This window comes from Coffea arabica, chromosome 8c, assembly GCF_036785885.1.
Source record: "Coffea arabica cultivar ET-39 chromosome 8c, Coffea Arabica ET-39 HiFi, whole genome shotgun sequence".
In the NCBI taxonomy this organism is placed as follows: Eukaryota; Viridiplantae; Streptophyta; class Magnoliopsida; order Gentianales; family Rubiaceae; genus Coffea; species Coffea arabica.
The window spans coordinates 5,743,694-5,814,932 of record NC_092325.1 but is presented as its reverse complement, the minus strand read 5'-3'; the positions used below and the strand labels follow the sequence as shown (position 1 = coordinate 5,814,932).

The 71,239-nt window shown below is 33.7% G+C and overlaps 7 protein-coding genes, 2 long non-coding RNA genes and 1 other non-coding gene across 13 annotated transcripts in view; 6 read left to right on the top strand and 4 right to left on the bottom strand.

The window, feature by feature from the left end:
* Positions 1-751, top strand: part of LOC140013345 (putative disease resistance protein At4g19050) — a 3,950-nt gene extending 3,199 nt beyond the window's left edge. Inside the window, exon 2 of the mRNA XM_072062598.1 lies at positions 1-751. This exon is cut by the window's left edge and continues 2,030 nt beyond it. Within this exon, the coding sequence (XP_071918699.1) occupies positions 1-751 (751 nt within the window).
* A 10,381-nt stretch (positions 752-11,132) lies between these two features.
* LOC113705705 (uncharacterized) lies at positions 11,133-12,640 on the top strand. Its single transcript, XM_027227624.2, has 2 exons — positions 11,133-11,881; positions 12,046-12,640. The coding sequence occupies exons 1-2, from the start codon at positions 11,133-11,135 to the stop codon at positions 12,638-12,640; spliced, it is 1,344 nt and encodes a 447-aa protein (XP_027083425.1).
* A 21,060-nt stretch (positions 12,641-33,700) lies between these two features.
* On the bottom strand, positions 33,701-36,437 carry LOC113706767 (uncharacterized). The gene is made up of 2 exons (XR_003452095.2): positions 35,994-36,437; positions 33,701-34,666 (listed from the first exon to the last, which is right to left on the bottom strand). It is a non-coding gene; the product is annotated as an uncharacterized lncRNA (long non-coding RNA).
* Positions 36,438-46,295: 9,858 nt separating this feature from the next.
* LOC113705702 (putative disease resistance protein At4g19050) lies at positions 46,296-47,711 on the top strand. Its single transcript, XM_027227620.1, has one exon. It carries the CDS (start codon positions 46,296-46,298, stop codon positions 47,709-47,711), a length of 1,416 nt encoding a protein of 471 aa, XP_027083421.1.
* On the top strand, positions 46,945-49,484 carry LOC113706764 (putative disease resistance protein At4g19050). The gene is made up of 2 exons (XM_027228750.2): positions 46,945-48,310; positions 48,398-49,484. The coding sequence occupies exons 1-2, from the start codon at positions 47,746-47,748 to the stop codon at positions 49,420-49,422; spliced, it is 1,590 nt and encodes a 529-aa protein (XP_027084551.1). The 5' UTR covers positions 46,945-47,745; the 3' UTR covers positions 49,423-49,484.
* Positions 49,485-52,582: 3,098 nt separating this feature from the next.
* On the top strand, positions 52,583-54,867 carry LOC113706763 (uncharacterized). The gene is made up of 2 exons (XM_027228749.2): positions 52,583-53,485; positions 53,650-54,867. The coding sequence occupies exons 1-2, from the start codon at positions 52,728-52,730 to the stop codon at positions 54,761-54,763; spliced, it is 1,872 nt and encodes a 623-aa protein (XP_027084550.1). The 5' UTR covers positions 52,583-52,727; the 3' UTR covers positions 54,764-54,867.
* Positions 54,868-56,650: 1,783 nt separating this feature from the next.
* LOC113705330 (anamorsin homolog) lies at positions 56,651-62,521 on the bottom strand. 3 transcript variants are annotated; one of them, XM_027227138.2, is made up of 9 exons: positions 62,323-62,463; positions 61,223-61,298; positions 61,001-61,145; positions 59,837-59,997; positions 59,632-59,712; positions 59,291-59,450; positions 59,048-59,178; positions 57,841-57,915; positions 56,651-56,955 (listed from the first exon to the last, which is right to left on the bottom strand). In XM_027227138.2, the coding sequence occupies exons 2-9, from the start codon at positions 61,235-61,237 to the stop codon at positions 56,917-56,919; spliced, it is 807 nt and encodes a 268-aa protein (XP_027082939.1). In that variant the 5' UTR covers positions 61,238-61,298; positions 62,323-62,463; the 3' UTR covers positions 56,651-56,916. The 3 variants fall into 3 exon arrangements, with proteins under 3 accessions (XP_027082939.1, XP_071919418.1, XP_027082940.1); XM_072063317.1 differs by having other exon boundaries at positions 61,264-61,298; positions 62,323-62,455; XM_027227139.2 differs by lacking the exon at positions 61,223-61,298 and having other exon boundaries at positions 62,323-62,521.
* A 2,537-nt stretch (positions 62,522-65,058) lies between these two features.
* LOC113707140 (uncharacterized) lies at positions 65,059-68,272 on the top strand. 2 transcript variants are annotated; one of them, XM_072063031.1, is made up of 2 exons: positions 65,059-65,361; positions 67,346-68,272. In XM_072063031.1, exons 1-2 carry the CDS (start codon positions 65,308-65,310, stop codon positions 67,955-67,957), a joined length of 666 nt encoding a protein of 221 aa, XP_071919132.1. In that variant the 5' UTR covers positions 65,059-65,307; the 3' UTR covers positions 67,958-68,272. The 2 variants fall into 2 exon arrangements, with proteins under 2 accessions (XP_071919132.1, XP_027085103.1); XM_027229302.2 differs by having other exon boundaries at positions 65,068-65,361; positions 67,351-68,272.
* A 362-nt stretch (positions 68,273-68,634) lies between these two features.
* On the bottom strand, positions 68,635-70,214 carry LOC113706570 (uncharacterized). The gene is made up of 2 exons (XR_003452049.2): positions 69,925-70,214; positions 68,635-69,233 (listed from the first exon to the last, which is right to left on the bottom strand). It is a non-coding gene; the product is annotated as an uncharacterized lncRNA (long non-coding RNA).
* LOC113707532 (small nucleolar RNA snoR143) lies at positions 69,649-69,825 on the bottom strand. The gene has a single exon (XR_003452259.1). It is a non-coding gene; the product is annotated as a small nucleolar RNA snoR143 (small nucleolar RNA).
* Positions 70,215-71,239: the final 1,025 nt, after the last annotated feature.

The following is a 71,239-nucleotide window of genomic DNA, read 5'->3' as shown; positions in this document are numbered from 1 at the left end:
GGCTGTACTTCATAATGCTGAGTATATATTCTTGTTTGATAGTTTGTTTTTCAAATCATTTTCTGATTTAGGTGCTGGCAACATCAAGAAGTTGAAAGGTTGTTGGATTGAGGGATGTGAAAATATGGAGTTCGTTATAGAGATGAATGACTTAGTAGACAGTAGCGAACGGGGGATAGAACTTGAGATTTTATGGATTTCCAATGCATCGAGTTTAAGGAGCATATACAGTGAAAACCTGCAGTTGGGGAGCTTTCAGAATCTGAAGTGCTTGTATCTAGATTGTTGCCCAAAGCTGTCGAGTGTTTTCTTTTCATCCCACCTGCTGCAGATGCTTGAAATTCTTCATGTCAGATTTTGTGAGAATTTGGTGGCTTTGTTTGGAGATGATGTAGAAGAGCATAAATTGCCTCATCTAGCAGAAGTTCACCTGTGGGAATTACCAAAGCTGACAAGAATTGGGATTGAATCACCCTTGTTGAGATCTTTAGAAATTGGAGATTGTTCTGTGCTTTTACATGTTAGTTCTCTAACGGATATGCCAGAAAACCTGGAGGTCCTCAAGGTCAGATTCTGTGACAACTTGGAAGCTATATTTGTCGGCATGACATCTGAAAATTTCATACTGCAAAGCTTACATACGGTTCATCTTTGGGGTTTACCAAAGCTGGTCGGCATTGGTGCCAGATTGCCACCTCTCCAGAAGTCCATTATCAGGGACTGTCCCAAACTAGCTCTCCCGGTGTCATGATTGGCCAGCTCTTTAACCACATCGCAGGATTTGTATGGCATAATTTCCTAGCAAATGCTAAAGGGAAGATGTTAGCTGCACTGTGAATGGTAGAGGAATGTATTCTTGACATGGTACAAGCTGTTCCAAATCAGATTTCTTTGTTTGCTATTAACATGGGCAGGAATTGTCCCAAACTAGATTTCTTTGTTTGCTATTAACACATTTTTGGTGAAATTTTGGAGCATTGTTAATTATTTTAGAGTTTTTGAGTGCTTTCATTATTTTGTCTAAACCAATTTAGGTAATTTTTCACTATAATAATTTAATCTTTAAATTGCATTAACAGTAATTTTTTGACTATATTGTTGTTTTACACATATAATCAAAATATGCTGGCACGTTTCTTTTCGCTGTTTCAAGTGAAAATGCGACAGAAAATTAGTTTCGAAATGAAAATGGTACATTTTAAATACGTGAGAGACCAAACTTCTTATTTGAAAAGCTGGAGAACAAAAAACTTGCATGATTTTCTAATTTCAAATGCTTTATTTCTTTTAATATCACAAACTTTCAATTTACATAACTAATAAAATCAAGTAAAAAATAAAATACTCGATATGAGCCTTGTCTTTTGACTGGTAAAATTTGATTTCTTCCGTTAGATAGAGGTTAAATCACTACAGCACTACAACAAATTTTTCATTTTTTCTTCTTTAAAAAATGCCTGTTATGTTGAGGGGCTTGGCACTTATTAACTTCAATAAAAAAAAAAATAATGGAGGGAACATAAACCTTACTTCTAATTACACGGGAAAATATGGAAATCAGTGTCAGTACAACACCCATATGACCAACTTGCCATTAAATCTGGTGCAGAATTCCCTTCTCTAAGAAAATAGCAAAACTTTTATCAAGTACCATCCAAATCCACACTTATCGGAGATCATTTGCATTAGAACATTGGAATCCAGCTCAATTTCAATCTTTGAGATTCACATTTGAAAACTAGCTTGCAGACCGTGAATCAGAGCGTGAGATTCAACTTGTAAACTTGACAGGTAACTCAGCCTGGTAGAAAAAGCTAACCAAATTCCATCCGGATTCCTTAACATATTTCCTCCACTTCTAATTCTCGAATTCCCTCTAGAAATGCCATCCGTATTAAGCTAAAACCAATGGGGTGAAGGGTCCAAACACCTTACATCCGAGTAGCACAATAGATTTCAAATTCCAAACAATTAAAAATTTGTCTTTGTTAGATCATTTTATCTTTATTTATGCAAACGGTTAAAAAATTGTCTTTCACCACTTCTTGGTATCCTGTAGATTCTGTACTATTAGTGCAATAACTCTTGCTAGGCTAATTATTGGTCAAAATTCTTACTTTTTTCTCATCCAATAGAAATGTCTCCAATCACATTCTTTTTTTTTCTAGCAAGTCATACAAAGAAACTAGAGTAAAGAAAGAATAAACAAATATAAACAAGCAAAGGAAATTTGGTTGGAATAAGACAAAGAAAAGAATAAATAAAGGCAACCTAAATTAGCTTAAAGAGGCAAAAAGAATGCCAGGAATCATATGTTGCCTGTGTACTTTGGTTAAAGAAAGCAGTATCAAGCATAAATTGGTCATTCTAAAGTTGTAATTTTGCTACCTTTAATTTTAAGTAAAGAATAACAAGCTATCTTTACGTATGAATATAGATGATGTAAAAACTAGAAAAACCAAATCAACTGAATTTGTAATCCCGAAATTATGTCAAAATTTTGTTTGTCCAATGAACTTGTGTATGATTCGATCCATCCATTCAATTTCAAAATGTGCACTAGTTTGTCATTTTGATAGTTTATCCGTGTCATCTTCAATAGGCATAATTACAAATGAGATATCTACCGCCATCTAGAAGCACAATCCCTCCTAGCCCAAGCCAGCTCATTTCTCAAAGAATTCCTCCAAGTTTATTTCCTCTGACTGATCTCCTTTTATGTCATTTCACCACTGAACATCTAAACGTACTCTAGAGAATTTGAAAATTGTCAAAATTTTCCATGCATAATGGTTTACATGTGACGTTTAGTTAGATAAGATGGATGTAGGGAATGAGCAATACAAAAAGCATATAAAGGTCAATGAGTGAAATTGACATTTCATAAAAAAAAAAAAAAAAAGAACAGTGCAGTGCAGTGCACAAAATAAATATTTTAGAAAAGTTTGCCAATCTTTTTAACTAACATGAACTTTGTACTTTAGTCCCTCACTATTGAGATGATGTATTTTGGTCCCTATATTTAAGATTTTGTGCCCATTTAAATCTCTTATAAAATATGGGTTTGGTCCATCACACTCACATGTTTAAAATACATCATTTTACCCAAAACTAATTTTTAGTGACGTACGCGAAGCTCTAATTATGACAAAATTTGAATCAAAGCACAAAAACTACCTAGTAGTTGAGGTACCTGATTTCACAATCAAAATCCTGGTCTGTAATTCTAAAATGTCAAAAAAATTTTAGTTCGATTAGAAAATTTTTGCAGAATATTTTAACTAGGTAGAAGTGAAATGCTAAGCTTTATGTTTAACATTTGACTTGAGGTGGTCTCAGCATACAAAAGATTTTTTTCTCGTTAACATTAAAAAAATATTTCTTCTGTTAACATACTTTGGGTGAAATTTAGGAGCATTATAAATTGTTTTAGATTTTAGCGTATTAATTTTTCTAAATCGATAGCATGCAAGCTAAGGTAGTTTCACCCATAATTTTGTCTTTAAATTGCACTAATAGTAAGTTTTGTGACTATTATACTATTTTACGCATATAATCACAATATGTTGGCGTATTTCTTTTATTCATTTCAAGTGAAAATGTGGTTAAGTTTCAAAATTATGATATGTGAGAGATCGAACTTATGCTATTTGCGGGAGAATGCAAAACACCAAAAAAGAGGGGCAAAAAAAATGTCAAACACGAGGAACCAAGGTGCATGACCTTAGTAGTGAGGAGGGACTCAACTAGTGTAAAACTAATTAAATTTAACTTGCCCGATTTCCCTATTTCAAATGCATGATTTCTATTAACATCACAAACTGCCTTGTCTTTTGAATTCCTTCCATTAAAGGGACCCCCAGAGCCTGACGTGAGAGTTCACGATTCTCATTTTTATTTTTCACAATTCTCAGTTCTTATTCTTAGATTTGTCTTTGTTAGATATCACTCCATATTCCTTCACCTTTATTTTATTCAAGCAGTTGAAAAAAAGTATTCTTTCACTACTTCTTCTTGATACCTTGTACATTCTGCACTATTTGTACAACAACCCTTACAAGTCTAATTATTTACAATAATTCTCACTTTTTCTCATCCGATAAAATTTTCTCCAATCAAATTCTCCTTTACTGCAATTCACATGAAGAAACTAAACTAAAGAGAGAATAAACAAATTTAAACAAGAGATAATTTCAGAAACCTCCCCTGTGGTTTTCGACAATTTCATTCGGTTCCCTTGAGGTAACATAATTACAGAGACCTCCCTTGATATGATAAAAAGACTACAATACCCTTCATTAATTGTCAATTCATTTAAACACTCTCAAATATTAAATCTCTCTCATCTATTATCAACCAATAATTCAAACTATAGTCATTCCCATTTAACTATCTATTCTCTTCTTTCTACATCTATTCTCCTTTCAAACTCATTTATTTATTATTATCAATAAAATGCGTACTGTTGCCACTAATAAAATTACCATACACACCAAACCACCAATATTTACATATCGTGGTATCTATTCCTAATTCTCAATTTTTCATTACTATTAAATAGTTTCCTTGCGCCCATTTTTGTTTCCAATTTTTGACAAGCATTCGCAAATTGAAATTGTCAAATAACAAATTGATTGCTAATTTCATTATCAAACTAGATGGAGATGAAGATAGTGACAATGATAAAAAAACAAAAATAAAAAATAGGAAGTCGAATAGGAACTAAATATAGGTTATATTGTTATGGCTGCCATAAAAAAAAATTAGATAAAGGCAATGCAAATCAGGCAAGAGAGACAAAAGAACAAATGAAATTATATGTTGCTTGGTACCACAGGAAAGAAAGTAGCATCAAACATAAATTGGTTATTTCAAAATTGTCATTTTGCTACCTTCAAGTAAAGAATAACAAACTACCTTTGTGTATGAATCTTGAAAAAATGAAGGCTGAGAAAGCAAAACTAATTGTATTTGTAGTCTCCAATTATTTCAAAATTTTGTTTTATCCATTGAACTTGTTTGTGTCGATTCATCCATTAAGTTTCAAAATATGCATTAATTTGGTCAGCTTGTCAGTTAGCCTATATCATCCTTAACAGAAGTAAATACTAATGAGATGCACACCATCACTTAGGAGCATAATCCTTTCTTGCCCAAGCCAGTCTATTTCTCAAAAAAATCCGTATCACACAATCATTTCAAAGTTTTATTTTACCAATTGGACCTTATGTCCTTTCGTTTTTATGTCATTTCACGCGCTGAACTTCTAAATATATTCATGATTTTCTAGAAAATGGAAAATTTGTCCTTGGATGATGGTATACGTGTGACATGTAGTTAGATAGCATAAATGAAGAGAATGACCAATACAAAGAACATTAATTATAAGTCAATGGAAGAAATTGACATTTTCAACAAAAAAAAAAAATTTCAATGGACAAAGTAAAATTTTGAAACACTTTGCGGAACTCAAGCACATACGTGGACTTTGCTTTTGAAATGATACATTTTGGTCCCTACGTTTTTCATTTTGTTTTGTACCTTATACGTCTCTTACTCTTAAAATAATAATTTGGTCCATGACATGTCCAAAATGCACCATTTTGCCCCAAAACTCATTTTTGATAACAATTGCAAAATGTTTGACATAATTTGAATCAAAGCTCAAAAAGTAGTACTTCAAGTACCTAAGTTCATTTTCCAAATTCTTGAGTGTAATTCTAAAAGCTGGGAAATTTTCACATGTGATTGTTTTTTTCTTTGCAAGATATTTTAACTAGAAAAAGGTGAAATGCTCAGTCTTATATCCAAATTTTGACTTGAGGAGATTTCAGCATACAAAATATTATTTTGTATACTATTAACTTAATAAAATATTTTTCCCTCATTGTTAAATATTTTGGTTGAAATTTAGGAACATTGTAAATTATTTTTGATTTTTTGAGTATTCTTATTTTTTTATCTAAATCGGAAGCACACAAACTAAGGAATGGTTTCTAGCTGTAGTTTTATCTTTAAATTGCATAACTAGTAAATTTTGTGACTATTTTTCAATTTTACACATATAATCTTAATATGTTGACACGTTTCTTTTAGCCATTTTAAGTGAAAAAATGTGATAAAAAATTAGTTTCAAAGCACAAATGGTGCACTGTGGGTTTGTGAGGGAGCAAAATTTTTATTTTAAAAGTGAGAGATGGAAAATATACCATAAAAAAAATTGTCAAACATGAGGGACCAAAATGCGTGATGTTAAGAATAGGGAACTAAAAAAGTACAAAAGTAATTAAATGTAACTCGCACGATTTTCCCATTTCAAATGCATTATTTCTTTTAACATCACAAACTTTGAAAGACATAAAAAATAAAAGCAAGTAAGAAATGAAATGCATAATATGATCCTTGTTTTCTTGATTGGTCTAATTTTTAATTCCACAATTAAAAAGAGCCCTAGTTCCTGAGGTGGATGAGTTCACGATTTTCACTACACTACTGCTCCAAATTTGCCTTATTGGATATCAGTCCACACTCATTCAGCTTTATTTTTTTCAAGCAATAAAAAATCATCTTTCACCATTTCTTCTTGGTACCTTATAGATTCTGTACAATTTGCACTATAGCTCTTGCAAGTCTAATTATTTTAAAAAATTCTCACTTTTTTCTCATCCAATAAAAATTTTTCGAATCATATTCTCTTTTCTCAACAAGTCACAAGAAGAACCTAAAATAAAAAAGAGAATATAAAAATTTTAACAAGTTTATTTAAACAAAGGCAGCGTAAATTAATCATAAGAAACTAAAAGCATGTATGGGATCATATGTTCCTGGTTGTAGAAAGCAGCAACTAACAAAAGTTGGTTATTCCACAGTTGTCATTTTACTACCTTCAAGTAAAGAATAATAAGTTTAGATGAAATTGACAATTGCAAAATAAATAAATAAATAAGTGTTCAAAGGACAAAGTAAAATTTTGAAGCGGTTTGCGGGCCCAAAAGTATAAATACCGGAAATGTGGAAGGAAATATTTACAACCAATCATTTTTTCTGTTTCTTACTTTGCCCTCAAGCCTTTCAAAAACCATACCGAACTCAAGGTCCTACAGTCATAAGAGACATGGAGGAAAAACCATACCGAACTCAAGATCCTAACCATTTCAGTCATGAGGAGCACCCTCTGATCCTTTGAGAATTGCAGAAGGAAAACGATGACGGCAGTATTGATCAAAAGTCAGTAGTCTGTTATGGGTGTCAAAATCAAATCTTGGACTCCACAGCATACTGTTGCTTTGCTTGTGATTTCTTTCTCCACAAAAAATGTGCGGAGCTTCCTCGACAAATTAGGCATCCGATGCATTCCCAACATGTTAGTCCAACTTATTCTTCTCGTAGTTGTTCTTGCAATGCGTGTGGCCAATGTTTCGGTTGCAAATTTTTTTGATTATTTGTTCATGATCATGTCTGATAATAAATGTGGATCTTACATAAATGAAAAATATATATAATAATATACTATTATTTTATGCCACATGTGATTTGATCTCTAATAATAAATAACAAATTTGAGTGCTTTTTTTTAATGTGTTGATTGGTATTAAATTAACTAATAATGTAGTAGATGAGGGGTAATGGTCGAATCTTTTCTCTTCTAATATTATTTTTTAATAACCGGTTGGACCAAAATGTTATAAGATAATTAATATCAAGGAATATTAGTGTAATTTTCGAAAACGGAAGAAAGGCCAATGATATGGTTAGAAACCTCAAGAGAGGTTTCTAAAATTATCCCTGTTAAGAAAGCACACAACAAGTGATAGAAATATTCATGAAAAAGATATGGTGTCAAATTTCAACATAGTTCTCTCGAATTGGAAGTTAGATATAATTTGTTTTGCTATTTTACCGTATTAGTCTATCGGCTAGGTTTGAGATTTAAAACCATAAAAATCTTAAATTTTAATTTCCCTCGCTCCTTCCCACTTTTTCAGTCTCACCCTCCCTTATGTGTGTGTTTGTGAGAGAGAGAGAGAGAGAGAGAGAGAGAGGCCAGCCTAGCATGTGCAGAGTGCAGACTATTGCAAATGATAACGTCTCTTCTTGAAAAAAAAAGAAAAAAAGAAATTAGAGGCAACTCCAAAGCTCTTTTAAAAGAAAAATGAAATTAAGACTTTATATTTGCATGGTCAAGAGAAAAAGTTGTTTTATAATAAAAATGAAAGTAGGACTCTATATTTGCATGGTCAAGAAAAAGAAAAATAAAAAAAAAGAAAAAGAAAATTAGTACTCTATATTTGCATGGTCTCCTAGAACTCTAAAGTTGTGTTAACAGACTTTTCTTGAAAAGGAAAATGAAATTAGGACTCTATCTAAAGCTGTCCTAATGACTCTAGAGTTGTCAGAGCAAATCTCGCATGCTCTCCACTAAGTTGTCTTAACAGTCTCTTCTTGAAAAGAAAAATGAAATTAGAACTCTATTTAAAATTGTCTTAACCGTCTCTTATTTCAAATGGTCTCCAGGAATTTAAAGTAAAGAAAAATAAAATTAGGACTCTAAAATTGTCTTAGCAACCTCTTATGTCACATGGTCTCCGTGGACTTTAAATTTTTCTTAAAAGTCTCTTCTTGAAAAGAAAAAAGAAATTGATTGAGAAAAGTCTAACATAGATACAAAAGAAGTTGTCAGAATGTAAAGCAAGGGTGCCCTTGTGGGTTGCTATTCCACATCGGTTCTGGGGGTGGGTTTGGGTTTATAAGTCTCTGGGAGAATCTCAGAAGTTGCCAACTTTTGAGGTTTCTTTTGAGATCTAAGTTTATAAAAGTCGAATTTCTAACTTCCGTTAGAAAAGGTCAAGAGGCAAATTCCTGCAGGGGTAATTATACTGGGTTTCGTGAGGAGTCTTTACTTCTTAGCAGCAGCGGGCCTACTGGCTTACCCTTGTGAGATTGCCATCCCACATCGATTTTGGGGGGGTTGGGTTTGGGTTTATAAGTTGTTGGGAGGATCTCAAAAAATTGTCAACTTTTGAAGTTTCTTCTGGAATCTAAGTTTATAAAAGCCGAATTTCTAACTTCTGTTAGAGAAGGTCAAGAATGTAAAGCATGGGAATTTTGTCCAAATGGGTGTGAAAATAAAGGACGGTGGATATTTGTTGCAAGTCTCGAGACTTCGGATGAATTTAAAAGCCACTTTATCAAAGGCAACTACTTTTTCCACTATTTGTCTACTTCTATTATATGCTTGACCTCTCCGGTCCTTGAATTTGCTCTTGCATCAAATCCATCGGCTAGACTCCCTCAAATAAAAAATAAAAAAAAATCTATCCGCCGGACAATACAGAAAAGATCAAAACAGTCAATGAAATGGAGCTAAACCGTCTTAAAAAGTAGCTTGTCAAATTTAGCAGCAAATTTCCTGCAACATAATTCATTTCGAAAATAAAGCTTCAATTTTGTATTACTTGGATAACTTTAACAATCACAGAAAAGAACTGATATGTGGAGTAATTTTATAGTCATTAAATTTCATAACCTTGTTTGGATTGTGATTTGGTGCATTAAAATTTTTACATTTTTTATTGATAAATTTTTTAATTAGTTTTTTATTCCACATATATCAAATCGTTACGGTATATGTTTCTATAGAAACTCTTAAAAATAGTAATCCAAACTGGTCCGAAACTCCTTCACTTTAAGCCGTATAATTTGTAAACATAAATATATAGCTGTATTGGCTGTAATATAATTCAAAAATATTATTGTTACGCTAGAAGTTGCTTTGCTCCTAACCCATCATCATATATGCACATATGCTAAAACACATACTGCCTTTTTTTTATCCCTTTTTTTCCGTTTCCTTTCAATATTTTCAAAGAAGCTAATTAAATTTAAGGGATATTTCAGAAACCACCCTTGAGGTTTCTTATTATTTCCCTTGATATTTTAAAAATTACACTTACCTCTCTTGATTTGACACTTTGATAAACAAACTTTAAAATAGAGTAAAAAATTTAATGAATATACTAAAATGCCCTCATCTTACAAAGTTCAATTTGTTCTTCTCAACAAAAAAAAGTATCAAGTATTTCATACTAATATTTGTTATTTAATAATCAACTATAACAATAAATCTTTTGCTACAATAGGGTATTTTTCATAGTACTTTATTGGGAATATAAATTCTTTTTAAGATAGAGAAGAAAGTGCTATTTTGTTTCTTTTATAGTTTATGGCCTATTTTTTAATAAAAGTTTTGGGACTAGTTTAGTGGTGGAACTATCATAATTTGGTAATAATTTCGGGCCATTTGTTTTTAATCATTGTTGACTTATCCTTGACTTTGATGCCCAAAAAAAGAGCTACAAAAAAATTGGAGGCTATTAAAAGTTATCAAAAAAATATTACTAGTTTAACGTTTAATTTGAATAGATATTAGGGACAATATTGATAGTTCTTCTATACTTCTAATGAAATACTATAAGAGAAATGAATAAGAAGGAAAATGGTAAAAACAAAAATTATAAAATTCATCTTTTGCATAAACATGGCAACAAGAGAGTTTTATTAAAAATATTAAGATTAGTATTGTCATTTTAAATAGATAACGGAGGTATGTGTATTTTTAAAACCTTAGGGAAGCCAAGTGAAATTATTAGAAACCTCAGGGGAGGTTTCTGAAATTATCCCTAAATTTAAAGCACGTTGTGATTTTAAGTTGAGATGATTCCTTAATCCGACTCATCATATTCTTAACGAAAAAGAAATGCTGCTGAGTGCAATTGCTCCTCCTATATATGTCCATGACAGACAAAAGGTTGTCAGTTGTAACTGGGAAATAGTTTTGATAGATGTTGCTTTTTTGTGGGTGAAATGAAAATATACAAAAAAAATTTCATTTTGTTTTGGATAAGATTCATTTGGTTGCCTTTTTTTTTTTTCCTTTTTTTTAAAAAGGCATGCAGCCTAATATTTCAGTCTCTTTTTTTTAATTATTTAATTGAAGATTGGAAGGAAATTTTTACGGCCCACCCATTGCTATGTGAATCATTGATTCAAGCAAACACACAAGATCATCACAGCTGGAGAGAGATAGGCGGAGGAACCATACCAGACTCAAGATCCTAGCAGTTATCAGAGGAATGGAAGAAAAACAACTTAACCATTTCAGTCATAAGGAACACCCTCTGATCCTGCATGAATTGCAGAAGGAAAACGATGGCGGCAGTGCTGATCAAAAGTCAATAGTCTGTTATGGGTGTCAGCAGCAAATCTTGGATCCTGCAGCATACTGCTGCTTCTTCTGTGATTTCTTCCTTCACAAAAGATCTGCAGAACTTCCGCCACAAATTACGCATCCGATGCATTCCCGGCATCCTTTAGCTTTAGTCCTCCATAAGAATCGTAGTTGTATCTGTGATGCGTGTGGGCAAGACTGGAAGTTTTTCACCTACTACTGTTTCTCCTGCGATTTTGATCTTGATGTGTCGTGTGCTATTTTGGATCAGCGGGAAATTAAGCTCGATTGTAATGACCACCCTCTTATACAGCTAAAAAGACCTGCGGCTTTCTTGTGTAATGCTTGCTATAAGGTTGATGAAGATTCATCTTATCTGTGCAATATTTGTCCATTTTGGATCCACAAAAAATGCGCCTTGCGGCCAACAACTGTGAAGCACAAGGATCATAATCACCCACTCCTTCTGGCTTATTCTCTTCCGTCTGACTATCGCAGTTTTGAACAATCTTGCCCTGTTTGTTGGAAAAAGGTACATCCGAGTGATTGGGTCTATTATTGCGGTCCTTGTAGATACTTCGTCCATGTTACATGCGTTGTGATCTCTCAAAAGGATGAAGAGCAGCTAAGTGAAGATATTGAATATCCTATCTCGTAAGAGCTTTTCTTTGTTTTGCTTGCTATTGTTAACGCAATGGTTGACTCTTTAGCTCTGTTTTTCCCCCTCCAAAAATTTAGTTTTTTACACTTGTACCATAATCATGATGAAATACTTTTGGCATTCTATGCTCTGAATTTCTTGTCTTGTGGATTGCTAGAGGAGAACAAGATCAAAATGTGGTGAAACTACCGTCCAGTAATGCGGCTCAAGAATTGATCGCCCGTTTTCTTCTCAAGAAAGATGAGATCAGTAGCAGTAATGACTCAGGCAAATCGAATATTCCAGAAAAGATATTTATGGATTCACATAGGAAGCATCCGCTTGTTCTTTTAGTGAAAGTACAAAACTTAGATGAGATAAAGAGTATTACTAGTGACGATCAGGAAGAAGCAAGAGCATTGTTAGTATGTGACGCGTGCATTGAACCTATTTGCTCATCTGATGATCTTCACTACTATGCTTGTGTCGAGTGTGGTTACTTTCTCCATTTAACTTGTTCTAACCTCCCCCTTGAATTGCACATTCCAAAGCATCCCCAGCACCCATTCTCCTTGATGTATAATCAGAGTGCAGTTGGTATTTTTAAATGCTGTTGGACCAATGCTGCCTATTATAAATGCAAACCTTGTGGACTAAGCATTTGTATCAAGTGTGCGAGTGCTAGCATGATGACGAGCAGTGTCAAACACGATGGTCACAAGAAGCACCTCTTGACTCAATTTCAAAGTTCAGATCCCATACGTTGCACGTAGAGGTGGCAAATCAACTCATTTAACTAGATTTACCCATACCCGCCCATGAATAGATGGGTATGAGTATCTTAAATTTTTGTATATGGGTATAAATGGGTTATCCAATAATACCCATTTATTAAATGGGTATTATTGGGTAACCCATCAAACCCAATTAACCCATTTAAAATTCTCTTCCCCCCAAGTCTCTCCTTTTCCCCTACCTTTTTTTTTTTTCAAATTTTTCATTTTGTCATGATGTTAACATTATTATTATTATTATTATTATTTGTTGGTTTTATCTTATTATTTTATTTTTTCTTAGTTTGTTAACTTGCTCATTTTTTAGCATTACCAATTTATGATAAATTTTAGCCTATTTTCTTATCGTTATAAAATGAAATTTTAAATTTATATATGAAAAAAATGTTAGGGGTTCAAAATTTTTGGATTAAGTTTTTATATTAATTTTTATAGTACTTAATTCAAATTTTTATATTCGTATTATTCAATTATTAAATAATAAGTAATTTTGTGACATAGAGTATAAATGAAAAAAATTGGTAATTAAGTTTATTGAACATTATAAGTAAATATTTAAAACTAATGATGGGTACAAAGAGTGGTATAAATTGATAACTTAGTTTGCAAAAATGAATTTAAATGAGTTTGCAAAAAGTTAAAATAAATGAGTTATAAATGGGTAATTGGGTTACCCAATTCATTTTTTGACTTACCCATTTATACCCATCTAATTAAATGGGTATAAATGAGTTGACTCACTTATACCCATTACCCATTTTACCCAATCCAAACCCGCCCAAGTCACCCATTTTGACACCTCTAGTTGCACGGCATGCCACTGTATATATAGAGGTGGTTTTGGGTTTGCTTGTGAGGATTGCTATTTCTATGTGTGCTATGACTGTGCTCTGCTGCCTGCTGCAACCACACAGAGATGGGACAAGCACCCGCTTCTCCTGATATATCCTCCGTATTTCGAGCATCCTGAGGAATTCTACTGTGTGCTTTGTGAAACAGAACTCAACCCAAATTGTTGGATGTATCACTGCCGTGAATGCGACTACTCATTGCATCCATGGTGCGTTCCCCAAATTGGGGAGTTCGGACGTGTGAAATATGGACGCTCCCTGAATGTGAATAATCATTCTCATCCTCTCACTCATGTTCCCGAAGCAAAATACAAATCCTTTTGTGGGAGCTGCGACAACAAGAGGTTGGATTGGAAACCAGCTTTCGAATGCGAATCGTGCAGATTTTATCTCTGCCCAGATTGTGCTTTCGAAAGGGAATCGATTGATGATGAAGAATAACACTTTCTGTGTTTTTGTAACTGATTTTTACTTATATATTTATGAATTACTTGGAAGTTCAAATAAAGTAATTAGTCAACTTGCAGATCACACTAGTTTTTTGGTGGTGTCTTTTGTTAATCTATTATTTCCATAATTTATGCAACAGATCTCGTTTTAATACCCCAATAATTGGTAATTGCACTCCCCCATCTTCCTTTCCTATCCGAACCACTCAATATTTAATAAAATACAATAAGAATGAAAGGTAAAGATAATTGATTAAAAAGTTCAAATGAAATGTTATTTCAAGCATGAAAATGCAATTATTAACTTCCACTATATGTATAAGGTATAGAACTTTCTGATTATTCTTTGAAGGATTGTTGTTCTTTTTCCTTTTGTTTCTTCGTTTTTCTTTTTATATATAGATAAATATAGATATAGCATTTACATGCTTAGAATTGAAGTTAATTTGAAACAAATCTCTATACTTGTATTATGGAATTAACATTACAAATTTTCCCAAAGAGAGACAACTTCCCCACTTCCAACTAATTCCCAATACCAAGACAACTCCCCCGCTAAATTTCAAATTTCAACAATGCATCAAAGAGGAGTGTTGCTGCCCGCATTGCTGGAGGTTCAACTTCCAGATTTTATATTGTTATGTCAAAGTTTTTTTTTGTTTTTAATGTCAAAGTTATCCTTCTCTAGTTTATTTGTAACTTAGACTTGAAATTGAAAGGAGTATTTTTGTCATCTTTACAAAATTGCTGTGAAATAAAATTGGAACAATGGCAGCATCATTTACCTTAGGCGAAAATTGGAGATTTTGGAAGAGTAAGAGACTATTGGAGATTTTTCATTCATACTTGTCTACACTGAATATTCCGACTAATCATAGTTTCAACTATCTTGTCACTTTGATAAGATTTTAGCCAACAACCTGAGTTTATTTTTTGAAACAACAGGCTAATGCTTGTAGCCGCATGTCATCTCGAAGCAAAAAAAAAAAAAAAAAGAAACAATAAGGATTAAGTCATGTTATTTGATTTGGGTGATTTCACGAAATATTACTTGTTCTGTTTAATGATAGTTTCAAGTAATTTATCACTTGCATAAATGATTTTAGCCAACAAAACCTAAGATTATTTTTTCAAGTAACAATGTAATGCTTGTAGCCACACGTCATCTGAAAGGAAAAAAAAAAAGAACAATTATGGATCACAAACATTACTTAACTGAGTATAATTATCTCTGATAGGAAAATGAGGAAATATATATTTCTCATGTCACACTATTTTTATTCCTCTTTATAGATGATTATAATTAAGTCCATTGATCGGATCAGTACATATGCGAATTATAACTCAACAACACTGCAATTAAAAGAGAATCGAGTTCAATCAAGCTACCACCAAGTTGTGCAATTAAAATTCAAACTCTAACTCGCATTGACCACATATGAGCCAAATTTGTAAAGCTCGAATATGTCAACAAGTTCAAGCTCAAACTCTATATGCTAGGCTCGAGAGCTCCTCAAGGATTTTGCTCTAAAAGCAAGAAGAGGGATGGAAAAAATTATACTCAAAAGCTCATCACGCTTTATATATGTAGAATATTTTTTTATGTGTGAAATGTTGATTATAACCCTTGCCTAAAATTATATAAAACATTAATCTATATTACCTAAGCTTGGTTGAATTCAATTGAACCAGATCTAGTCACATTTGAATTTGAGAGCTCAAATATTTTAGCTTAAGTTTGAGTAATCCACAGCCTTAGCTCCACTTGACTCGTTCATTTGCACCCCTAATAGCATCAGTCACATCTAATAATTCAAAAATAACATACAAGAAGAACATACTCACACTCAGTGGCATTTCAATCTAAGACCTCTAATATCTATGCACCACATTAGTGAATTTTAAGTAATAGAATGTTAATTTATGTTAGCAAACTCAGAAGAAATAATTTTTTTCAATTTGTTCAAGCCCAAGCAGATTACAAAGATGTCAATGCCAAAGAATTCGAAACAATTGCAGAATTAAATGAAGCCAAAGAATACTATTAAAAAAAAACTTAAAAGGTACTCTGGTAGAAGTATTCTTTGGGTTTTCTAGCAAAATGTCGCATCACCAGAACTATGAATAAATTGCCCAAACAAGCCACCCCAAGGCTTAATCTCTCTCTATCGTTTCAACAACATATACAAAAATTAGCCTCAACAAAAGGTAACCGCAGAGCTATCAACATCTAAGCATTGGAGAGATGCGCCGTAACAACATGATGTCCAGCCTCAATTTCTTGACATTTAAATGTCAGCTGCAAGAAAGTTCTGAGATAAAGTAACCTGCCAAAAAACACCCCAGTAAGTGTCCACTTCTTTTTCTCACGCATTGGGAAGTTATATTGATTTTCTGCCAGCCAAAAAACATCTTAACATCTTAAGAAAAGCTAATGCTCATGTAAAAGATAATTCCAGTATTGTACTAAAAGTGTTCTCAGAGGTGCACGCCCTAGTATCAGGCACAGGAAAAACGCCCCTGGGGAGCAGAGGGAGATAGAGGCATCCTCAGGCGGTCCCCCAATGCATGGGGCGTTCTCCCTAGCCTCCAGGACCAATTTATCACGCTTTGGACCTCTTCTGCAAAAACTCCTTAGCACCAAAGTATATTTTTGACACACCAAAGAAACTCTCAAGAAAAGAATGTAAAATTTGAAATTTTACTCATAAAAGACTTCATGAACATAAAGTGTGGGAGATATGTTGGTGAACGATGCACACACAAAGCATTAGCAGAAGGAATATTTGAAAAGCAAAGGAGAGAAGAATAAGAAAGTGTACAAGAATTTTGAAGATTTGAGGAAACGGCAGTGCTTCTCAATGTTTATGATTAGGTATTCTATGGATTCTCTTTCAATTTCAAAATTCAGTGTAATAAATTGCTCAGCAAATAAATAACTATGAGAAAAACAGTGAACATTTTAAGAAAAGTTGGAGAATTCACACACGTACTTTTCTAAGCTCTAACAGCAAAAAAGATAGTGAAGGTCATAAAAAAACAGAAAAGCTGGTAAGCTACATAATACCCATTTTCAAGTGAAAAGCAGGCAAAGAGTACGATAGTGAATCCAAAAAACATGGATAACTCCAGGAAGAATTCCTAGACTTTAAAAGTAATCATCATGAGCAATCATTTACTAATTCAGAATTTGCAAAAGATGAATGAACAGTCAAGAAGTATAATCAACGGAGTGCAAATTGGAACCAATGGGTAGCTTACCTCTCGCAAGGGAATAGACTGAGAAGTCAGGTACACCAGCACTGATCCACCAGGCATTAAGATTCTTGAGATCTCCAGAAACAATGCATCATCTGAAAACTCAGATGACTTGCTGATGATTCAACTGGCACTGCAACTGTTATACATAAAAATTAAATAGACCAAGTGAATAACAGCTGTAACTTCAATAGCACTATGGAATAGAAAACACTGAATTTTGAGTTTGATTAGAAAATTTTTGCAAAATATTTTAACTACGTAGAAGTGAAATGCTCTGCTTTATGTTTAAAATTTAACTTGAGGTGATTTCAGAATGCAAATGATTGTTTTCTCATTAACATTAAAAGAATATTTTCTTCTGTCAACATACTTCGGGTGAAATTTAGGAGCATTATAAATTGTTTTAGATTTTAGAGTATTTTGTCTAAATCGATTGCATGCAAGCTAAGGTGGTTTCAGCCATAATTTTGTTTTTAAATTGCACTAATAGTAAGTTTTGTGACTATTATACTATTTTACGCATATAATCACAATATGTTGGTGTATTTATTTTAGTCATTTCAATTGAAAATGTGGTTGGAAATAAGTTCTAAAATGATGATATGTGAGGGAGCGAACTTATGTTATTAGTGAGACTGTGAGAGAATGCAAAACACTGAAAAAGAGGGGCCCAAAAAAAATAGTCAAACTAATTAGTGAGGAGGGGACTAGACTAGTGTAAAACTAATTAAATTTAACTTGCACAATTTTCCCATTTCAAATGCATAATATGATCCTTGTCTTTTGATGTAAGAGTTCACGATTCTCAGTTTTATTTTTCACGATTCTCAGTTCTTATGCTTAGATTTGTCTTTGTTAGATATCACTCCATATTCCTTCACCTTTATTTTATTCAAGCGGTTAAAAAAGTCTTCTTTCACTACTTCTTGATACCTTATACATACTAGTTTAATTGTTTACAACAATTCTCACTTTTTTCTCATCTGATAAAAATTTTGCTACCTTTGCGTATGAATCTAGAAGAAGTGCTAAGAAAGCAAAACTAATTGTATTAATTTGTAGTCTCCAATTATTTCAAAAGTTTGTTTTAATCAATGAACTTGTTTGTGTCAATTCATCCATTAAGTTTCAAATTATGCACTATTAACAGAAGTAAATACTAATGAGATGCACACCGTCACTTAGGAGCATAATCCTTTCTTGCCCAAAGCCAGTCCATTTCTCAAAAAAATCCATATCACAGAATCATCTCGAAGTTTTATTTTACCAATTGGACTTTGTGACTTTTTCTTTCTATGTCATTTCACCGGCTGAATTCTAAATATATTCCATGATTTCTGAAAAATGGGAAATTTGTCCTTGGATGATGGTATACGTGTGACATGTAGTTAGATAGCATAAATGAAGAGAATGACCAATACAAAGAACATTAATTATAAGTCAATGGAAGAAATTGACATTTTCAAAAAAAAAAAATCAATGGACAAAGTAAAATTTTGAAACACTTTGCGGAGCTCAAGCACATACGTGAACTTTGTATTTTATTCTGTTGCTTTTGAAATGATGCATTTTGGTCCCAGCGTTTCATTTTGTTTTGTACCTTTCTGTGTCTCTTACTCTTAAAAAAATGGTTTGGTGCATCACATGTCCATAATACACCATTTTGTCCCAAAACTCATTTTTTATAACAATTGTAAAATATTTGACATAATTTGAATCAAAGCTCAAAAAGTAGAACTTGAAGTACCTAAATTCATTTTCCAAATTCTTGAGTGTAATTCTAAAAGCTAGGAAATTTTCATGCTTGATTGTTTTTTTCTTTGCAAGATATTTGAACTAGATAAAAGTAAAATGCACAGTCTCACGTCCAAATTTTGACTTGAGGAGATTTCAACATACAAAATATTATTTTGTATACTATGATTGTTTTTTTCTTTGCAAGATATTTGAACTAGATAAAAGTAAAATGCTCAGTCTCACATCCAAATTTTGGCTTGAGGGGATTTCAACATACAAAATATTATTTTGTATACTATCAACATAATAAAATATTTTTCCCTCATTGTTAAAATATTTTGGTTGAAATTTAGGAACATTGTAAATTATTTTTGATTTTTTGAGTACTATTATTTTTTTATCTAAATCTGAAGCACACAAACTAAGGAATAGTTTCTAGCTGTACTTTTATCTTTAAATTGCAAAACTAGTAAATTTGTGACTATTTTCCAATTTTATACATATAATCTCAATATGTTGACTCATTTCTTTTAGTCATTTCAAGTGAAAAAATGTGATTAAAAATTAGTTTCAACGCAAAATGGTGCACTGTGGGTATGTGAGGGGGCAAATATTTTATGTTAAAAGTGAGAGATGGAAAATATGCCATAAAAAAAATGTCAAACATGAGGAACCAAATTGCTTGATCCTAAGAATAGGGAATGTAGACACCAAATTTCTGTCGATTTTTAATATTTTCTCAAGATTTTCTATTTAATGAATTATTTATTTTCTAGCATTTTAATGTGCATTTTTCTCATTTTTTGCAGGTTTTTTTTAACAACGAAAAGAAAATCAAAAATAAAAGAAATAAAAAAAATCAAATCAAAATCAAATTATTACTAAACTTATACATTTTCATCATTTTCCCCACAAAATACACTTAACCCATTTCTACACTCAACTTTCTTGTCATTTGATAAAAAATAATCATTTTGACCAAACACACACACAAGCTCCTCTTTTTCTCTCCCAATATTGACTCTCTGGCCTCTCTCAGACGAAAAAAAGAAGGAAAAAAGAAACACTTGTTATAAAACTAATCAAATAAGCTACTATAATATCAAGTGAAATATTGGAGAAAGAAGTAGAGAAATGGAGAGTAATATTCTTATATTCCAATAAGATACAAAAGTCATACCAAAGGGTTTCAATGTACCTCTATATATAGGTACTACAAGATTAAAGGTACATAAATCCTATTAAACATCCACTATTACAATAATATGAAGAAACCTATGAAACGGTTTCTCCACTACATGAATGGATTTATGAATTGTAACTTCTATACATAAGTAGCCATAAAATCATGAATTAATCCCCTTGGGAATACAAAGGGACATCCACATTTTTGTTATTTCATAACAACACTCCACTTTTTGGGCTAAAAAAAAAAGAAGAAAAAACTCTCTCGGCTCTCTCTCTTTTCTCAACCGAAAAGAAGAAGAAGAAAAAAAAGAGAAACTCCTCTCTCCCTCTCGGCTCTCCTCTCTCCCAAATTTTTTCCAACACATTTGCACACAGCAAGGCAGCAATCGGTTGGATTGGAACTTGGCAATTTCATCAAAAACCTTGGCAAAGGGACCAAACTCTTCATTGAGGTATTTATCTCCCTTTTTTCCAGCTTTTCTTTTTTAATTAACTAGATTGAATGTATGTGTGGTTACCTTTTTTGTTGCTTAATTTTGCTGGTTTTTGTTGGTGTCGTATGGATGAAAATTTGAGAAATAGTTAGAGCTAGATTAGGGAAAAGGGAGATAGATTTTGTATATGCATGTTAGGTGTTTGAAAAAATGCCTAAATCAAAAACCGAATTAAAGTACCCATTATCGTGCATTTTGTTTGTTAAAAAAGATGATTATGGTTAGTGCAAGGCCTGAAAACGTGAGGTTGCTCAAGCATTTTGGGATTTTGAACTTTAGAAGCATGTGAATAATTTTTCTTCATTTTGGACTGTTTTATTTTAATTTTGTCACATTTGTTGTTGCTTTTATTGATTTCAGTTCATAGTTAGGTTGTAAAAATCACAAGGAGTGTTGTAGTATATTTTTTATAATTTTTGGTTAAAGATAGGGTGACTTGAAAAAATAAAAACTGGTCTGTTTTTTGCCATTTTGGCCACTTTAGGGTCAATTTTTGTTAAAACTAATTTCAGAAATGGAATCTAAGCGAAAAATGGAGTAGGGAGGTATATTTTGAGAAATTTTGGCGATCGGCGGTCCAGCGGTAGCGCCGCCGGCGGTCGCCATGGCCGCTTCAGCTGGCCGAAGAAGAAGGGAAGGAAACGGCCGGAAAGGGAGAAGGAGAAAGAAAAGAAAGAAAAGAAAAGAAGAAGAAAAAGGAAAAGAAATGGGCTAATTGTTTTAGTGGGCTTGTTTTTTTTAGTTGGGTTTTGACTTGGGTTTTGGTTATTTTTTTTTGGTTTTACGCATGGGCATGGGAGTTGAAGCCCATGCATTTCAGCTGGGTTTTGTTTGACAAAAGGGATGGGCGGGGCCATTTATTTTCCTTTGGGTTTCGGTTGGGCTTAGGTAGTTTTTGGCCCAGAAATAAATAAAATGATGGCCCTATGGCCTTTTTCTTGCCCAAATCAGAAACGAACTTGCACTTTAGCCCCTGATTTTTGGAGTAGTTTCACCGTGGCCCAGAACATTTTAAATTTCTTTCACTTAGGTCCTTAAATTAATTGTACTTTGGTCCCTGAATTTTGTCTTTTATTTAATTTTGACCTCTAAACTTTGGAAAAATATAATTTTTGTCCCCAATTCAATTTTTGCAATTCAGTCCCTAATGAATTTTGACTCTCTTTATTATGATTGTTTCTTTTATTTAATAGCTAATTATGCTACTTTTGAATATACTTAACTTGGAATTTTTAGATTTGCTTAAATTTCTTTACGTCTGACATATTAGTGTGAATTTAGTACTTGTATTATTATTTTCTTTTTCAATTAAATTGGTGTCATGATCCTTTTGTTCATTGTGAGTATAAATAGGACAATTTGACTCCATTTAGTCACCACTTCAAACGGGAGGTACTCCTATTTTTATTATTTCAATGTCAATTACGTGCTCTTATGTGCTCCTATGTGTTCCTATGTATTTATATATTTTTATATGCTTTATTTATTTGATTTAAATATTCATTCAAATTTTCTTATATATGTTTTAGTTAATTTTTATAATGATTCGAGAGGCATTTAAATACCTCAAAAAATGTAATAGATAGGATAATTAGATTTGTTTTATTATATTTTTCCCTTCTAGATTGTAGTTAGGCGCTCCCCGATATAATAGATAGGTTGCGTGTTTATGTGGTTTATGTGTTATATGTTTTACCTGCTTTCCTTAGGATTTTTGCATCTAGATATTATGCTTACGTGTTACGTGCTACGTGCTCTTATGTGTTTATTTGTTTTAATTTATGCTTTATTTGTTTTGCTATGTATTGTTAATGCATGACGTCACCACACTAGCCCAACGCTAGTTGTGGCTTCTCCCTCCGCTTACTTGCTAGTCCAACGCTAGTAAGGATTTTTAGAAATGAGCTAGTCCAACGCTAGACCCTTGAGGCCGTCTTGCGTTAGATTCATCTTTGTGTGATATTTATTACATCTTCATGCATATTTTCATTTTTAGGATCTTTTCTCATTTGCATGATATTCCCTATTATATTATCCCTTACCCTCTATAGGTACTAATCATGTAATTTAGAATTGCATCTCATTTAAGTTAGTTCATTTGCTTGTTCATGTTAGGATAATTATTTTTCAAACATAGGAAATAGGTGATTATAACTTTTTAGTTTAAATACCCTATTAATCCATGTATAAGAAAATTATGTCACGAGTTTTTGCCTCCCGTACCTTTTATGTTGCATTCTCTTTTTCTTTGATCACTTATATATGTGTATAATTTAATGTCTTTTTTTATTTTAATTTCATCATTCGCATACTTAAGACACTTTCAAGGAATCATTTTGGCCTTCGCAATTAATGCGATTGGTTCAATTAAACCCTTGAATGAACATTGTGTCCCTTTCGATATTTTTTAAGTTTAGATTTGCATCCATGTAGGAAACATCCAAACGTAATAAAATTAAGGGTTAAATTAGGAAAATTGACTAAATCTCGCAACTAGTTTAGACTAGGTTGAAAGGGTGCCTTAGATTTGAGTTAATCGAACATTTGCCTTCCCTTTCTTCAACCGTGACTCCTGAATCTATTTTCTCTTGTTTTCAAAGACCTGGAGTTGTCAAAAAGGGTTTTATTTTATTTTACTTCATTTTTTGGGTGATTTGGTACACCAAAACTCCATACCAAGTGGCGACTCCTATTTTTTCTTACAAACCCTTTTAGACTAAATTTTGGACCCAAATTGTCGCCTTTTTAAAGTCCCATTTTAGGTCCCTTTTAACTTGTTTTAAAATAAAATCACATCTTTTATAAATTTCACACTTTCCTTTCTTTTTCATCACAAAAAATGGGGCGCGACAGGGAACTAAACAAAAGTAATTAAATGTAACTCGCACGATTTTCCATTTTCAAATGCATTATTTCTTTTAACATCACAAACTTTCAAAGACCCAAGAAATAAAATCAAGTTAGAAATAAAATGCATAATATGAACCTTGTTATTGATCTAATTTTTAATTCCTCAACTAAAAAGAGCCCTAGTTCCTGAGGCCGAAGAGTTCACAATTTTCACTACACTACTGCTCCAAATTTGCCTTTATTAGAGATCACTCCACATTCATTTTGCTTTATTTTTTTCAAGCAGTAAAAAATCATGTTTCACCATTTCTTCTTAGTACCTTATAGATTCTGTACAATTTGCACTTTAACTCCTGCAGGTCTTTTTCAAAAAAAAAAAAAAAAAACTCTTGCAAGCCTCATTATTTTAAAAAATTCTCACTTTTTTCTCGTCCAATAAGAACTTTTCCATCATATTCTTTTCCCAACAAGTTACATGCAGAACCTAAAGTAAAAAAGAGAATATACAAATTTAAACAAGTAAAGGAAGTTTAGCTAGAATGTTAGAATACCGTAGAGAAAAGAATAAATAAAGGCAATGTAGAATGGCCAAAAGAGACAAAAAGAACACATGGAATCATACCTTACTTGTATAATCGAATCAATTAAAGTACCAACGAACATAAATTGATTATTTCAGGGTTGTTATTTTGCTACCCTTAGGTAAAGAATAACAAGCTACCTTTTAATGTGAATTTGGAACAAGTGAAGGCTAATGAACCGATTCCGTCGTATTTGTAGTCACCAAGTTATTTCAGAATTTTGTTTTGCCCAATGAATATGTTTACCTGTCAATTTATCCATTAAATTTCAAATTTTGCACGGTTTGGTCATATTGTCAGCTTTGACAGAAGCAATTAGAATTGCGCTAGATTGGCATCACCATCTTGGAGCATAATCCCTCCTTGCCCAATGCCGGCACATTTTTCCCAAAAAAAAAAAAAAAAAAAAAACTCCTGTCACCAAATCATTTCAAAGTTTTATTGCAGCTACTGAATTTTGTGTATTTTTTTTTATGTCATTTCATCCACTGAAATTCAAATACATAAATATACTCACGGATCCATGGGTGATGTTATACAGGTGACATTAAATTACATATGATGAATGAAAGGACTGACCAATAAGAAAAAACATTTGAAAGTCAATAGGTGAAATTGACACTTTTGGCAAACCTGAACTTTGTTCGTTAGTCCCCTCGTTTCAGATTTTTGACCTTTTTAAATTCCTTGCTTTTAAAATAGTGAGATTGGTCCATCGCATGTGTAAAATACACCATTTTGTCCGCAAAACTCATTTTTTGTGACAAACTGAAATTGTGATTCTGACATAATTTAGATCAAAGCTCCAAATATAGTACTTGAGGCACTTAAGTTAACTTTCCAAATTCTTGATATAATTCTGAAAGGTGGGAAATTTTCCCACTCGATTGGTATCTTTTTACAAGATATTTTGACAAGGTAAATGTAAAATGATCAATTTTATGTTTAAAATTTTACTTGAGATGATTTCAATAGAATGAAATTATTTTCACAGCAATTAACATAATAAAAAGTTATTTTCTGCACTGTTAATATATTTTGGATGAAATTTAGGAGCATCATAAATTATTTTATATTATTGGAATTTGAATAATTTTGTCTGAATTGAGGTAGTTTCTAGTTGTAATTTTATCTTTAAATTGCATTAATAGTAAATTTTGACTATTCTATTATTTGATGCATGTAGTCACAACATATATATCGACTCGTTTCTTTTAGTGATTTTAGGTGAAAATGTGATTGCAAATAAGTTTCAGAAAAAAATTTGTTTATTTTTGATATGTGGAAGATCAAAATTATTATCTTAAAAGTAAGAAACTTCAAAATTAAAAGAAAAAATGTTAAACATGAGGAACCAAAATGCATGATCATAAAATTGAGAGACTAAAATGGTACAAAAGTAATTAATTGTAATATATGTGTTTTCCCATTACAAATGCTTTTTTTAACATCATAGACTTTCAGATACATAAGAAATATAATCGAGTAAGAAAAAGTGCATAATTTGAACCTTGTCTTTTTTATTGGCAAAAGTTAAATTCTTCCGGTGTTGATGGGCATCCTAGACCTTGAGATGGAAGAGTTAACGATTCTCACTATCCTAGTATTCCAAATTTGTCCTTAATTATTAGATATTACTATGCTGTTCCAAATTTGTCCTTAATCATTAGATATTACTATGCATTTTTTCACCTTTATTTCATTCAAGAGGTTATTAAACAATTTTGTTTCACCACTTCTTCTTGGTATCTTTTAGATTCTTTTCTATTTCTAATAACTCTTGCAAGTCCAATTATTCATAACATCTCTCTTTTTTCTTGTCTAATTAAATTTTCTCCAATCATATTCTTTTTTCTCGCAAGTTGCATGTGGAAACTAAAGTAAATAGAGAATAAACAAATTTAAATAAACAAAAGGAGTTTGGCTAGAGCATCACAGAGACAAGAATAAACAAAGGCAATGTAAATTAACCAAAAGAAACTAAAAGAATGTACGGAATTGTATGTTCCTTGTGTATTCTGGTTATAGAAAGTAGCATCTAACAAAAGTTGATTATTCCAAAGTTGTCATTTTACTACGTTTAAGTAAAGAATAACAAGTTTAGGTGTAATTGACAACTTCAAAATAAATAAATAAATTTTCAAAGGACAAAGTAATATTTTGAAGCAGTTTGCAGGCCCAAAAGGATAAATACAGGAAATATGGAAGGAAATATTCACAACGAATCATTTTTTTTTTCTGTTTCTTATTTTGCCCTCTAATTTCAAAGTCTTTCGAAAACCATACCAGACTTAAGATCCTAACAGTTGTACGAGAAATGGAAGAAAAACAACTTAACCATTTAAGTCATGAGGAACACCCTCTCATCCTGAGTGAGCTGCAGAAGAAAAAGGACAACGGTAGTATTGATCAAAAGTTAGTAGTCTGTTATGGGTGTCAGGAGCAAACCTTAGATCCTGCAGCATACTGTTGCTTTGCTTGTGATTTCTTTCTCCACAAAAAATGTGCGGAGCTTCCTCAACAAATTACACACCCGATGCACTCCCAGCATCACTTGGTCCTCCTCAGGAATCCAACTTATTCTTCTCGTAGTCGTATCTGTAGTGCGTGTGGCCAAGATGATTGGAAGTTTTCCAACTACCACTGTTCCTTGTGTGAATTTGATCTCGATTGTCATGAGCACCCTCTTCGACAGCAGGGACCAGCTACTTTCTACTGTAATGCTTGCCGTAAGGTTGATGACGATTCATCTTATTTGTCCATTTTGGATCCAAAAAAAATGTGCCTTGCAGTCAACAACTGTGAAGCACAAGGATCATAATCTCTCACTGCTACAAATCTTATTTTCTTACATCTGATCTGACCACCGCAAATTTCCACAAGAATGCTCTGTTTGTCATGAAAAGGTACATCTGAGTCGTTGGGTCTATTATTGTGGTCCTTGCAGATACTTCCTCCATGTTACATGCATTGTGGTCTCTCAAAAGGATGAAGAGCAGCTAAGTGAAGATATTAAATATCCTATCTCGTAAGAGCTTTTCTTTGTTTTGCTTGCTATTGCTAGCGTAATGGTTGATTCATTGCTTTTTTTTTTTTCCTCCAAAAAATTAGTTTTTTGCCCTTATACCATAATCATGATGAAATATTTTTGGCATCCATCATCTGAATTTCTTGTCTTGTGGATTACTGGAGGAGAACAAGATCAAAATGTGATGAAATTACCATCCAGCAACGCGGCTTTCTAAAATGATAAAGGAGCTAAAAGTCAGGGGGTAGAGTAATGACAACCCGGAAGTTCTTATCTCGTTGGTGCTGCAATCGTTGATGTGATTTTTCTAGTTTGAGAGGCTAACTTCCATAAAGTTTCAACGATCGTTTTTTTTTCCCTTTAACAATATTACACTATTTATTGGGATTTAAACTCTAACACTTATGCACCAGTTTATAAATTCTTTCGATTTATAATCAAAGCGCATTACAGAAGATGTCACTGCCAAAGAATTTAAATAACTGAATGAAGCCAATGATTCATAAACTAAATAAATAAATAAAACGTAGTCTTGTTATTCTTAGAAAAGATTCAGGTTTTCCAGCAAAATGTCGTATTACCAGAGCAGAAACATGAATAGGTTGCCTAAATTATGCAAGCCACCTCACGTTGAGGAGATCTTCATCTAATAGTTAAGGTTGAGATTTCAAAATTTAGAAATCGTGGTTCAAATGCTTCATTCCCTTCCTCACTTTTTGTATCCTATCCCTCTCTTGTTAAAAGAAAAAAAGCCACTCCAAGACTTAATTTTTCTGATCATTTCATTGAATAAAACATTTTAATTCTTCTTCTTTCCTTTTAAGTTCCAACAGCTACTAACAGGGTCCAACATAAATTATAACAGACTGAAAAAACAAAATCAAACTACACAATGGTGATTTTCTGAATTTGTTGCTATTTTTTTCTTTTATGTAATATATTATTTTTTTTAAAATTGGTGCGTTTTGTTTTTTCACCTTGTCCGAAGTTGTTGGAACATAAGGGGGAAAGGAAAGGGTTAAAATGTAGCTATATAATAATACATGGTGGAACAGAGAATGTATGGTGCACCTTCAGGTGGAATAGAAGATCTCTTCCACAAGAATTCTCCTAGACAGCACTACATCATGACCAGCTTAGGAATGCATCAAAACACTGTTACGTAAAGCCATAAAGCAACAAATAAATTCTAAATGTTGAACATAGCCAACATGACACATTTTTCCAAGTTTTCAGAATTTCAATTTTTTTTTTTTTGGGAAAATCTTTTATTTAAAATATACATAGCCAACATGACACATTTACTGGCAGCAACTGCTAAATCATGAGCGTGAACTACTTGACTCCCATCAGCCTTACATAATATAATAGTAGCATAAAAGGACGACATAGTGACCTTATCCAAAACTGCACTCCTAACACTAGGAGGTGATTCTAGTGGATCACTTGTGTAGAATTCCGGGTTATATGCAACCTGATCGGGGCAAATGTAATCTTATAGAGGGAAAAAAAAAAGATGTTAACTTTAAAATTCTGTTATATAGAATGAAACAGCATGCACAATCTGTTAAACCCTAGGTGGTATTAACAACAGCGTGAATGTCGAAAAAAGGGACAAAAGTTTCTCGGAAGTTTTTTACTTTGTTCTAAAAGTGCGATGTTTTTCAAACTCTTCCAAGAGGATGAAAACCTCATTTAGCGAATGCATTTCTATAAAAGACGAATTTACAGAATGCTTTCTTTAATTCATTTAGATATTTATTTCTTACAAAATCGCATCCAATAAATACATGAATTGGGGAAATTATCCATCTTTCAAAATTGTCACTATTTGAAAACTCTTTTCTAAACTAGATATATAAATGGTTAGAGGCTCCTTCTGTTTTGCAAAAAAATATATAAAAAAGGATCTCCATGTAAACATTTTTTTTTTGGCAAAAGGATAAACTTTCTTCATTAAAAAAATGCAATTTAAGAAATGGATTATAGTTTTTGAACTTTTACAGTAGGCCCAACTTTTTTTTTTTTTGAGCATGAAAAAATGATTCAATAAATACATATTTTTTAGCCTTAAACACAAGTTTATTATCCCATTTGTAAAATAGTTCCGCTAGTTATTTCTTAGCACTTTATTCTAACCTATCCTTAAACATAAGTTGATTTGGAATTCACCATTTAAAGTTTCCAACTATCTCTTGATTTTGAATTCCAACTATCCCCTGTCCGCGTGGGCCTATTCATGTGATTAGCATTAGCCTTAGTGGTGCTTCATGTTTTAGTGACACCAGAAGATGCATGCTATGGTATTGTGGTTGCTTTGTAATTTATTTGTTTTTTGTTTCTCTTTTGTTTGAGTCATTGTTGCCCCTTGTGATCCGGAGAGATGGGCCATCTTAGCTATTTATGAGTATTAGTTTCCCCTTAGGTGTTTGCCCTATTTTTCGATCATGCCATTTATTTTTCCCTTCATTCAACATGTATGTTATATTTGCTTGGTTGCTTTGTAATTTTGTTATTTTTTGACCCTAATTTTTGTTGACTTATTGTTCTCTTTTGTGGACAACACATATGGATGTCCGCGTGGCCTTCTTGGATGGGAACATCTTGGCGGTCAGCAATTTTCTCTCATTGTCGGTCAGCAATTCCTTCTTACCTACCTGACGCATAGTGTCAGGGCAGAATACCTAGTATTTAATAGAATCATGAGTCCGCTACCAGCAGCCATGAAAATAGAGCCAATAGTAATTGCAGTTTTATTTTTCTTTAAAAAAATTAAAAAATTATGAATTACTAAATCTAAATTATTTTCTAATAATCAATCATATCTAACTTTGATACCACTTGTTAGGATGGTTGTTTATATTTAACCTTTACCTTTGATGAAAACCAACACCTATTAAATCTAAAATCTATCTGACAATTATTAAAAAAATAAATTAACAGAAAAATTGCGAAAGTATTCCTTGATTCATGCTGATAAATTGATATTTAAATCCCTAGAAATTTTTGGGATGGCCTTCCAGATCAACAAGTATATACTAATACTTGAGAGAGTCCTTTAGTTTTTTTTTTTTTTGTATCTTTTCTGGCGATAGGATGTCAAGAAAGAACTATTTTGTAATACTAGAAAATACGACAATAAGAATACTTTGTGATCTTGGGGTCATAACCCTATTGATAAATAACATTCGTGTTACCTTTTGGATTCTTATTTCAACCCATCATAGAAATAGAAAATACCCTTAAATCTTTACACATTAAAGACCCACATCCTATTAAATACATTAAGTCCAAACTATATTTGATCATTTTAATTGGATTTAACTTTATTTGATAGTTTGCATTACATAATTATTCACATATAAGTCCAATGTTAGATTAAGGATCCAACATGTGTGTGTCCCGTGATTGAGCACATCCTTTCTTCAGGAAATATATCTTGAGGTCTTTAAAGACTGAAATTGTCGCGAGATGGGCAATTTGCTCGAAGGATTCACATCAAACAACTGAAAATTGCCTCTTTTAGGTGAAGTTCAACTTTTGGATTACCAAAGTTGACAACAATTGAGATTGAATCACCGTTGTTGAGATCTTTAGAAGTTGGATATTGTTCCTTGCCTTGTGCTAGAGAAGCTGGAGGTCCTTAGGGTCAGATTCTGTGACAACTCGGAAACTTTGTTTGTGGGCATCACATCTGATAATTGAATATTCCCAAGCTTACATACAGTTCAGCTGTGGGGTTTACCTAAGATGGTCAGCATTGGCACCAATTGCGAACCATGCAGAAACCCATTATCAGGGACTGCCCTAAATTAGATATTCCTGTGTCGTGTTTGACCAAGCCTTGAAACGTAGCTCAGGATTTACACGGCATAAGTCCCTGAGAAGTGCTGAAGGGAAGATGTTAACTGCACTATGAATGCTTGAGGGATGTATTCTTGACATGTTACAGGCTGTTCCCATCTAGATTTGAGTGTTATTGGCTAGCTTAGAACGAGTCGCACATTCAGTTGTATATGTTGGAATCTCTATCTTGCCCACATCTTGAAAGACGTCGTTGTTTTCCATACACGAAGGCCATTTTTGTTGTTATTAATGAACTTTGGGTTATATATGCATGATCTTAATGCAACTTCAGTTTTAAGATTTACAGTTCTTTGGAGCATTAAGTTCTCACATCCCAAAAGGCTGAAATCAACTAAGAATGCCCATTCCTCACATCCCTGTTTTCTCTACAACATTTTCCCCTACCCTTTGTTTGTAATACTCCCTCCGTCTTCCTTCGCAGTGGATTGCTCATCCTTTACTGCACCTTTGATCATCTGCTGGTTCGGAAGATCTCTTTTGCATGTCTTAGAGGTCTCCCCGCCCCCCCCCCCCCCCTTCCTTTTCTTCCATTTATTCCGTGTCTACTATCATAACAAGTTTTAGTGATTCTTATTTTGGTAATTACTTTTCCTTCACGTCCTGCTTGCGTCATAATAAATTCTCTTGTTTGAGATAACTGCTAATGCATTTTTCTGGTTGGATTTCATGAGATATATATGTGATAGAATCACTATTTAAATTCTTTGAAGCTACAAAGAAGTATTTATGATCCTTAGCGTGTAACAAGTAACATCTCTTTGTTTGGGAATCATATTGCACTTTCTTGGATGAGGTACCTGCTGCGGCCGTTGTAGGGCTTCTGGTTTATGTAGGATACTCTCAGGTGTATCAAATTTCATTCACTGGGAAGGCAACTCACAATCAGATTACAGTTAGCTTTTGGGAGATTGAATTCTCCTGAGAATGATCACTGAGCTAAGCCTATGGCACAACTTGGAATTTCCCATGATTTCCCTGCGAAAATCAGTGGATATTAGAGGATGAACTTGCATCCTGCTTCTCTTTCAGCCCAAATAAACGGAGCATTGTGAAGTTAGATGTGAAATGTTGGCGCATTTACATGCTTACTAGTTTTTTCAGCCTCACGCGATGCATGAGGATGCCTTGAGTTTGTGTTGAACAAGTTAAAATGAAGACAAGTGAATTAATATAAAATAGTTATATATATTAAATATATGATGGGTGCTAGTAACTATGAGGAATTTAACTTTAGGTAAATTGGTTATTATTGTTAATCGTTTACTCAATTTATTTATGAAATTGAAGAGATTTTTGTACCTACTGGACTTGGACTACTAATTGACTTAATATGAGATATCGATACGATATATTAGTATTTCATATCTGCAATAAATTATCAACGATCTAACAGTCGTCATGTGTGTGAGTGTGTATTTTTTCTTAATTGCACTGATAAATAAGACCTTGAAATTAGGTTATCTAACATTCTTAATGTAGCATTAATCAGTAAGTAATGACTAAAATTAGGTAGAATTATAAGGCATGGTTATCTAACTTTTTTAATGTAGCATTAATCACTAAATAATGCCTAACATTATAAAATGGATTTATCATTTTGTATTGTTTGCTATACTTGAATGAGCTTTCAAACATATTTAAAAATATTTTTAGACCAATGTAAAATTAAATTAAATTTTTTTGTATATTCAATGGCTTTTTTCTTTTATATTAATAGGTCTGGATGCATGACATATAATTTTTAATTCAACTCTATCCCACCATGAGCTCGGTTTATATATACTATCATTTCTCCTAATCAAGATTTCATTTTGGAACCTTTTTTGTTTGTTGCAATTCAGATGATTGTTTGATTGATAGATTAAAAGTATTCAAGAATGAAGGGAGCAACAATGGTTTCTTTAGAGAAGACATCATCTATTGAAAATGAGTCTTGGACTCTCAATATTGAACTACTTCAACTTGCAGGGGTAAATATACATATTTTCTTATTTTTCTTTCTTTCTTCCCCTTTTTTGGTTGTCTATTCTTTGTTTATTTTTGTAGATTTTGATGATTTTGGATTTGATAATTTGTATAAGAGGCAGCACTTTATGTGGTGAGTACGACAAGCATGGAAGAATCTCTTTGAATTTTCACTAAGATAATGGCTTAGATATATACAATATCCAACGATTTCTTGAGTTAAAAATTTTTCATTTCTATTTTCTAGGTTCTTTGGATCTATAATTCTTACTCATTTGATGATTCTTTCGGTAACTTGGTTGATGATTTTTTTTTGTTGTAATCTGTATCATAAGCTGCAAAATTATAGGTTATTTTGTATTCTTAAATCATGTGCTAAAATAGGTGAGTTTCTCTGTTTCTTTTTCTTTTTTAATAAAAGTGGTATTTAAAACTAAGAGATAGTTGGAATCTTTAAATGGTGAATTCCAAATCGACTTGTGTTTAAGGATAGATTGAAATAAAATGCTAAGAAATAAAGGATGGATTTATTTTAGAAATGGGGTGACAAACTCGTGTTTAAAATTAGAAAATATGTATTTCTAGAATCATTTTTTCATACTTGAAAGAAAAAATTGGGACTATTGTAAAAGTTCAAAAATTATAATCCATTTCTTAAATTGCATAATTTTTTTATGAAGAAAGTTTGTCCTTTTGCAAAAAAAAAAAAAAAATGTTTACACGGGGATCCCTCTATACTTGCTGAAAACTAAGAACAGAACCAAGAACTGAACGAGAGGAATTGCTGTCCACAAAAGAGAACAATAAGTCAACAAAAATTAGGGTTAAAAAATAACAAAATTGCAAAACAACCAAGCAAATATAACATACATGTTGAATGAAGGGAAAATTAAATGGCATGATTGGAAAATATGGCAAACACCTAAGGCTAAACTAATACTCATAAATAGCTAAGGTGGCCCACCTCTCCGGATCACAAGGGGCAACAATGACTCAAACAAAAAAGGTACAAAGAACAAATAAATTACAAAGGAACTACAATACTATAGCATGCATCTTCAGGAGATATAGTAGTCATGCGTGTGAGTGTGTGTTTTTTCCTAATTACACAGATAAACATGACCTTGAAATCAGGTTATCTAACATCTTAATATAGCATTAATCAGTAAGGAATGCTTAAAATTAGGCAAAACTAAAAGGACCCTCTAACCATTCTAAGAATTCAAAAAACAACTGGGCAGCCGCTTGTAGCAGAGTGCAAGGTTCCCTTGAACTCTATTTGTGTGGCTGTAATTGGTGCAAGGTTCCATCCAAGAGCCCCACGCGGACAGAAGTGAATTTCACTGAAGCTCAATAGTTGGAACCGAGCTTACAAGATCTGGTAAAGGATACTGTGTGACAGCCTTCGTAAAATATGAAATGTTTTCATTTCTGCATAAAAGTTGCAGTAGTATTGTAATCACATATACTTAATCATAAGCAAGGAACAAACTTCCTTGTAGAGTTAGTCGATCCATGTGCAGCTCATAAGAGCAAAATTGTTCCCAAAAAAAAAAAAAACTGTGAAAGCAAGAAACTGTCATTGCATTTCCAAATATCAAAACAATTGAAGCATGTTTTACAGCAAGATAAAGGATCATTCTCCTTGTCTACAAGTATGATCTTTTCTCTGCAATGTGAGTAGGGAAGGCCTGCAACGTGTTTAGTCCCTTCAATATATCATATTTGCAATTGCTGCACAAAGGCAATCAAGAGCTTGAATCTCACACAGCAAATCCCATCTCCAAAATTTTTCTTTTGACCAGTAAATTACATTTGAAAGTGTCTTATCCTCTAATCATGACTATATTAAATTCCAATTCAACACATCATCTTTTAGCTACTAATTAGAATCCACCACAGAAAAAGAGGAAGTAACAAAACTTCCAGCAAAACAATGTAAAATTCTTCTATTTCAATAACATTCTTTTCTAAATTTCCCAAAACATTTTGAGAAAAAAACTATAGGAAATCTCTCCATACAACCTGAATAAAGAAAGTAAGAGAAAACCTACTATGCAGTTATATAAGTTCTCAAAAAGGCCCAGTTTGTATTTGAAACACTGGTTGTAGAGCATTGAATCATCTCTAATGTCCTAAATCCTTTGACTTCTTTCTTAAATCCAAACAAGATCAAAAGTTCATCTTCTTTTCTCTTCTAAGCTAACTACTATGCTAAAAGCTAAAAATAATATGCAAACTTAGTTGGTTTAATGATTTTTTTTTCCAAATTTGCAATAGCTTGAACTGAATATATCATATTTCTTCAACAATATCGAGGGCGTATCATAATAAAGCTGGGCAATCATAAAATATAGAATAGCAGATGGATATTGCTATGTACTTTCCAATCTTGCTAGCACAAATGCTTTCCTGAATGCAAAGGCCATGTTTTTTCTACTTTGGTTTTTATTCAGATATGAAAGCTCTCAACTTATACAATGTCCATGCCTTTTCAACTCTTAATACCATAAGAGACAGAAGAGGAAAAGAGAACGCAGAGCTATCCTAAGTGATAGCTTATCATTGTTGAAGTTCAATGATCAACTAACTTGAAAAACTCCAGTAACATTATAACAACAGGAAAGTCAAAATATGCCTAATAACTCCGCAATTGCTGTAATTTAAAACAATTATGAACCTGCGACTGAGCTCATGTTGGTACTGAACTTGACTGGTATAAGTTCACTCAATTTTCATAGATGAGGATTGCATCAAATGTATAGCAGTCGACTCTAATGAAATCATATGACCGTTTAACTAATTGTTCTACTCATGCATGGATCTTGGAAGCACAACTCTCACAAAAGCCGTCATGATGAACTGATAGTCACCAATAATTTTACAATCCTATCATTTATATTAAAAAACAGAGTGAATTTAATAATTGAAAAATCATACAATTACACCACACCTTGCTTTGAATTTTAAACTTTATCAACATACCAAAATAAAGTTGGGAAATTAGCAAAATAATGCGTGAAAAGGCTCAGTATTCAATGCCAAGAGGGAGGATTGGTACCATGGCCGCAACCTAGTTGCATGCAAGTGAGGGAAACTATTAAATTTGTTCCAACCTCAGATCTGCCATCCGAGTTGCCCTGCCATGGAATGGGTCTATAACCTCCATGCCTAATTCATGAACCACAACAAAAATAACACTATAGCCTGCATTATGAATTTTGCTATAATAGATTCCATGAGAAGCGGTTTGGATATAGAATTTTTGTTGGATTAGGAGGGTGAAAGGGAAGAGGAAAATTTCTCAAAGGGATAAACTCATTAAGAGGACAGAAGGACAGAGAGGATGGTGAAAGCAAGGGGCGGGCGCACAGAGAGGATAACGGAGAATGCAAAGAAGGTAATCGGTTCCGAAGCTGCCAAATAAAACTAAGAAGAAGAATGGAAGCTAAGAAGAAGAAGAAAGCTAAGAGAAAACAAAGGAAATTGCTGACCGCCCACTAACCAGCAGGAATTGCTGACTGCCAAAATTGTGAGTAAAAATTGCTGACTGCCAAAATTGTCCGCGTGAAATTCCAGTAGAACCATTGCCATTGAATGGCAAAAGACCAAACTGCCCCTCAAGCTCACACAAATCACGCTATAACCGGCCAATTTTCACTGTAGCAAAGCCAACTGACGCTTTTAGTACAGTATAGTAATGATATGTCATTTACTGAATGGAATAACTTTATTGGCAAATTTCTTAAAATAATATTAAAAAAATCATCCGTCAAATGTTGTAATTTCAGAGGAGTTTCTAGATTTAACGTAACCGAGCAAAATCTTTTTTGTTTTCTATAAAGTAGCAACCGGCGCTAAATTGCAAATACAATAGAGTTAAAAAAAAAACATCCATAGTTTATTTTTAAAATAAAATATTTTATATTTAAAATAAAATTTCTCTTTGTGCAGCACCAGACTCATAGAATTAAATTTTATATAAATTGTTCATGAAAAAAAAATGTACATGCGTTAGTAATTTTTCTTTAATACAGTTATAGTTAACCATTGTTATTATTAGCTAGTTACATCGACTAAAATCATCGTTATTATTAGCTAATTGCATCGACTAAAAAATTATTATTTTAACTATTGTTACTTATAAAAAATTATTATTATCATTGTGCAACAACGTTAAATCTAGAAATTCACCCAAAAATGTCACATTTGCAGGATGATTTATTTTTTTCATATTATTTTAAGAAATTTGCCCTCTTCTTACATGTAGCTCCGTTCGGCATCATCAGACGGCATTTACACTTAATCTTTATTGGCTCAAATACTGCGTCAAAGAATCTATTTCAATTTCGATTCTGAACCATAATTTTTCCAAAACATTTTTCCAAAATTTTTCATACTGCTATGTTTGGATAGCAAATTTTTTCAAAATTTTTTTTACTTGCATTATAAACATATTTTCCAATTCACCTTTTTATATTTCTAACCACCTTTTTATTTCATATACATCACGTCACAAAAAGTGCTACAGTAATTATTTCAAATAATTATTTGGAATAATACTCTTTGTAGTTCTATGGTATCAACTTGGAAAGTAATAACGTATTAGTAATTACTATTAAGTATGTGTTGATTTATTTCCTTATTTTGCAATCATGTTTCTGTCCTATAGCTTGGTTAATGATTTCTGAATGTTTACCTCTGAACTTGAGAGGGCAGCAATTTGTACTTTTACTCCCGGTTATATCTTACTGCAGTGATTGACATTTTCACGTTTTTATTTCAAGATTCTATTATGATCATTTTAAATAGACAGTTTTAGCACGTCTCCTATACTTGTGATATTGTGTTCATAAGTTCCTGCAAAATAGAGTCAACTCATTTGGATTTTTTACGTTCTACGTGAATGCATTTTCTAATCACGTTTTCACCTCACGTGCATCAAATTATTACGATACATTATTTTATAAAAACTCCAGAAAATAACAATCTAAACGAGTCGTAAGTACTATTTAAAAAGCTGAGGGGCACAAAATGATACTCAGTCAAAAGTTCAAGAAGAATTAGTGTAATTAACCTTAATAAACATGTGCTAAAATAAATAATAAAAAAGATTTATGCTGCACACAGACAATTTGTGACCTAGATCTGGGCAATTCAGAGCATCAGACCATGTATTGAATGGCCAAAATTTGGGGATCCAACTCCCAATCCAGATTGGGACAATAAAACAGGCCCGATGTCCGACCGCTCATTATGTCTTTTGACTACACCTACGACTGTCACGGCATCTCATCCAATGGAAGCAAACTGAGTCGTTTTGGACTGCCAGCTTTGAAATTTAAAAAGCAAATTATGGCCTATTTGATAAATGAGCTTCTTTGATGTTTATCTAAAATTTTACTGTACTTTATTATAAAAATTGTAAAAAAAATTTTTTAAATATGTAAAATTTTTAATATTTTGAAGTGTATAGTATAAAAATTTTAAATTTTGAAAATTTTTTCAAAATTACTGTAATTAAAATTATTAAAAAACTTGTAGAAAATAAACTTGGCCAAAAATTTATTTGTCAACCAGGCCTTTTGTGTTTGGATTGTAATTTTTTGTCAAAAATTTATTTAATTGTATCACAAATGCATGTTTTAATACGTCTTTTTATCTCATATATATTAAATAATGAAAAAATATTATAATAATTATTTCAAATAATATTTCCTATTTAAACACAGTTTAATACCAGTCATAATATGTGCTTGATTGACTTGGAGTTCTTGCAAAATTATTTTATATAGCGTGTAGCAAAATATCACTTAGGTGATTGTCGGCTCTCTAATTTGAATTTCATGCTCTCTTCATTTTTCCTTTCTCCTTACGAGGCTCCGGAGTCTGAACATTTAAAAATTAAAAAAAAAAAAAAGGGGTTGAATCTCTGCTCACATTGAAAAGTCAAAGTAGCGTACAAAAGAAGTCGTTGGAATGGTAAAGAAGGAAAAAGTGGTCCAAATGTTTGTGAAAATAATTGAGCAATAAAGGAGGACAGTTATTTTTGCAAGACTTGTGACCCAGGATGAATTTGGAGCCACAAAATTGGGTGGAGGAGGAGAAGAAGATGAGAGGAAAGGAAAAAGAAAGGACAAGGAAATTGAAAAAAGGAATTTTTTTGTTTTTGTTAAAAAGGAAGATTTTTACGTATTTCAAAAAGTTTTTTTATAAATTATACAGTAAAATTTTAAATAAACATCTAAAAAACTCACACCTCAATAAGTAAATTTAAATTAAATTCAAATTAGGCTCATAATTCGAATATTTTATGAATTAAATATGAGATTCAAATTTATCAATCCGAAACTCATAATTCTAAATTCAAAAGTAGTACTGACTATTTGAGTCGAACCTAAATTTGTTAAAATTCGACTCAAATGGCTGGTTTGGCAAGCCTATCCACTGAGAGAAGTCGGATAAGAGGTACAAAAAAGGTTGTTGGAATGTTAAAGAAGGGAAAAGTTGTCCAAGTGCGTGTGAAAATAATCGAGCAATAAAGGACAGTAGGCATTTAATTGTTGCAGGACTCGGGACTTCAATGAATTTAATGCCACTTTATCAAAGGCAACTACTTTTTCCACTTTTTGTCTACTTCCGTTGAATGCTTGACTTCTCCGGCCCTTGAATTTGCTCTTGCATCAAATCTATCCGCCAGACTCCCTCAAATGAGAAAAAAAATCAATCTATCCGCTGAGATTATACATTCAAGTTTCCAACCGAACCGCTTGCCCTTTTTTTTTTTTTTTTTTTTTAAAGCTGCTAATGAACTGATTTAAACCCAAATATTAAAGTGAGAGTGCTGCTGAGATAGACACGAGGAATTTCAAATCTAACAACCAAAATTTAAAAATTTTAGATCTATTATGTATTGTATCTAAGCCTCTCCGCGTGACTATACAGTAAATATTGGGCTACTGCATCCACCCTTTGTTTAGAGGTGTCAAAATGGGTGATTTGGACGGATTTAGATTGATTAAAATAGATAATGAGTATAAGTGAGTCAACTTATTTATATCCATTTAATTATATGGGTATAAATGGGTAAATCAAAAATTGAATTGGGTAACCTAATTACCCATTTATAACCCATTTATTTTAACTTTTTGTAAACTCATTTAAATTCATTTTTACAAACTAAATTATCAATTTACACCACATTTTGCATCCATCATTAGTTTTAAATATTTACTTATAAGACTCAATAAACCTAATTACCAATTTTTTCCCATTCTTACTCTATGTCATAAAATTGCATATTATTTAATAATTGAACAATAAAAATATAAAAATTGAACTAAGTACTATAAAAGTTAACGTAAAACCTTAATTCAAAAATCTTAAAACCCTAGCATTTTTTTGTGTGTAAAATTAAAATTTTATTCTAGAAAAGTAAGAAAAGAGGCTAAAATTTGTCATAAATTGGTAAAGCTGAAAAATGAGCAAGTTAACAAACTAAGAGAAAATAAAATGATAAGATAAAGCTAAAAAATAATAATAATATAATAATGAAACAAAATAGTTAACATTATAACAAAATGAAAAATCTAAAAAAAGGTGGGGGAAGAGAGGAGGTTTGATGGGTTACAATTTTAAATGGATGCAAAAACTTCATATATTTATATCCATCTATTCATGGACGGATGTGGACAAATTTAACTAAATAGGTTTGTTTGCTACCTGTACCTTTGTTTTACGAAAAGAATAAATAAGAGTCGAGTTTGCTTCAAATCTGAGAGCTGGATCCCTGTTGATTTACTTTGGGTTGTCTCAATAATAAACGCTCACTGGATTTGGTTGTCTACACTTAATGATCTACTCAAGAACTGGGTCCATGTCGATTTGCCATTTTACTTGAATCCAATAATGGTTTATACACATCTTTACACATCACTGACAAAAAGAAATTGCATTCGTCAAATTGGCCAGAAAAAAAAAAGCATTTGTCTGTACAATTTAATCGTGATCAAAACAAACACAAACAAGAAATTATACTCATGAAATCGTCGAAATGGTCGAAAGTAGCTTTTGAGACCAAAAGTATAATATATACATCCATTTTCCTTCATCGAACTAAAATTTTAGGTTGATTAATTAAGATTACAAGAAATTTTGGACCGGTCCTTTCAAAAAATTTCCTTCTAAATCTAGAGAACAAAGTTAATCCAAACCCCCCCTCCCCCTCAAAAAAAAAAAAAAAAAGAGAGAGAGAGCCTAAGCTTAGCCATATTCGTATGATTGCATTTTTCACCACCCAAAATCCTTGAATTGAAAAGACTCGACTTGTTACCTTGAAGAAAAACTATTTAACCATTTAAATTGTAATATTTGAAAAAGGAGTTAACATTTTAAACAAACTAGAAAATTAGCCCTTGCTAATTGTACTAATTTTAACTGTTCAAAAAATAACATTGTCAGTAATATTTAAGGATCTAATTTTGGAAGTTTAGACTTTGTTTGGATTGCTACTTTTTTATGAAAATTTTTTCTTTTTTCATGAATATTCTCTTTGTATTTTCTTTGTACGTGCATAAGAATTTTATTATTAGTGCATCTTTTTAATACAGAAAATAATATGTACATTTTGAAGAATTTTATTATTAGTGTTTCTTTTTACATGTAGTTCGTATGTTCTAGTGATTCTTTTTTTTAATCTAATGTTTTAGTGATTCATAATCTAATATAAATCTGTAGAAGTGACATAAGATAACATACACCACTCGATATACAATGCCTGTCTTATCTATTCAACATAGGAAAAGGAAGAATAAAAAAAAAACTCCTAGGGGAAAAAAATTAAAGGAATTGCAATGTTGCATAACGAGGAAGGAAGAGAGACGAGTTGGCTCCTATAAATTCGTGTAATGAGAGGATTGGAAAGATTTAGGACTGGGATTGCTATGCCAATAGCCTCTTGGGATGTTGGTCACCAAAACCTTTTAAGTCTTGGTGGAGGTGGGAGGTCAAGAGTCAGTTCGAACCTTGGCTCCCACCAGCTACTATATGTGGCTTCCCCCTCCCTCTCTCTTTAGATTAGGTTAAAATATGTTATACAAGCTATTATCGTTGTTGTTGGGAAAAAAAAAAGGATTGGAACTTCCATGAAAGGAAATTGAAAATTAAAAAGGAAAGGGTAAAGTGGTTGCATTTGCAAGTAAACTTAAACAGAAAAAGATTGCAAGAAGGCTCAAAGACAACCCATCCATCCCAACAATAGTCTTAAGCAGACTTAAATAACCAAAAAAATAACAAATAAAAAACTCTTCCGTCCCAACAATCTCTTCCTTATCATGTACTTGTAATTATTTGTTGGTAATTTTTAGAATTTTGTCATTACACATAAAAATCACCGACTTTTTAAGTTGATGAATACAAATTGTTTACATTACTAAAAATGTTACCATCATAATAATTGCATAAATAATATATATTAATGTATCAAAATAAGCACGTATAATGATTTATTGCATTTTGGGATTGATTTTTCAAAATAAATCAATCATTATTCCATTATTTTATTAAAATTTGATCAAAACAAATTATCATCTTTAAAGTCATGTAATACATTCTTATCGACAATGAACAAAAAAAATGTACTTTACTAATATATTTAGGTTGTTATCTGTGCGTATTCCAAGTTCTCGGTATTTTTTTTGTTAAGGAGTAAAATTAAAGATTTTTGTACATGTAGTCATTTTTTTCCATCAACTAAATGTCACTAGCATGACAAAAAAAAATGGAGAGAAGAATGAGGGTGACAAATGAGGGAAAAGTGCACTTTTTTTCTTTTTTTTTGTCATTAGAAAGAGCACTTAAAATATAAAAAAGGGCTGCAAAACAATGCAGAGAAGGGGTTAGGTAGAACTTTGAGTGTGATTGAATACTAGATATTTGAAATAATCTTTTTAAAAAATACTATATAATAAAAAATGATATATATGAAATAAAAAAATATTTTAAAAATGTGTTCGAATAAAACATATTCTTTCTCTTCTTCCCTTTTTTTTTTAAAAATAAGGAATGCATCAAAACTAAGGCTGCAAACGAGTCGAATTGAATCGAATTTTAACCGAATCGACTTAATTTGATTAGTTTGAATTCGAGTTCAAGATCGACAAGCTACCAATCTAAAGCTCAAGCTCTAGTTTGACTCAAATTTGAGTTGAGCTCGAACTCAAAAAAATAAAAAAATAATTATTTTATTTTAAAAAATGAATAAAATGATAATTTTCTTAATAACTAATTAAAAATAGATATATATGTAATTTTATTATTAAAATAAAAAATGATATATATATATATACTTGCGAACTAACGAATTTAATATTTTAACTTTAAATTTGATTTAGCCAGTTCGAACTCGATTCAAATTCGAGTCAAACTTTGATTTAAGCCGTTCACGAACGGTTCGATCCGAACACGTTACGTAGAGCCGTATAAAGCAATAAATAAATTCTAGTAATGAATGCTAGGCGGTACAAAACTCGCTGAACAACTTTAGCATGGTCTGACTATCAATTAAATGGACTACAAGCAAGGACGACGAGCAAGGACGACCATGTTAACTGCCAACCAATTAGACAATCAAATAGTAGGTCCTATACACCTAACAAAATATGATAGGAAAGTGTTAATATATAGCATGTGTAATCTAATAAAAGCCAAAAAAAAAATGCAAGATGGAAAAAGGGAAGAAAAGTTTCTGGAAGCCTGGGTGGTATTAACAACAGCGTGAATGATGAAAAAAGGGTCAAAAGTTTCTCGAAAGTCTTTTTACATTATTCTTAACTAATGTTAGAAAACATGTAGTTTAGGCTAGCGCTTTGGACTATTAATAAAATCTTGAACAAAAATGCGCAAGATGCCCACCATATGTATCGTAAAATAAAAGTGGGGGACTCGGCCCTGTTTGGATTGCCATTTTCTGTCAGAAAATTGCGTTGTTTTCCGTGATCACATTTCCCTATTACCTTTTTCCCTCACATACATCAAATCGCTACAGTAATTTTTCTATGAAAAATGACGGAAAATGCAATCCAAACGGGACAAATTTTGATAATCGCAATTAGAAATTAAAGATTTTACCAGCAAATTTATTTACCAAGAAGATTTTAGTAATAGTGCATTCTTGCAATATTTGCTAAAATTTGTCTTGCAACATTGGCGACAGAGTAACATTCTAGTATCTAGTAAGAACACGAGGGATAAAAGGAAGGGCTACTGCCTTAAGTTGGTGGTCGTGATTGGCTAACGAGATATAAGATTAAAATTAAAGGCTCAAACCACGACACATAATTTTGGCATGCTAATAAATACATAGATTCTTTGTGAAATATATGAATAGAATAAATTCTATATGTCTATTACAAAATTATATATAAATCATGTGTGATAAAATATAATTATTTTAGACTTTGAACATTGTTCTCTAGTGATTGGACTGAATTCCCAAATAGTAGAATTTATTAAAAAAAAAACAAACGGTGATGTTTTTCAAACTCTTCCAACGGGGTGAAAATCATATTTAGTGAATGTGTTTATGTAAATAACAAATTTACAGAATGCTTTTTTTAATTCATCTAGATATTGATTTTTCACAAAGTAGCATCCAATAAATACATGATTTAGAAAAATTGATCCATATTTTAAAATTATCAGTATTTGAAAACTCTTTTTTTTTAAAAAAAATATCATAATTTGAAATTTTTCCCCTAGTGATTGCTTCGTGCCTTCCCTACCCTTTCCTCCGGAATACTCAAAAAATAATTGGCACAAGTATGAAAAAGCTTTTCTAACGATTAGCTGCAAACTGCCAAAAGTATTGATGAAAGGACATTGGGCCCAATTTAAAAGAAAAGAGAAAAAATTTATTTTATTATTAATAATACCAATCCTAGTCTTGTCAACTAACTCAAGCGTGCCAAAACAGAGCAGAACATTTTTCTTTGTTGAAGCTCTGTTCTAGTTTCTCAGACATCCATCAAACAACGGACAGCAAGCAGTTTTCTTGAAATGGTTTAGTTTAGCTGTTTTATGCATGCCCTTTTGCAGAAAGTTCAGAGTTTTCTATATAATATGTAACTATGCTGTTAATTGTTATCTGGATACAGAGGGATCTTTTTGGCATTGAATAACTATTGTGATTTTGGGTAGAAAATAACTGATTCTGGAGTATGATCCTAAAAGGTGTGAAAATTTAACTGGAAGAAGTTACTTTTTAATGGAAAATAAAATATAGTGTCCTTTACCCCGTAGCTGAGAATCTTGTTGTATTGAAAACCTGGTGGGAGATTAATTTGGTTCAAACGTAAAATTTCCTGTGAAACTTATGAAAATCAGTAAAGATTTAAGCTGAGAAAATTTTAACTGGAACTTATGTGTGTTTTGACCGTGTCAGTGTGAAAGGTTCAATTGGAGGAAGAGTGGTCTGGATTAGTTTGTCCGACTGCTAAATGTGGGAAAAGATGGCCATTACTCGTCTCAATCTTCATTGTTGTAGATACAGTCGATATTGGTCACATTTATCGGTCTTGATCTTCAGAGAGTGCTGTAATATTCTGGGATCATGGACTTTTAGTTGTCAATGGTGGCAATTTCAACTGTAGAATTTATTATTAACCGTGTAGATCTTCTTGTAGCACTTGTTTGTATCTCCTGCATTACTTTCCTTAGAGCCATGAAGTCGCTTGTTTTAGATATTTGGACAGTTTGTATCCAGAATCCATGGGCTTGTGGAAATGTTCTCTTTGCATTGTTTTTCATCACTAGTTTTAGCCTTTACATTTTAACCTTCTTGTGTTTAAGCAGTTCATACGTTTCTCACCACTTTGCTTCATCTATTATCCTATAACAATTTTCTTAGAAAAACTTTTATTTTCTATTAGATATGGATAATAGATAGAGATCTGGCATTCATTGGAAGCTATAACGAAGACGGTGCACAGTTGTTATGTCTCTGGGCAAGGTTGAGGTAGCAAGTCCCATTACGTTGTTGAGGAATTGATGGTGGGCATATCCATAATAGATCAATGGCTAACAGAAAGGCACATGTGCACATAAAGAAAAACCAAGATTACATTTATAAGCTAATGAACTCATACTTTATGTTGATGTGCGCATATATGTTTGCATGTTTTCAAGTATTTGGTGGACAAATTACGGTACCAGTTGGTCATGCATTGTGATAATTTTTATGCTTCATTCCTAACAAAAGTTCATGCCATAGCCAGTTTTGATTTTAATAGTATTATTTCTTTCCTTCTTGCTGGAATGTGTAATCATTTGCACCATAATACAGGTGTTTTGGAGTGGCACATTGGCAATGGACCAGAATAGCGTGGAGCAGGAAGTAACAAGAATTCTTGAACTTCTCATGGAACGAAATGTGTCCACCATTGTTCTTTCTGGGAAATCAGGAAGTGGGAAAACATGGATGGCAAGAAAAGTTGGTCTCCTCGCAGTCACAAATGAAAGAGTTGACATTATGCTTTGGATTTCATTGAGTGTTAGGCATGATGAGATGTCTCTCTATGAGCATATTGCTCATCAGTTGTCTCTACTTTCGACTTCTGCGGAGCTGGAAATTGATGATATCGAGCAGGTACAGAATGACAATGGTAAGGAGGAAACCTTGGATGACTTGAAAGGAAAGGTGCAGAAAAAACTTTCAGCTAGTAATGTTCTTCGAGGGATACTTGTAATTTTGGATGATGAAGGAAACAAAATGAAAGAAGGGGATCGAGACTTAGAAGAAGTCCTTCAGTTTATCCGGCAGAATGCCTGCCAGCCGTCAATAGAAGTTGCTGATAGAGATGGACAGCAAAAACTTAAGGTGCTAATAACTTCTAGGAATGAAGATATGAGGCACCAAACTCAGGGGGATAAGAAAGTGATTGGGATGATGCGTCTAACTCCAGAAATGTCAATTTCTTTGTTAAAGCAAGGAGCTGTGGCAAAAGTTATTGAAATTTCAGTTGTTGAATTTTTAGTTAAAAACTTCATCGATAAAAAAAAAGGTCTTACACCTGGAGAAGTAGCCTTGCTTGCAAACCTACTAAGTTACCATCAACAAGATTCCAAAGTGCAGGATCTGCAACAGGCTTTGGAAGAAGCATGGGGTGGTGATGACTACAATTACACCCTGTTGCTCTCAAGTGGATATGAAAGGGTGTCAGATCATATTTTGGTTGACTTTTCTTGGCAGGGCAGCCATTTCTTCCGTGACCATGGATCTGTTCACTACTGTGAGCTGATATCATACTGGATACTAGAAGGATATCTTAGTCCTTTTAACAGTCTTGAGGAGGCTTATGAGGAGGGGCACCGCGTTTTGATGCAGCTTATGTACTGTCAAATGCTGAAAGAAGTAAGTGATGATTTCCTCCAAATGGTCAGCGGAACTGTACTTATTAACTATCATCGTCAGGGATATGGTGGAATAGCTAATCTGGGGTTTGCTAATGTTCTTGTGAATAGTAATTATTGTCATGGTATTGGAAAAGTCACTTTGATGGATGGTGTGATCAGAACACTTGTCAATCATAAAAAAGTGCAGCCATTAAAAGTACTTTTACTTGACGGGAGTGGTCTCAGCGGGCAAGATCTGAATAGTCTCCTACTGAACAATCAGGAGCTGCAAATTCTGGGTCTTTTCAGCCTCAGAATTACATCATTGCCATTTGCCTCGTTGCTTCTGCGACTTGAAAAAACTGAACATTCTTGTGCTCAGGGACTGTGATTTCTTAGAAAAGATTGATGAAATTGCAGAGCTAATGACATTAACTGTCCTTGAAGTATCTGGTTCTTGCTTGATAGAAAGTATACCAGATAACTTTTTTCAGCAAATGACCCAACTTCGTTCCCTCCACTTCTCTGACCTTCAGATTCAAGTCTTGCCTAAATCTTTTTATGACCTTACAGAACTCCGCTGGCTTATTCTAAAGGGCTTGTCTCATTTGACAGAGTTGAAGAGTCTGAAGAAATGTCAAAAACTTATGGTTGTTGATCTTTCTGGTGCTGCCTCCTTGCCAACTTTTCCAGAAAAGAACTTGAAATCATTGCCGAAACTTCAAACTTTAAATCTTTCAAACACCAAGATCAAATCCTTGCCTATTCTTCATGAAACCAAGGAGCTTACTCATCTATCAGTTAGTGGTTGTCGCAACATGGATAGACTGCCCAGCATTCGGTCTCTAACTAATCTGCAAGTTCTCGATGTTTCATGGTCAGCGATAATGGATTCCCAGGACAAGTCATTCGAAATTAATAGCAGTCTGAAGATCCTTGACTTATCTGGAACTGCGATTCCTTGGGTACCTTTTAACATCAGCAAACCTTGTGAGTTTTATTTGAGTTGCTGTTCAGAGATAAAATACATGAACTGTGTTGAATCTCCCAAAGAGCTAGAGATACTTGACTTTTCAGGTGCCTGTAATCTTGTCAAAATCGAAGCAAAGTTCTTTGATTGTTTAGAAAAACTTCGAGTTCTCAACCTGTCAAAAACAAAAGTCAAAGATCTGCCATGCCTTTCTCCTCTCAAAAACCTCCATCAGCTGTTACTTTCAGGTTGTCTGAATCTGGAGAAGTTGCCGAGCTTGGCTTCGAGAAAGCTGGAAGAGCTTGATCTATCGAACTGCCAAGCTTTGACCATGATAGAAGATGTATCTTTTCAGCATCTACCTCGCCTTCGGCGACTTATCCTCTCCAATGCTGAGATTGAACGCTTACCAGACCTCAACTCCCTGTCAAATCTTGAGGAGCTAAATTTGAGTGGTGTTATATCAATTGAAAGAGTTGATTTCATTGAGCATATGAGTAAACTTCAGCATCTAAACCTCTCTGAGACCTTACTTGAACAGCTACCCAGCTTATCAAATCTCAAAGGCCTTAAGCATCTGTTTTTAAGGGCCTGTCAACAACTAGAGGCTCTTCCCCCCTTAGAAGTACATCACAACCTTGAGACTCTTGATCTTTCACAAACAGCAATAACGCAATTGCCATTCTTAGGCAATTTGAGCAACCTGCGCACTCTTTTGCTTAATGACTGTCCAAGCTTGGAAGACTTTGAAAACCTCGAGATGCTTCACATATCTCAAGTAGAAAATCTCCCTTGTGGAATCTCAAATTTGACTCAGCTGCAGTGTCTTGCTTTGCCCAGTAAAAAGAAAAATATTCAAGCTGCTGATAGCAACAAGGTAACTGGCTGGCACCAAAAGCCGAGTGAATTACATTGGTCATTTTCGATTGTTGATGGAATGGTATCAAATACTGGCAGAGCTTTAATATCGTATAATGATTCACTATTTGTTGAATTCCTGGGCAGCAATCCTTCTTTATTGGATACTACCTCAAATCATTTACTTATCTCTGTTCATCCTATTGAGGTGCAAAATGGAGCAGAAGACTTGGTTCTCTGTTTAATAAAGAGTTACAGTTTTCTGCAACATTAAGTTCTCACCTTCCAAAACGGCCAAAACCAGCTATGAATGCCCATTCCTAGCGTCTCCGTTTACTCTGTTTTCTTTTCAATATTTGCTCCTACTCTTCATTTGTAATAGTTCCTCCATCTTCCTTAGGCAATCGATTGCTCATACTTCACACGCCTTTGATCATCTGATGGATCTGGAATATCGCTTGTGATGGTCCCCACTGAATCCGTAATTTTTGCTCAAAGAGTTATTGGGCCAGAATCGAATCATCGCGAGATTCTCTCTTTCAATCCTAAAGTTGTCTCTTTTTAATCAAGAGTAAAATGAAATTTGATTGAAATTGGAACCCCTTCCGGCTGCGAAAAGTCAGATAAAAGATACAAAAAGTTTGTTGGGAATGTTAAAGAAGGGAAAAGTTGTCCAAATGCGTGTGAAGAGAATTGAGCAATGAACAGTAGACATTTAATTATTGCATCAAATCCGTTGAAGAACAGTGGACTCGTGACTTTAATGAATATGATGCCACTTTATCAAAGGCAACTACTTTTTCCACTTTTTGTCTACTTCCGTTGAATGCTTGACTTCTCCGGCCCTTGAATTTGCTCTTGCATCAAATCTATCCGCCAGACTCCCTCAAATCAAATGAGAAAAAAAAATCCATCCGCTGAGATTATATATTCAAGTTTCCAACCGAACCGCTTGTTTTTTTTTCCAAATCTGCTAATGAACTGATTTAAACCCAAATATTAAAGTGAGTGCTGATGAGATAGACACGAGGAATCAAATATTAAAGTGAGTGCTGATGAGATCGACACGAGAAATCTCAAATCTAACAACCAAAATTTAAAAATTTTAGATCTAATATGTATTGTATCTAAGCCTGACTATACAGTAAATATTGGGCTACTGCACCTACCTTTTGTTTAGAGGTGTCAAAATGGGTAATTTGGACGGATTTGGGTTGATTAAAATGAGTAATGGGTATAAGTGAGTCAACCTATTTATATCCATTTAATTGTATGCGTGTAAATGGATGAGTCAAAAATTGAATTGGATAATCCAATTACCCATTTATAACTCATTTATTTTAACTTTTTGTAAACTCATTTAAATTCATTTTTACAAACTAAATTATCAATTTACAACTTATTTTGCACCCATAATTAGTTTTAAATATTTATTTATAATACTCAATAAACTAATTACCAATTTGTAACAGTTCCTACTCTTTATTTGTAATAGTTCCTCCATCTTCCGTAGGCAATCGATTGCTCATACTTCATACGCCTTTGATCATCTACCTAGTGAGTCATATCTCTCAACCACATGGCTCTCAACCCGGACAAGAAATTTGCTTATACTTCATACCTTCAACGACACTTTGTCCCCACTGCCTCCATACCCGTTGTGTATATAGCAGCGTATGGACTTATGAAAATTTAAAAAAACAGTGGCAAATTCTACATTTTGCCCTCATTAAAGTAGATTTAACAATGCAAGTGTGTGGATCGGAGATTATTTGAAATATTATTTGAAATAATTATTGCAACACTTTTTGTGATATGAAAAAAGTGATTGGAAAGATAAAAATATATATATTAGAAATTATATTTGTGACGTAAATAAAAAATTTTTGACCAAATTACAGCTACTGACACTATTTACCACTGGTTTTACTTGGACTATGTAAACTACACATTGGCTCATCAGCTACAGAGAGTCGGCATACATTATCTTCTTGTTTCTGCTTTTGTCATGCACTTTGGTAATTGTTTTTGATTGATTGAAACAATAACTCAACAATGAGGTTTTGTCTTAGTAGCAATATATTTTTAAGAAGGGATAATTTCAGAAACCTCTACTAAGGTTTGTGACTATTTCAGTGGCCTTTTTTTAGGTTTCAAAAATTACATTAACCTCCATTAAGGATTATTGTATTGTAACATCTATGTCCAACCAGCAATTAAACAATGATATTAGGAGAGAGAAGATAACATGATTTCATCATTGCCCCTCATCTATTATATTATCTAATTAATCTAATACTAACCCACACATTAAAGAAAAATACAAGAATTCGTTGATTACCATCTGGGATCAAATCACATATATCATGGGATCAAACTTGTTGTCATGGATAATCAATGACAAATAATTAAAACAATTTGCCGGTTGGAGTAAAATGTTATAAGATAATTAACATCAAGGGATGTTAGTATAATTTTCAAAACCCGGAGGAAGGCCAATGATGTAGTTAGAAACCTGAAGAGAGGTTTCCAAAATTATCCCTTTCAACGAGTGATAGAAATATTCATGAAAAATATACCGTGTCAACTTTCAACATAGTTTTGTCGAATTGGAAGTTAGATATAATATGTTTTGTTGTTTGACCGTATTAGTCTAATGGCTAAGTGTGGGATTTAAAACCATAGAATCTTAAATTTTAATTTCCCTTCCTCCTCCCCACTTCTTAAGTTTCACCCTCCCTTACTAAGAGAGAGGGGGGGGGGGGGGGGGGGGGGGAGAAAAATGCGCTAACCTAACAAGGAAATTACAAACTGAACAACTCAAGAAATGAAGTAGAAATTGTGAACGACTCGAAAATGGGAAATGCAGTTGGAGTTGAAATTTTTACAAAGAAAACTAAATGAGATATAAAAACAATAAAAAAAAATTTGCCTTAAAGAACATAGTTTAATAAAATGTTGCCCGAATGCCAAGATTTTTGGGCTACGCCACTAACTTGTACATCTCTTTAACGTTCTCTTTATTTATCTTTTTCAAAAATTTCTATTCTGCAATTTATTCTAATATGATGTTTTACAGGCTTTTTGTATTCATTAATTTCTGAATTTGGCGATTTTTGCGATTAACACACAATCTCTTGCAAAATACTCATTTGCACATGTAGGCTAGAGATAGACATGGTGCTGCGGCGTGCTTGCCAACCGTGAGTTTTTTGCGCCAGTTCACTTGCAAGATTTGATCATCAGGAAAAATATAGTTTTAATCCTAATGTTTTACTCATGTGTTAAACTGATCTATAATGTTTCAACCAAAATAAATTTGATTCCCCAGTTTTCGAATTTTAGACATATTTAGAATAATTGACCCAAAATCAACAATGTCTAAAGGTCAAAGTCAATTTCCCATTCAAGCAGTTCAAAGATAAGGAGTTTGTCGTCGTCATTTAGTGTGAATTCATCGGTTGAACTTTCTGTCATCTCATTTGAGAAGATGCCAAGCAAGCGCACAAGATCATCACAGCTGGAGAGGGACGGGCGAAGAACCATACCAGACTCAAGATCCTGACAGTTATCAGAGAAATGGAAGAAAAACAACTTGAGCATTTCAGTCATGAGGAACACCCTCTGATCCTGTGTGAATTGCAGAAGGAAAACGATGACGGTAGCATTGATCAAAAGTCAGCAGTCTGTTATGGGTGTCAGGAGCAAATCTCGGACTCCACAGCATACTGCTGCTTCCGCTGTGATTTCTTTCTCCACAAAAGATGTGCGGAGCTTCCTCGACAAATTAGGCACCCGATGCATTCCCAGCATGACTTAGTCCTTCTTAGGAATCCAACTTATTTCTCGGGTGGTTGTTCTTGCAATGCGTGTGGCCAAGGTGGTTGGAAGTATTTCACCTACCATTGTTCCTTGTGCCAATTTGATCTCGATGTGTCGTGTGCTATTTTGGATCAGCGGGAAATTAAGCTCGATTGTCATGACCACCCTCTTCGACAGCAGAGACCAGCTGATATCTATTGTAATGCTTGCAGTAAGGTTGGTGAAGATTCATCCTATCTGTTCGCTGTTTGTCCATTTTGGATCCACAGAAAATGCGCACTGCTATCATCACCTGTGAAGCACAAGGATCACAATCACCCACTCCTACTGGCTTATTCTCTTCCGCCTGACTACCGCAGTTTTCGACAACGTTGCCCTGTTTGTCGCGAAATGATACATCCGAGCGATTGGCTCTATTACTGTGGCCCCTGCAGATACTTCGTCCATGTTACGTGCGTTGTGATCTCTCAAGAGGATGAAGGGCAGCTAAGTGAAGATATTGAATATCCTATCTCGTAAGAGCTTTTCTTTATTTTGCTTGCTATTGTTAACGTAATGGTTGACTCTTTAGCTCTGTTTGTTCCCCTCCAAAAATTTAGTTTTTTACCTTTTTACCATAATCATGATGAAATATTTTTGGCATTCTATCCTCTGAATTTCTTGTCTTGTGGGTTGCTAGAGGAGAACGAGATCAAAATGTGGTGAAACTACCATCCAGTAATGCGGCTCAAGAATTGATCGCCCGTTTTCTTCTCAAGGAAGATGAGATCAGTAGCGGTAATGACTCAGGCAAATCGAATATTCCAGAAAATATATTTATAGATTCACACAGGAAGCATCCGCTTGTTCTTTCACAGAAAGTACAAAACTTAGATGAGATAAAGAGTACTGCTAATAGTGACGATCAGGAAGAAGCAAAAGCATTGTTAGTATGTGACGTGTGCATTGAACCTATTTGCTCATCTGATGATCTTCATTACTACGCTTGTGTTGAGTGTGGTTACTTTGTCCATTTAACTTGTTCTAACCTCCCCCCTGAATTGCACATTCCAAAGCATCCCCAGCACCCATTCTCCTTGACTTGTAAATCGAGTGCAGTTGGTATTTTTGAATGCGAGGCATGTCGCTGTTGGACCAATGCTGCCTGGTGGACCAATGCTGCCTGTTATAAATGCAAATCTTATGAACTAAGCATTTGTATAAAGTGTGCGAGTGCTAGCATGATCACGAGCAGTGTCAAACACGATGGTCACAAGAAGCACCTCTTGACTCCATTTCAAAGTTCACATCTTTTCATGCGTTGCACGGCATGCGACTATACACGTGGAGGTGGTTTTTGGTTTGCTTGTGAGGATTGCCACGTCTATGTGTGCTATGCCTGTGCTCTGCTGCCTCCTACAACCACACAGAGATGGGACAAGCACCCGCTTCACCTGATATATCCTCCGTATTTCGAACATCCTGAGAAATTCTACTGTGTGCTCTGCGAAACAGAAATCAACCCACATTGTTGGATGTATCACTGCCGTGAATGCGACTACTCATTGCATCCATGGTGCATTCCCCAAATTAGGAGGTTCGGACGTGTGAAGTATGGACGCTCCCTAAATGTGAATAATCATTCTCATCCCCTCACTCATGTTCCCGAAGCAAAATACAAATCCTTTTGTGGGAGCTGCAGCGACAGGAGGTTGGATTGGGAAGAGGCTTTCGAATGCGAATCGTGCAGCTTTTATCTCTGCCGAACATGTGCCCGCCAAAGGGAATTGCGTGTTGTAACCATTAATGAGTGATGATGAAGGATCGCACGAACTACAGGTTTCTATATCTGATTTTTCATTTATAATACTTATGAATTGCTTGGAAGTTCAAATAAAGTAATTAGTCAACTTGCAGATCACACTAGTTTTTTGGTGTTGTCTTTTGTTGGTCTGTAATTTATGCAACAGATCTCGTTTTAATGCTCCAATAACTGGTAATTGCACTCTCCTAATCTTCCATTCCTATCAAAACCACTCAATACTTAATAAAATACAATTAGAATGAAACGTAGAAATAATTGATTTTGTCTTTTCACATGATTAAAAAGTTCACATGATTATGGAATTAACATTACAAATTTGCCCAAAGAGAGACAACTTCCCCACTTCCAACTAATTCCCAATTCCAAGACAACTCCCCCACTTTCAAATTCCTACATTGCCCATTTCTACTAGCTAAATTTCGAATTTCAACAATGCACCAAAGAGGAGTGTTGCTGCCCCCATTGCTGGATGTTCAACTCCCAGATTTTATATTGTTATGTCAATTTTTTTTTTTTAATTTAATGTCAAAGTTATCCTTCTCTAGTTGATTTGTAACTTAGACTTGAAATTGAAAGGAGTATTTTTGTCATCTTTACAAAAATTGCTGTGAAATAAAATTGGAATAAAGGCAGTATCCTCTACCTTAGGAGAAAGTTGGAGATTTTGGAAGAATATGAGACTATTGGAGATTTTTCATTCATACACTGAATATGCCGACGACTAATGATAGTTTCAAGTATTTTACCACTTTGATAAGATTTTAGCCAACAACTTGAGTTTATTTTTTGAAACAACAGGCTAATGCTTGTAGCCGCATGTCATCTCAAAAAAAAAAAAAAAAAAAAAAGAAACAATAAGGATTAATTCGTGTTATTTGATTTTGGTGATTTCACAATATTACTTATTCTGTTTAATGATAGTTTCGAGCAACGTATCACTTTCATACATGATTTTAGCCAACAAAACCTAAGATTATTTTTTGAAGCAACAATATAATGCTTGTAGCCACACGTCATCTGAAAAGAAAAAAAAAATGAACAATTACGGATCACAATCATTACTTAACTAAGTATAATTAATCTCTAATAGAAACGTGAGGAAATATATATATTTCATGTCACACATTTTTTATTCCTCTTTATAAATGATTATAATTAATCCCATTGATGGGATCGGTACATATGCGAATTATAACTCAACAACATTGCAATTAAAAGAGAATTGAGTTCAATCAAGCTACTCACCAAGTTATGCAATTAAAATTCAAACTCTAACTCGCATTGACCACGTATGAGCCAAATTCGTAAAGCTCGAATATGTCAACAAGTTCAAACTCAAACTCTATATGCTAGGCTCGAGAGCTCGTCAAGGATTTTGCTCTAAAAGCAAGAAGGAGGATGGACAAAATTGTACTCAAAAGTTCACCACAATTTATTTATGTAGGATTTTTTTTATGTGTGAAATGTTGATTATAACCCTTGCCTAAAATTATATAAAACATTAATCTATATTACTTAAGCTTGGTTGAATTCAATTGAACCAGATCTAGTCACATTTGAATTTGAGAGCTCAAATATTTTAGCTTAAGTTTGAGTAATCCACAGCCTTAGCTCGACTTGACTCGTTCATTTGCACCTCTAATAACATCAGTTACATCTAATAATTCAAAAATAACATACAAGAAGAACATACTCACATTCAGTGGCATTTCAATCTAAGACCTCTAATATCTATGCACCACATTAGTGAATTTTAACTAATAGTAGAATGTTAATTGATGTTAGCAAACTCAGAAGAAATAATTTTTTTCAATTTCTTCAAGCCCAAGCAGATTACAAAGATGTCAATGCCAAAGAATTCGAAACAATTGCAGAATTAAATGAAGCCAAAGAATATTATTAAAAAAAACTTAAAAGGTACTCTGGTAGAAGTATTCTTTGGGTTTTCTAGCAAAATGTCGCATCACCAGAACTATGAATAAATTGCCCAAACAAGCCACCCCAAGGCTTAATCTCTCTCTATCGTTTCAACAACATATACAAAAATTAGCCTCAACAAAAGGTAACCGCAGAGCTATCAACATCTAAGCATTGGAAAGATGCGCCGTAACAACATGATGTCCAGCCTCAATTTCTTGACATTTAAATGTCAGCTGCAAGAAAGTTCTGAGATAAAGTAACCTGCAAAAAACACCCCAGTAAGTGTCCACTTCTTTTTCTCACGCATTGGGAAGTTATATTGATTTTCTGCCAGCCAAAAAACATCTTAACATCTTAAGAAAAGCTAATGCTCATGTAAAGATAATTCCAGTATTGTACTGAAAGTGTTCTCAGAGGTGCACGCCCTAGTGTGAGGAACAGGAAAAACGCCCCTGGGGAGCAGAGGGAGATAGAGGCATCCTCAGGCGTAACCCCCCCCCCCCCCACCCCAAAAAACCTCCAGGACCAACTTACCACGCTTTGGACCTCTTCTGCAAAAACTCCATAGCACCAAAGTATTGGTTTTTGACACACCAAAGAAACTATCAAGAAAAGAATGTAAAATTTGAAACTTTACTCATAAAAGATTTCATGTACATAAAGTGTAGGAGATCATGTTGGTGAACCATGAACACACAAAGCATTAACTGAAGGAATATTTGAAAAGCAAAGGAGAGAAGAATAAGTAAGCGTCCGAGATTTTTGAAGATTTGAGGAACGGCGGTGCTTCTCAATTCTTATGAACAGGTATTCTATGGATTCTTTTTCAATTTCAAAATTCAGTGTAATAAACTGTTCAGCAAATAAATAACTATGAGAAAAAACAGTGAACATCTTAAGAAAAGTTGGAGAATTCACACACATACTTTTCTAAGCTCTAACAACAAAAAGATAATACAACACAGAAAAGCTGGTAAGCAGGCAAAGAGTACAATAGTGAATCCAAAAACACATCGATAACTTAATATAGGATAAAAAATTCCTAGACTTTAAAAGTTGAGGACGAATTAACTCCAGGAAGAAAGTAACACTGGCAAACAAAAGGAGGCATACCCAAACACATGTAACTGACAGTTGAATATTTACCTTTTCACCCATCTTGAATGGAGGAAGACCCTTGTAGGGACATGTACTGCAGCGGAAAGCATCACCTAGACCACACTGCATCATGACCAGGTTGGTATTGCATTAAAACACAATGATGAACACACACAATTATATTATAGTCAAAAGGCAAAAAATCTATTAAAGAAGCAAAAAGAACTACACCTGCAACTTAACTACATGGCTGACACATATAAATTTAAGTTCTACTAAGGTGTTCCTAGAAATGATTTGAACTACCATTGAAACAAATAAAAGCACAAGAAACAATTCTAAATGTTAAGCAATACAACAAAACTCATTGAATATCTTAGCATGATCTTAAGTTCCAAAACACAATGAGAAGGACCATCTGAACTCCTACCAATTAGATAGAAGTCCACCAAATGTAATGAATACACCCAAGAAAATATAATAAGAAGACCTCATGGAAAGTGTTATTTCAGTGTAGGAGTGGCAAAGAAAGTCTTCTAGCCTGAGAGAATACTGTTGCAACATCCTCAGAAACAATTCAATATTCACTCAAATTTTCAGCTTTCCTCTTTGCAAGTATCTAACAAGTCATATTTCTATGAACAAAATTTTGTAAGGCATGAAAATAACTCAAACGAACCATATTATTCACTAACTTATAGTATTTGTCAAAATTAATTCCATAAACAGTTCCTCTCAATTTAAGCTGCAAGCTACGTCTTCCTGACCATTGCCTTTTACTTACATGATTGCAATGAATATTTAGGAGGACTTAAAAGGTAGAATAGTTAACACTAAGCTGGGAAACGCTTTTGGATCATCTAATTCGAGGAGAAAATGAGGAACATGAGGAGAAAAAGCTTTTTGTAGGAGAAAGATGTATGTATCTTTTCAAATGTTTCATTTAAGGAGTTTCACATAATTTTAATAATCCAAAATCCACGAAATCCATTATTAACAAAGAATAGCATTCTACTAACTGAGGAATCGGTTCTCCAAGTATTTTAAGAAGCATCAAGAAGATAAGCCTAAACAACTACTCTTCTATGCAAACAGAATGCTCTTCCGTTCTAACAATCATGTTAAATTGCAATAATACAGAAGTCAAGTAGACCACCAGGCTTAAGATGCAGGACCTTCACTTTGACAATGATGTTCTCAAGAAAGGTCAACTAAAGTTAGTTGAAATTGCTGAAATTAAACAATATGTACATACATTGCCACAGGCAGACTGAGGATTGTTCAGCTGGTCCATAGTAAGTCCCAACTTCACTTTCTCTTCCGCTTCAGCCCGCCCACAAGTGCAATTTTTGCATGCTTTCCTAGTTTTTCCAACTTCACAATCACCTACAGCATGAAATTTTTGGCAGCTCAGTGTAATATCAGACATACAGACACGTGGATAAAACATTTCAGAAGCTACGTCAGAAATGCCACGGCTAGAATAAAGCTGTCTTACCCACAGGCAGCTGTGGTTTCTTCAAATCCTCTTCACTTAGCAGGGTGTCCTCATCTATCAAGTCCGTATCATCACCAATCTGGACTGCAGGTAAACTTTTTGTTTGTTTCTTTAGTAAAAAGGATGAACCAATCTTCCAAGAAGACTTTTTGCCCGAAATCTGTTCAAGTGTGTCACAAAACCTCAGATGCACAACTTACACAGAAGAAGGCAAAAAGCTTGCAAACAAAGCCAGGGCACCAGAATCATTCTGCAAAAAGTTGCAGGGAGAGGAGCGAAGATGGAAAAAGACAAGGAGGGGGGGAGGGGGGGATAAATCGAAACAGTACAAGGACACTAACCCCAATAGACTGACCAGCTTCAGATGATTTTACATCCAAAAGTCCTGCCAACAATAACTTGCGCTCAAGGGAAGACTTTGTCTGCAACACTCCCCAGAAAAATAATCACGAGCAATCATTTACTAATTCAGAATTTGCAAAAGGTAAATGAACAGTCAAGAAGTATATTCAACTGAGTGAAAATTGGAACCAATGGGTAGCTTACCTCTTGCAAAGGAGTAGATTGGGAAGTCAGGTGCACCAGCACTGTTCCACCAGGCTTTAAAATTCTTGAGATCTCCAGAAACAACGCATCATTTGGAAACTCAGATGACTTGCTGATGACCACAACAACATCGATAGATGAAGATTCAACTGGCACAGAACCTATCATACATAAAAAGTAAATAGACCAAGCGGATAACAACCGCAACTTCAACAGTGATAGCTTTGGTTCTAGGTGGTAAATGCTAGATAACCAGAACCCAAGACAATGAACTATCAGTTAAATAATTCCAGATAGGGCACAGAAGAATTGGAAAGGTAACTATTGGCAACAAATTGCTGATAGCCCAATGTCAAAGATTTAAGTTACCACATGACATCGGATTGGAATAACAATAGTACTATGGCATCAGCAACTACATCAAAGACAATCTCTTCTAACATGAGCATAAAAAACAAAACAAAAAACAAACCTGTACATCGTACTCACTTCTATACACCCAAATATTATTTTACCGGTTGGTTTTTGAATAGAAAACAAAATCTCGAGTGTTTAGAAGATGCCATCTTATGATTACAAGGCGTCCCAACTCCCAACCATCATCCATCACAATCAGATGCCCACTTAGGACAATGAGTTTCTTGCTGGAAGCCTTGCCTAAATTGTATAAATAGACTGCCAAAACTCCCAGCTCAGAACACATTGCACCCATACACTCGAAAGGCGCCACCACTAGAGCGTAGTCACAAGGAAATACATAGCATTTCTCAAAATGGAAAACCTACACAAAGCTATAAATAGATTGCAGGAAAAAAAAAGAAACATAGAGAACACAGTGCATTACCTAACCAACAATCCCAAAAAAATATTGCAGTACATAAAGATTCTTAAAACAGGAGGGGAACAAGAAAAAAGCATCAGCAGCAGTCAACTATGGTGCACAACCATCAGTGAGCAAGTTCAAGCAACACCAAGCTTCAGTGAAACTAACTAATTTAGTGGAATCAATAAAGAATGAATATAGTCTAAATCATGAGAGGTGATATGCATCATCTGCTGTATAGAGGTAGCAGAGTATTAGAATTGGGAGTTACCAAAGAACGAATACAGCTAAAACTAACAACCAGATATGCAAATACTAGATGCAAAAGAGAAATAAATTACTCTGCAATGAAGCTTGAGTGATGATCAGAGGATCAATTTGAGTAATCCCTTCTTTATTCACCATCCTTAATGCATTCAAAACTTCACCAAACTGCAGGATCACTTGCTCTGTAAGAGCTAGTATATTTTCATGACCCGATGTCTCCTGTGAAAAAATTGATCAAATTAAAGGTCACAACTGACACTCCAAACCCAGTATTACACTCAAACAAAGACATGTACCAGCATTAATGCCATTGGAAAACAATCTCAAGCTTTCAGACCTTAAACCCGTCTTCTGACTCTGATGTCTAAACTTCTAGAGAAAGAAACAGACAGAATTCCATAAGGTACCATACACATTTAACCATATCTTTACCATTTTCATTGATTTCACAAAGAGAAAGGAAAAGACAAAAAGAAAGCAATTATTTCCATTACATGATTCCACACATTAATCAAATTTTAGGTTAAGTACTTCTATTGTCATTCAAAAATTCAACAAACTCTAATTTCCTGATTCAGGATTCCTTATTTAAGGCAATATCCTATTCCTTAAAAACATAGACAAGAAAAATGCTTTCCCTTACATTTACTTTCTTCTCCAGAAGAAATCTCAAGTTCCAGAACCTAAATGCAGCGCTAGAAAACTGACCATATTTGCAGAACCAAAAGCTCGAGAAAATGCTAACAATAAAACAATTTCCTAAAAAAATGCATGGGAAAACCATAGAAGGCTTTAACGAAAGGCACAACAAAGGAAATGCATAAACAGAACGACCTAGATAATTGAAGCTCCCGAACCCAATTCTTTCTCCTATCAGATCAAAATGAAACAGACAAAGAAATAGATAAAAATCAAATTGCTCCCTAAACCCCTCCAACAAAGCCTTCTTATCCAGGAAAAGAAATCCACAACCTAGTTAAGAGTTGACATTTTTTTGTAAATACAGCCTAAAAAAGCCCATTTTTCACCAAAAAAAAATTGGGGTTCCCATCCCAAATCGACCAAAATTCTATTGCCATTACTTTCTGTGTTCTCCAAAGTAAAAGCCTAGAACAAATGTATTAGATTAAACCTAAATAACAATCCTAACTACAAAAAAAAAAAAGGAAAATAAAACGCAAAATTCTTGATAATATAGCAATAAAGGTTACACCTTAAAATCCACATAAATAAAGATACTTATTTGTATGTAGAGCTCAAAACGCTAAAATTTAACATTTCAAGAGAGGTTTACAAAAATACAGACAACAAAAGGATAATCAAATCAAAACAAAATCATGAAATCATATTTCACAATAGAACTATTCAAAAGGCGAGAGGTTTAATCGGAACTTACCATAGCAGTGGATCGAAACAAGCCGAACACTTGAAAAATTTCCGAACCGTAGTTTTGCCTTTTGTTCTATTGGGACAGAGTATTTTCAGTTTTGGGTGTTTGGTAGCCGACTTTCTCTTTCTTCTTCTCGCTGGTTGCTCCTCTTTAAATGCCAGGCGTCTGCCGACTTCACCAAAACTTGCCGCTGTTTTCCTAATTTTAATTTTAATACTGCTGGCAGACGTGGAATCCTGGTTTGGACCATTAAAAAAAAATGAAGCAGAGCACTTCGTATCGGTTCTTGACGGTTGAACCAACTTAAAACGATCAGATCAGACCAGACCGGTTTTTTGTGAAAGGTGATATCTCTACCTACCAAAAATTCTGCTGATATGGTCTTTTTTTTCTTTTTTTTTTTTTTTTTTGGTGAAGATGGAAAATTTTTAGTACAAGATCTCTCATTTACACTTCATCTTCTTTCGACTCGTCCTATCCCACATCCCCTAGCCCTTGATGATATGATTCAAGCTAGAACTAATGAAACATAGTAGTATGCCATTTTTAATACCTTTTTTACCCACCTATTAACTAGTCTAAGGTCAACAAATTTCTTCTGATCATGTTTTTTGAAATATTGTTATTGATAAATTTTTTTTCAAAATGCAGTCATTAAATTTAGTCGAGTTTGGTGATTCAAACTATTGTATCAGTAAATTGGCCACCAAACAAAATCCACTTGACTGGTTGGTTGGGTGGGAATAAGATTGAATTTGGAGAAATCTAGTGGACCTCTCTTTATGAACCAAAATTTATACATTTGTTAGTTGTCATTTCCGTCTTAACATGCACAACAAATTTTACATTCAAACTTGTATGATTATGCTCACTATATGGGGAAAAAAAACTATTTTGGTGCTTTAAAAATAATGTGGGTAAAAGGAACATTTTATTTTAACATTACATAGTTGTAATTTTAATAACTGTCTCATTATTAATCACAATTTACTGTCTCATTATTAATCACAATCTAATTTAACTTTTTTTAAAATAAAAGATTTTGAATTCAGTACCTCCGGTGTGCAATCCCTCCCAAATTACCATCCATCCCAACCCTACCCCCCTCAATCTAATTTATCTTGAATTAGGATGTCCTTGATATCCAAAAACACATTTACTACTAGGGAAATACCTAAGATGAAGTTGTGACAAATAACAATCTTTTCCTCCTCTCTTTCCTTTTCGAAAACAATAAATCTTAACCAAATCAATGTTGTTATTCTTATTTACGAAATTAAACGGTGGAATAGGCCCTTTCACGCACTTGTTAAGTGGTCTAAGGTCAACAAATTTCTTTTCAAAATGTTTTTATTGACAAATTTTTACTTTTTTTGACATGCGGCGACTAAGTTTAGCCAAATTTGGCAATTCAACCTATTGGATCAGTAAATCAGATACTAAGCCGGACCCACCCGACTTGCTAGTTGGACTAACCAAACTTAAGAATTTGATCGAATTCAGGGAAATCTAATGGATCTTCGTTAAGGATGGCAATGGCGGTGGAGGCAAAATATTTCCCCCCGCCTTAAAACGGGGGCGGGGGTGGGAAAACATACACCCGCCTCATCCCTGTCCCGTCCCCCGCATATAATAAAATATATATATATATATATATATATATATATATATATATATATATATATATAATACAATTCTAAATTTTTTAAAGTTGCACCCTTACTTACAAGTACAACGCTAGTCAGTGACAATGGCCGTCGCAACAACTGAAGAAATTTCTTGGACTATTGTTGATTTATTTCTAACACTCGCCCCCCCCCCCCCAAAAGACTAAGCTATCGAATTTCAACCTATTTTGGTCCTAATCCTTTTTTATTTCGATTGGTTTCCTTCCTCCACACTGAATGTAACTTGACTTGTTATGCTTTATTTCCATCTTGACAACTTTTTAATCTTATTTAACATTGTTTACAATTGTATTATTGTAAATAAATATTTATGATAAGTTGATTTCTGCGAGGAACTGCGGGGGAAATGGGGCGGGGAGTGGGGGGCAAGGGCCGGGAGATAGGGCGGGGGACGGTGGGAGTTAGGGGTGGGGGAAGGATCCCCCGCCCCATTGCCACCCCTAATCTATGTTTGTGAACTAAAATTTATGCATTTGCCACTTTAAGCATGACATCTTACGACTATTCGGCTAATTATAAATTGAGATTAATTATCAAACATTCAATGTGATATAGTATACATTGTCAATATATATATATATATATATATATATAATTAATATTTAGATATGTCAATATATATATAATTAATATTTAGATATATCTTCTTAAGGACTAATATTTCTCAATATAAATTGTAAATGTCGTGAAAGAAGATAGTGTTTAATAAATTTGATGACTTGTCCCCAGAATATTCAGCAAATAAAATCCAAACAGAGATTTGGAGTTAATAACGTTGACTCGAAAGATTGTTCATAAGAGTTTTTTTTTTCCTTAAAAAAATTATTTCAAAATTAACAGAAATAAGTAATTGGGATAACTTTTGTTTAAAGGACAGTCAAAGATAAAATACTTCCGTAAAGAAAAAGAATGGCCAAATATATATATATATATATATATATATATATATATATATATAGACACACACACACATATATAAAGAATGGTAATGGACCAATTTCCTATCCAACAATTGGACACGTTGAAAAAACTGGACAGGCCCAGCCCAGCTACACTTAACTAATATTAAATAGTAAAACCAAACAGCTCAAAATTGCAGAGAAGCCGAACTTTACATTTTCTTGCAAGTTCTGTTGCTCAGAAATTTGCAGGTTTTTTGTGAATTTTTTTGGCTGAAGAAGACGAAGAGCATGGGAAAGCCGAAGAAACCATCAAGACCAGCAACATCAGCTACAAATAACACTGCAGATGAGGAATTACATGGAGCAGCTCGATCGGGGGACCTGGAGGCTGTTCAGAGAATATGCAGCACCAATCCTCTTGCCATCAATTCCAGAGACAAGCACTCCCGCACCCCGTATCCTCCTCTTCCTTCTCCTTAAAACTCCATTTATGTTTTCTGTTGTTTTCTATGGCATTTTTGTTTAGTTTTATGAAGTTGGATGTTTCTTTTCCTGTATAATTTGTTTTGCAAATTGTTTCTTGGCAAAATTGAAGTGGGTTTTTTCTTAGAATCATTATTAAGGGTTGGTTTGATTTGGTTTGGTTGTTGTTTTTTTTCTGTTCCCCCTAGTAAGTTGCGCGATAATTGGGTTTTTACTGAATAGCCTTTTTGGCGGAGCATGAAGTTTTAGGCTTTGATGTAAGCTGTTAAGCTATGGAATTTGACATGAGTATTTGAAATTAGCAAAATTAAGAATGAAGAACATACATAAATAGTGTAATCCCAGTTTGGTATGTGATGGATTGGAATGAGGGAGTTGGTTTTTTGTCTGAGGAAAGGTGATGGAACGGAGAACTAGGGCTTGAATTAGTGTGATGCAAGTTCAAATTCTTTGTTTATTTGCCAGTATGCTAACACAGTTTGGTTTGATGTTTCCTCGGTGACCTATGAATGTGATGAAAATTTAGGGGGACAAAACCTCTAATAGCTGATGCCTCAGGACCCCAGAAGATTTAGGATTGTTTGAGTTGTGAATTTCAGTCTGCATTGATTGCCATTTGTAAAATTGTCTTGATGATTCAAACATCAGAGGCTTACTTCTGATTTTGTTTTAGCACTAATTCTATGTTGCAACCTTAATGTTTTCTTCCCCATCTGATGAGATGATAGTGTTCCTGTCCATAACTGTCGCTGCCAAATATATTTCAAGAGCAGATTGGATATCAAATTGATGTATGTTGAGAAATCCAACCAGGACATTTTGAAACATCAAGTTTCTTTCTTTTGTGTGAAATTATTAATCTTTATGTACTCCTGTGAGGCTTACGATTTTACCAAATTTAGAATTTTATTTGACTCCACTGAATGTTTTAGCAATATTAAATGATTCCAGTTTAGGGTATTATTTTTAGTTTTGGCACAATCCAGGAAGCTAACTTGATATTTAATTGATCAAGGAATAAGCTAAGCACTAATTTATGTGGTTTGAAGTGTTAGACTCTACAACAAGTTGGTTTCAGATGTCTTCTACAGAGGCTATCCTTTGTGTTTTCCATTCCCATTTTCTTTGGGTATAATTAGATGACAATGATTGCAAAGTCATCACCTGTTCTTTTGAAAGCTAGTGGTGTGAGAGAAAAAAAGTATAGTTGAGCCTCTTTCATTCAAGCACGGTTGCTTTTTTCATTCCTCTTTAATATGTACCGCAGATAAGTAGTTTTCCAGAAGATAGAGCATCCTAGAAATCCTGTTCTTTGGTTTTTTATTTTAAGTGATTTTATTGAATTGGGCCTGACTCAGTATTTCAGTTTAGTGCTGTTCACATATCAAAAGGATTTCCAAACGTTGATGTGGTTATTTTCCTGTTTGATATTTTGGTATTTGCAAGCTGCCAGCAGCACGTGTTTTCGCAGAGAACAAAAGATCACACTTGACTGAAATTTTGAAAAATCAGGCATAAAGTTTTAAACTATAGTAACTAGAAGTTTCATGCAAGTTTACTTGAAGGCTCCTGACAAAACTGTCATTATCAATCAGTGTGTGGGGTGGAGGATGAAGAATTTTTCAGAAAACAAGTTGAGAATTATAATAACCTCTCCTTGTCCACAGAATCAACGTGTTGAGGCTTGTTTAATTTTTATTACAGAGCTTTATGCTTTATCTGCAACATTTTTAAAAAATGTGATCTTAAATGATATATCAGTGATGCTTATCCAGAGAAATCAAGAGGAATACCATTTGAGCCTTTTTTTTGGGGGGGGGGGAGGGGGGGGCGGGGGATTAATATATATGAGAAACAGGGAACAAACACTGCCTTACAGCTATTTACATCATTTCTCATCACTAGATGTGGATACTGTGACTTTTCTGTCTTGTGTATTCCTTGAGGAACATTGAGTTTAGACTTCATCTAGCAGCTTGGTCTGGGCAAATAAAGGTAGTGGAATATCTCTGCAAAAAAGCTGATGTTGGAGCTGCTGCAATGGATGATATGGGTGCCATTCATTTTGCTGCTCAGAAGGGTCACACTGAAGTTGTGAGGATTCTCGTTAACTTCGGAGTCCCCATCAAGTCACACAATCGCAAAGGAATGACTGCTCTGCATTATGCTGCCCAAGGTTCGCATTTGGAACTTGTCAAGTACTTGATTAAAAAAGGCGCAAATATTGATGCAAAGAACAAAGCTGGTAAAACTCCAGTTGATTTGGCTGGCAGTGAAGAAATTCGCGCATTCTTGGTTCAGTGTCAAACCACACCCTGCAAGGAGGTCTTGAATGGTAAAGGAAAATTTTCAGAAGGTCGACCAAATTCTTCTTTAGAGGAGAATGCAGGGACTGCTGAAATAGAAGTTCCAGACAGAGGTGAAGAACCTGATAAAGAGAAAGATGAATTCTTCAAGAGGAAGAGCGATGAAGATACTGCCAAGGATATCTTGCCACAGACCAAAAAACCAAAAGTTTCTCTTAATCATCTGCTAGCTGCTGATGACACCCAAGAAGATGACGAATAAGCGTCCTCTTGAAATGTACTCAGTTTAGCTGCACCGTTGATTGGTACAACCTATGAGGAAAATTGCTGGCTAGTTCACTGGTTTTCTAACACAAGAATCTGATGTATTAAGTTAGCTGTGCTGCTTCGTTTCATTTTGTAAAATTCGAATCAGTAGTTTAAAATTGATGGCATTTGGCATTTGGAAACTCTGCTAGTTTTTCAAAGGATGTAAGCCTATTAGCGCATAAACAGATCAGCGACATTCTAACCTTTGTTTATCCGTTCTACTTAGAACCTACAAGGGAGGAATTAGGGCCATGCAGTTTCTTCGTCAGTGGTGCTCAGCCTCTTTTATCTATATCTTTTAATGCCAGTTCTTTTGCTGCACCATTGTGAGCAATCTTGCTGCATGGCTGCATCAAGGAGGTGTCTGGTACATGTTGGTTTCCAAATCTGAATTTGCAACACAAAAAGTTTAAGATATTTCCTTTGTTTATGCTTTATATAGACGACCTCATCAAGCGATAATCTGCTTTACAGTAATTTCTTGGTGAAGACATGCGCATTCACGTTTCAGGGGAGCTAGTTAGTTCTTCACGGAAAGAATACACCTGCGGCCGGAGCATTTCTGGAAAATAGGAATGCTAAAGCTCCCGAAGACACATTGGTACCATTTTGGCGGAATACCGGAGTCAATGGTCACAATAAGCAACTACATGCTCTATTACTTGTATTGTTTTATAATCTGCCAATAATTTGCAATGTATGACTGTAAAGGCTGATCTCACCGGTAAGAATATGGCAAGGCACAAATGTCACAGCAGAATTCTCACCGGTAAGAAGCCCATTTATCAGCTCCCAAACCAACTGCCAACAAATACATAAGATCTCAACTATTCTGTATGAATTTAATCAGATTGGTGCAGTACACTCTGACAAATACAGGACCTATCATACAGAGTGTCACTAAGCTCCTTAGTAAACTCAATTAACATAATATTGCAGAGATCAGCCGGGATCACTGAAGCACTTGTTCCTTTACGCCAAGTGCTGAACGGATTCAGAACTTAAACCTGCAACTTGCCAGTTGTTCAAAGAAATACAACAGACGAACACAGCTGCATACCCCCCACACACTTTCACGGTGCAGATTTATCATGCAGCAAGATTTTCACTGTGTGCACATTGCAAGCATTCAACCGTACATCAAATCAATCGCAGGGTTTATTGATTTTGTTAAACTACACAATCCCCACCTCGCCTAATCATGAATCTGAGCTTGCCCAGGAACAAACCTGCAGGATAACCATAAACAGTTACAACTATATTCTACCCTCACACATTTGAGGCTTCCATATCTTCATAGCTGCCCTCCAGTAAAGATGCTAGCAGTCAAGGGCATGATGGTGATTGCTTTGGAATTTAACATAACAATGCAGGGTACAAATTCCCGCAAATATAAACAAAACAACTGATACAATTTGTCAAGTAATATAATAAAGTGCTACAAGACCACAACTTTTTACATCTATTTCTTGACAGATAGCTTAATACCAAGATGTAATCAATAGATTCAAAGTATTAATAATCAATTAGCCATTCAAAAACGAAAAAAATGTAAAATGAAATAAAATTAAAACAAAAATTCTACCTCCTAACTTTTACTACACTTAAACGAAAAATCAGAAGTTGAAAGCAAATAAAATAAAATAATGTAAGATGGATTTAGTAGATAAATGCCGTATGGAAAAGGGGGCATTCATCTGTGGATCCATCTCAGCGGTTGTCTGGCCGCCGCCGAGTTAACTCAGCATTTCCTTTATGCACTCTTGGATCAAAAGCCTTACCATTTCAAATTAGCAAAGCCCATGATAATTATGAGTGCAAATATGCAGGATTTTACAAATTATTAAAAAAACTTAATTAAAGGCAATTTCTGAAACTTGGCCGAAGCGCAATTTTGCAACTGGGAAAGCAAGTAACAACCGGTTTGACGACGTCGCTTTGCTTCCACAGTAGCCAAATGGGCTCCGGGCATTGAGATTTCGATCTTCATTTGACATTTTTTTGCAGAGATTTGGTGGGCATTGAGATTGAATTGAATTGATTTGTTTTGAGCAGCGGAGGGAAGAAGAAGTGAAATAGGTTCTCGATAAAACCCTAGCGAAAAAGGGTGGGGATAAGGGTGGAGATATAGATGTTGCCTGGGCATGGGCCTGGGCCTTGTCATTGAAGCTGGGTTTAGGGGAGCAGAATATGGTGCATCTGTCAAAAACTCTTTTGAATATCCCAACATTTCTTTCTTTCCTTTTCTAGTGTTGAAAATATATATATATATATATATATATTATTTAGTGTTCATGTTGATGTTGATGATTGAATAAACTCTATGTAATCTATTGCAAAGAATTGGTTTGATATTCTTTTCAAGTGTCAAATTTATTGCATAGGCTTTTGTGTCATGTATAGACGCTTGTTATTATGAAAATAAATAAATTATATTTAAATTTTGTATGTTGTTGATCAATCTCAAAATGCCAAAAAAAAAAAAAGATGCATTCAAGGAAATCAGCAAGAAAACTAGTACAATTTACCCAAAATTATCAAAATATACAGTAGGAACTACTATGCTCGTTTGGTATGTAGAATTGGCTTGGAAAGGAAAGGCCTTTTCAACTTATCCATTCCATTCCAATGTTTGGTATGGTTCATTTAAGTGAAAAAATCCTTAGTGTTTGGTATGGTTCAATTAAGTAAAAAAATCCTTTCTCTATGAAATGATCATTCTAACTTTTTTTTAGAATTCCATTCTAAAAAAAGCTTGAAAAAATCACTTTTCAACTTCATTTTAGAATGCCTAAATAGTAGGATGTCAAATTTATCCTTATAAATTTTTACACTACATCATGATATTTGAGGTTATTTATAGGTTCAATTGATATTTGAATGAGATTTTTCATAATAATTAGTTTTTTTTATATTTAAAATAGTTTTTTCTTTTATACTAGAAAACAAATATTTTAAGATACTTTATTATTTGACTTTTGAAAAATTGTGCAAGAATTGTTTTTGAATCTTATCAAAATTGAAAATAGATTAAAAATAAATTATAATTTGTTACATCATGTAATTTATATTTTATGTTGCTAATTATATTGCTAAAAATCCATATATTAAAATGAACCAAGTATTACAATTGAAGAATTTTGACATCAATCCTCATTCATTTTTTAAGTAAAAATATTAAAATTTCACATAAATAGACAAATGCTATCATAGAACAAATAAAAAATTTGATATA

What these genes read in the sequence shown, in the direction of transcription:
- LOC113705702 (XM_027227620.1), top strand. Translation starts at nt 46,296, where the DNA reads ATGGACCAGAATAGCGTGGAGCAGGAAGTAACAAGAATTCTTGAACTT.
- LOC113706763 (XM_027228749.2), top strand. Translation starts at nt 52,728, where the DNA reads ATGGAAGAAAAACAACTTGAGCATTTCAGTCATGAGGAACACCCTCTG. An exon ending in GATATTGAATATCCTATCTC is followed by an intron (nt 53,486 to 53,649) that starts GTAAGAGCTTTT and finishes GTGGGTTGCTAG; the next exon opens with AGGAGAACGAGATCAAAATG.
- LOC113705330 (XM_027227138.2), bottom strand. An exon ending in AATCTACTCCTTTGCAAGAG is followed by an intron (nt 59,713 to 59,836) that starts GTAAGCTACCCA and finishes GGAGTGTTGCAG; the next exon opens with ACAAAGTCTTCCCTTGAGCG. An exon ending in CATTCAAGATGGGTGAAAAG is followed by an intron (nt 56,956 to 57,840) that starts GTAAATATTCAA and finishes TGTTTTTTGCAG; the next exon opens with GTTACTTTATCTCAGAACTT.
- LOC113705705 (XM_027227624.2), top strand. Translation starts at nt 11,133, where the DNA reads ATGGAAGAAAAACAACTTAACCATTTCAGTCATAAGGAACACCCTCTG. An exon ending in GATATTGAATATCCTATCTC is followed by an intron (nt 11,882 to 12,045) that starts GTAAGAGCTTTT and finishes GTGGATTGCTAG; the next exon opens with AGGAGAACAAGATCAAAATG.
- LOC113706764 (XM_027228750.2), top strand. Translation starts at nt 47,746, where the DNA reads ATGACATTAACTGTCCTTGAAGTATCTGGTTCTTGCTTGATAGAAAGT. An exon ending in TTTTAACATCAGCAAACCTT is followed by an intron (nt 48,311 to 48,397) that starts GTGAGTTTTATT and finishes TTGACTTTTCAG; the next exon opens with GTGCCTGTAATCTTGTCAAA.
- LOC113707140 (XM_027229302.2), top strand. Translation starts at nt 65,195, where the DNA reads ATGGGAAAGCCGAAGAAACCATCAAGACCAGCAACATCAGCTACAAAT. An exon ending in GACAAGCACTCCCGCACCCC is followed by an intron (nt 65,362 to 67,350) that starts GTATCCTCCTCT and finishes CATTGAGTTTAG; the next exon opens with ACTTCATCTAGCAGCTTGGT.